Source organism: Amphiura filiformis, chromosome 10 (assembly GCF_039555335.1).
Source record: "Amphiura filiformis chromosome 10, Afil_fr2py, whole genome shotgun sequence".
Lineage (NCBI taxonomy): Eukaryota > Metazoa > Echinodermata > Ophiuroidea > Amphilepidida > Amphiuridae > Amphiura > Amphiura filiformis.
The window spans coordinates 9,564,555-9,636,643 of NC_092637.1; the positions used below are offsets into that span (position 1 = coordinate 9,564,555).

General features: G+C 37.3%; 1 protein-coding gene and 1 long non-coding RNA gene across 2 annotated transcripts; both read right to left on the reverse strand.

Annotated features, from left to right (window-relative positions):
- Nucleotides 1-12,291: 12,291 nt before the first annotated feature.
- Nucleotides 12,292-33,128, reverse strand: LOC140163226 (uncharacterized). Its single transcript, XM_072186624.1, has 12 exons — nucleotides 33,123-33,128; nucleotides 32,270-32,347; nucleotides 30,215-30,346; nucleotides 29,641-29,868; nucleotides 24,636-24,747; nucleotides 23,900-24,060; nucleotides 20,668-20,847; nucleotides 20,189-20,415; nucleotides 14,579-15,162; nucleotides 13,726-14,171; nucleotides 13,091-13,264; nucleotides 12,292-12,498 (listed from the first exon to the last, which is right to left on the reverse strand). The coding sequence occupies exons 1-12, from the start codon at nucleotides 33,126-33,128 to the stop codon at nucleotides 12,292-12,294; spliced, it is 2,535 nt and encodes an 844-aa protein (XP_072042725.1).
- A 14,353-nt stretch (nucleotides 33,129-47,481) lies between these two features.
- LOC140162104 (uncharacterized) lies at nucleotides 47,482-52,802 on the reverse strand. Its single transcript, XR_011860191.1, has 3 exons — nucleotides 52,731-52,802; nucleotides 50,348-50,449; nucleotides 47,482-47,566 (listed from the first exon to the last, which is right to left on the reverse strand). It is a non-coding gene; the product is annotated as an uncharacterized lncRNA (long non-coding RNA).
- Nucleotides 52,803-72,089: the final 19,287 nt, after the last annotated feature.

A 72,089-nucleotide genomic window follows, 5' to 3' on the forward strand; every position in this document is an offset into this window, starting at 1 on the left:
TTGTTCAAAACTTGCTGCAAAACATGCTAACAGATTTTACGTACACACAATTAGTTAGGGGAAAAAGTTCACTTTGGTGACCACTCTCTGGCTAGTAAGGTTTGACGATTGATTCGACTTCTATGGACCATTTAGAAAAAAATAGCCACCATGTCCCTCGCGAAAATCCCGGCATTTTTCGCTAGAGGCCAAAATCCAAAATGGCCGCCACCACCATTTTGAAAATTTAAGTTTTGAACCAGAGCACCTATAATCATGCACAAAGACACTTTTTCGGATATGTCGAGTACAAGGATTCCGATTCTGACATTAGTTTGACATTACGGCATCATTTTCACCCAGAAATCCAAGATGGTGGCCGGCACCATCTTGAAAAAATTAGTTTTGAACAAGAGGACCTTAAATCGTGTACAAAGACACTTTTTTGGTTAAGTCGACCACAAGGATTTCAAATTTGACATTACTTTAACATTACGAACTCATATTTACCCAGAAATCCAAGATGGTGGCCGCCGGCGCCATCTTGAAAAAAAAAAGTTTTGAACCAGATTACCTAAAATCGTGTACAAAGACACTTTTTCCGGTAAGTCGACCCCAAGAAATCCGAATCTGACATTAATTTGACGTTACAAAATAATTTTTGTAACGTCAAATTAATGTCAGATTCGGATTTCTTGGGGTCGACTTACCGGAAAAAGTGTCTTTGTACACGATTTTAGGTAATCTGGTTCAAAACTTATTTTTTCAAGATGGCGCGGCGGCCACCATCTTGGATTTCTGGGTAAATATGAGTTCGTAATGTCAAAGTAATGTCAAATTTGAAATCCTTGTGGTCGACTTATCCAAAAAAGTGTCTTTGTACGCGATTTAAGGTCCTCTTGTTCAAAACTAAATTTTTCAAGATGGCGCCGGCCACCATCTTGGATTTCTGGGTGAAAATGATGCCGTAATGTCAAACTAATGTCAGAATCGGAATCCTTGTACTGACATATCCGAAAAGTGTCTTTGTGCATGATTATAGGTGCTCTGGTTCAAAACTTAAATTTTCAAAATGGTGGTGGCGGCCATTTTGGATTTTGGCCTCTAACGAAAAATGCCGGGATTTTCGCGAGGGACATGGTGGCTATTTTTTTTCTAAATGGTCCATAGAAGTCGAATCAATCGTCAAACCTTACTAGCCAGAGAGTGGTCACCAAAGTGAACTTTTTCCCCTAACTAAATGTTTGGCAAATGATATTTTACTATAGCATTTCGAATTTGGTGGTTTAAAATGTTGTATTATATACTTCAAAAAAGTGTTTTCATGATTTTTATATAAACCGACATTGATTTGTTATCAAAATGTTTTAACTAAAACCAAAAACATATGCATTATCATGTTCTAAAAACATTTTGGTGTTTGCTGAATAGTATCCATAAGCAAAACACTTTGACAGGTTCGATATAAATTATTCCTGTTCCATGGGATTGGAGACTGGTTATACAAATCATCATTGCTCTCACTGGTATCCTTGGCAACTCACTTGTCATCCACATCTTTCTTAACAACAAGGAGCTCAAGAAGAAAGCGTCTCTTGCAGGAGCGGATATGGTTACTTCCACCAGTCTGACGCCGTTCACATTACTGTATCACGTGCCGGAAAATGCCATCGGGAATTTTTAATGCAAATTTGTGTTCTCGTCAAATTTGATGTGGATATCCATTGTTAGACTAAATCCTCCAGTCTCGAATACTACACACGGCCGTTGCACTGTGCTGTATACGAACGAGCAGCCGCCATGTGTGTCCGCCATTTTGTGAGTGAAAGGCCGACGGACTCAGGCTAATCCATTGTGGCGTTGATTTACATATTAGCCGTAGAAAGGTATGTAGCTGTTGCGTTTCCATCTCGCTATAAACAAATATTTAACGTTAAAAACACATAGACAATAATCGGCGTAATATGGCTATTTGGAATCGCCATTTCATTTCATTTCATTTCATTTCATTTCATTTTATTCGCCAGAAAAACATTATAAAATACATATATTGTACATTTATAAGCACGACATCAAAAACAATAAGATATTTAAAACGATTATATAAGCCCTTTAAATAAGTTCACCAGGACTGTTAGATAACATACCAATGGTAAACTGCTTCACGAGTCCAACATTTCACTCCCTCTCCAGACGCCCCAACCCCCATCGGAGGACCCCTTCAGCAACACGATAAACCAGCAACACCCCCACTCCCACCTCCAGAGCACACAGCTCCCCGCAGTGCAGTCAGCCACACACATGACTTAGTGGTCATGTCCCTTCATAAACAAGTCCGCCATCACAGATCACGCGTCACTTCAAAACCAAATCATGCATAAGACCAACTACCGCAAAGTCCGCACACTCCGGAAAACGAGAGTAGGAGTACCGCCAGCCCCGCATCACCAATGACGTCCCTCGACCGGAGGATGAGACGTCCAAAATGCGAGCAAACTACCGGACTCGCAAAACAAACATTCACCAGTAGTATTACATATAAGCACTACACATGTGTACATCCACATCAAAAACGATGCACCCGTCGGCCGCCACACGTGTTCCATTCCACATAAACAGCCAGAAACGAATACCAGACTCGTCCCAAGCCGAAGCCACCCCAAGCCATACCGACTTCACCTGATCTAGGAATACAGAAATGTATTCCCAAACCATGCGACCCGGGGACGACCCGAAGCAACCCCCACCTGAGAAAAGCCCGGCACCCACCCCAGCAATCATGCGAAACGAGACACATGCAGCAACCGACAAGCGCACCGCCCCGATATGGATGTACACATATGGGAATTGAGCAACATGGCCTGCCGGGCAGATAGCACCAACCCCCGGGAGGGTGGGTCGGAGCAACAAATTGACAAAACAGGACGGAAAACAAGAGAACCCTGGCAGGGAAAGCCAAACAGTGACAAGAAGTCATCAAAGTGGCTAACCGTATGGCTCTCTAAAAACACAAAACAACAAAAAAGGGCTGAGAGACCCCCCCTCCCCTCCAGGATGAAGAGCAAAACTCCCACCAGGCCAGACAGCTCATATGAACATCCAAAAATTTAAATAAAATATTATGTAAAATTATAAAAAGAACAAAAGTACAGAAAGGAGATTACAGTTATTGCACCCAAAAAGGTATACAAATAATCAGGATTAGTTCTGGACCTGCCAGCTGATTTCATTTAAATATTTTTTAGAGGGTAAATTGTCAAAATAAACAGGAAATCTATTAAAAACTGTAAATTTAAAACTGTCAGTTCTGGCATGTGAATGATGAAACTTAAGAGTCATGAACACTTTCGAATATTATAGATTCTTTGTAGTAAACGGACACTTTACTTATTTGTGACCCGGCAGCACAAATAAGCCGTAAATTCCCTAAATTGTATTCTGAGTTATGGTGTAAAATGTGTACGAAGGTCGTATTCATCGGTAACTTAAGCTGGTCCGACATCTGACTCATTTTGATAGTCAAAACTAATCAATAATCCTATTGTTGAAGTGGATAATAAGCTTCTACCTTAGATGGCTATAGAACTTTTAATAGCTCTGGTCTTTGTTTGCCTTTGCTAAATCCTGTTCAAGTGGTGGGTTACCAGGCATTGTATTTTGTACAGGTATGCACAACCAACAATTAACAACGAGAGAACTTTCTTAAACCTCGTTGACTTGGGGATGATTTGAAATGACCGCCAGTTATGACTGTTTGATATTTATTGCCAGCAATGTGGAAAAAGAGACACATGTAAACACGTAAAAAGCTATAATTTTGTTGAAGGAGCAAAGTTTAACAAACCATAACCCCGCTTCTGGATATCGTTTGAAGTCAAATGATATACCATTTTAAGTTTATGATGTTTATTTTTAAACACGAAATAAAACAAAATTGACCGGGGAAATTTACGGCTCATTCGCCGTGGACGGTCACATTTTCTCCCGAGTATCCAATTTCAGATGTTCTTAGGTGTCGCTATCTGCATCGTTGAATTTCTTATTCCGATCGTGATCATGTTAGCTACAAATTGCCTTACTATTCAAATTCTTAACGCCAATTCAGCATCATTTGCTGGTAAATCGGATGATCAAAGTATGGCGGCTATGTCACTTCTGAGACGGGTGATCAACATGCTAATGGTTGTTCTAATTAGTTTCGTCACCATCTCTTTTGGCCAATCTATAAAGCAGTTGTGGTGTTAGCCTTTGCCTTTGCCAATAGCTGTCTAAACCTGTTCATATACATTCTGACCAATAATCATTTACGTAAAGCTGTGAAGAAAACAGTTAAACTACCGAAACGACGAATTGCAGTAGCAGCCAACGACACGGAAATGGGTGGAAGGATGCCTACTGCCGCTGCCGAGCATTTCGAAGAACGGGTATTTTGATTGTAAGATGAGGTTCGACATAATACATTTGTTAATAGCAGACGTTATAATGTTTAATATTAGAGAGTTTGCGAAATGAAGTTTGAAACCACAAACTTTAACGTCTAGACTTATGTATTCAAAACCACTCTGCCATTAAATCCGCTCGAAGTCGAAGTCAACGCGGAAATCTATAGTTTGCCGTGAATTATGATGAAAAAATTTAAGAACAATGGTTTTGCATATTTCCTCATAGCCCACCTCTTATGTATTATCTAGCTAATATACCAATTATTTGAAATCTAATTTGGTTTGGTAAAATAAAGTTGCTAAATGTTGCTAAAACTATTGAATGAATTAGATGAAAATAAACTTTTGTTGCAAACGTCACGCTTGGTATATAAACATCTCAAAAAAGTAGCTAACTCCCCTTAAATAATGGCCATTATTCAAAAACGGACGATTGTATCACAAATCACAAATTTTAACACCTCATTTGTTGCAATTGGCTAAATATTGACGTCACAGCGTACATTAAAAAATGTAACCCAAGATTTAAAAGTTGCAATAAATTCTATTGATTTGTATTCAGTATAATGGAAGAAAACCTGTGTAATGAAAACCCGGCCCCCAACTCAACACAAAAGTTGACAACCATGAGAGTTTCCAAATTGCGCGGAAAAGGTGTCATTGTTTTACCAGTAGCAAGGACCGCGAAATTTATCAAAATAGGGGGTATTTAATTTGCATTGTTCGTGAAATTTGACAGTGAAATCAGCAAAATCGGGGTATTTAACTTGCACTAGAACTGTCCGCGAAATTTGGATAAAAGGGGTACTTGAGAAAATCCAGACATTTTATGTCAATATTAAGTGTCATTGATAAGGGGTGTTTGAAATTCTAATCATTGAAAATGGGTGTTTGAAATTTTGGTCATTGAAAACCACAAAAAAATGGGTTGTTTTTAGCCAAATTTTGTCCTCGATTTTGCATGAAAAAGGAGGGTAAATTTGATGAAAAATCATTGTAAAGGGGGCCTTTGAAAGATTTGGTAACTCTCATGGTAGTCAACTTTTGTGTTGATTTTTTTTTGGGAGAGGATGATAATCGGTTACAAGGTCGTACACATGCCCTTCTATTGAACGCACATTGATACACATGTCCCGAGTTTAAGAGACAAGAGGCTGTTGGTGCAGTAACCAATCATACGTTCGCGTTGGAGTAAATATGAACAAGAAATCAACAAAATAAAGCAGTTCGCCTCCTGCTGCACTAAAACGTTACAGAGAGTGACCAAAGGCTTCGTGTAATTGTAGGCACATCCGTTGCGTTCACTTTAACCATACAAATATGTACAACCCTATCTTACCCGGGAGCAGGGTATGCTATCAAGTTCAAATGATAAGTAGTGGTTGCCAATCAAGTGATTTTACAAATTGCTATAATGAAGCTTATTAGAAAGGCTTTGGTTTTGGGTTGAGCTCTGTAAGAAACACAAAATAATATTTTATTTTCCTTCTCATCACAAGCTATTTAATTTACTTTTGATTTTATTTTATATGTATGATTTAGCTATGTTTCAATAATAATAATAATAATAATAATAATAATAATAATAATAATAATAATAATAATAATAATAATAAGAATAAGAATAAGAATAATAAGAATAATAAGAATAAGAATAAGAATAAGAATAATTATTATTATTATTATTATTTTTCTCCTTCTTCTTCTTCTTCTATATATTTCTTATTATTGAGATTAATAAAATTATTATTATGAAATTTTGCCAAATGAAACACAGCTCAATCCTAAATATTCGTTTCGTCCTAACTACCAATAAAAGTTAAATTTCACTTTTTGGCCAAATGTATGAATCAAAGGCCAAACATGCATTTTTAGGGTGCATCAGTTGAAAGACTTGCACGAAGTCTAATTTCAATTTATGTATTCTAACTTTTGTTCTTATAACCAGTCAAAAGTAATACAAAAGTGTGAAAATTAGAGCAACATTTCGGCATATACTAAAGATTTTGAATGTTTAGACTTGTTCCAAGTCTTTGACTTTAGTGACTTGATTATCAAAAACATGCCGAAAATGATGTTTTTGGTTCGTTCTTTCAAGATATTAGTAAACTAGTGAACTTCTTTTATCTCCAGTTAGTACTAAATGAATGATTAGGATTGAGCTATGTTTCATTTGGCAAAACTTGATAATTGTTAATAAAAAAACATATACGACGCATCGCAAGTCTTTAAGGGGTGGTGTATGAACGTTTGGACAGTATTTATTGTGGCACATTAGAGCACATCAGACATATCGAATTGCATTCTGAATACGAAGAATGTCCTTCTGATTAAATAATTTTCAATTTTTGAAATTCGTAATGTAATACACATTTTATGGCAAATGATTAAAAATGTATATTTTTGATATTTAACAGGGCTCGAAGTAAACTTTATAAATCTGATGATTTATACTTATCAGATTTATACTTTAAGTGTATGTAGGTGGGATGAAAAGCCGACGATCAATTGAAAATTTGGCCTTTTGTATTGAAGATATGGATTTTTTGGGGAAAAAATCCATATCTTCAATATGAAAGGTCAACATTTTCAATTGATCGTCGGCATTTCCTCCCAGCTACATACACTTTATGAATATGTCATTAGATTTATAAAATTTACTTCGAGGACTGTTATATACTGCGCCAATAAAATATCCTTACACTTGGAAAAATAATCACAATTCCCAAACTGAACAATATTGGGGTAAATTTGTTTTTTAATAGATGCACTAGCTAATCCTGCACATTATGACACCACATTGAATCCAATGTGACTTCAAGAAGCAAAGTTACAAGCATTTGATTAGACCAGAGAAGATGAGAAAAGAGGAGATCGCTCGAACATAATAATCCGATTACCCACAGTTAACCTCCATTCACTTTTCTTTGTTTGGGGTACTTAAAACACCACTTGAAACTTCCTTTGTGGTAATCTGTTCATCCGCCACACGCTCGTCTGATTTGGTAGTTCTCTCTAGTGGAGAAAATATTCCACACACGGAAGTACATCGTTAAAGTCCCAATTTTGCAGTCAAATCATGCTTTTTTCTTTAAAAAAAATAATACTAACCAGGGTGACCATGATTTTTAAAAAAAAAAAAAAGCATTATATATATCGCAACTCCCATTAAAAAAAATCAAAAAATTGTTAAGTTATGGAAAGTCAAGCATAATTAATTTTCCAATCAAATTAGTATAAGGTCAAAGGAAAAGAAATTTAAATGATAACTATTTGAATATTTGCGGCAGTTTACGGAAACTTAAAACCAGTGTAATCAGTAATTCAAACTCGTGTCAGTTTCTCCATATACTCCCGTTTTGTGTCCAAACGTGTCCAAAAATGCTATTTGGATCCAAAATGCGGTCTTTTTCACAGGATCTCGGGTCAAATTTAGCAGCCAGTCATGCCAAACAATACAGAAATTATATTTCGCGGTCAACTGACGTAACAAATTGATATCCGGGCATGCGTCGTTTAGAGCTAGACAGTCGTGACTCGCAAAGCCACTTATCGTATTAGTTGATCAATCGGATTAGATCATTGTTTCCATCAATAGGCGGATGCACACATTATTTATTTGATGTGGGCAGCGAGCGACCTCCTCTTTTATCATCTTCTCTGATTAGACGAAGGTCCAGTTTTGAAAGTGACAAACTGGCCTATTCAAAACTCCACAAACTAGACATCTGGTTTGAGAGTGGTGAATGGCTAATTTATGCGTTTGGCTTTAATTTAACACAAAAGGAACAAAAGAAAACTGAAACAAAAGAACTGACAAATAAAATGAAAGTTATGAAAAGTACAGAGAAGTAAAACTGAAATAAAACTGCTTTAAATAACGCTTCATTGAAGAAACTGTGTTGTCTCTTTGTTTCGCTTGTTGGAATCTTTTTGCGCCTTGTATAGGCCAGTTTGTCACTTTTAAAACTGGACCTTCGTCTATTCAATTGCTTGTAACTTTACTTCTTGAGGTCACATTGGATTCAAAATGGTGTCATAATGTGCAGGATTAGATAGTGCATCTATTAAAAAAACAAATTTAACCCAATTATGTCCAGTTTTAAAATTGTGATTATTTATCCAAGTGTAAGGATACTTTATTGGCGCAGTATATATCAAAAATGTGAAAAATATCAAATTTTTATAATTTGTCATAAAATTTGTATATTATCGTGAATTTCAAAAAATGAAATTTATTTGATATCAGAAAGACATTCTCCGTATTCAGAATGCAATTCGATATGTCTGATGTGCTCTCATGTCGAACAAAAAATACTGTCGAAACGCTCAAAACGCTCATTCCAGATCCCTTAAAACCGTCGTATGTTAGAGTTGGCATCTATGGGTTTGGACTTATGGCGGTCTAATGGAGTATTGAAATCCACCCCTGGTGTCCATTTCACTAACATTTACGACGCGTCGTAAGTCTTAAATTCCATCGTAACTCCCGACGCATCGCAAAATATATTTTACTAAAATCACGTACGATAGGTACTCTTAGTAAGTAATATGGATATACTACAGGAACCCTTTATAAAGTTAAGGCTAGTAAAAGGGTATTCGCAACTTGCGAACGGTTACTTGAGTTATGTAGGGTTAATAGCGCAATACCCCCTGGTGCCTTTGGTAACGATGGCCAATTGATATGCTCCATAATTATTATACTGTATGTAATATTGTGCAAAGAACCCGAAGTTACTTTTACTTTTTAAAGGGGTTCATAATACAATACAATACAATACAATACAATACAATACAATACAATACAATACAATACAAGCGCTATCCAAAAAAGAACACATATAATTATAATAAAACAATAACCAATGGCATTCTACATAATAAACATGCAATTTACAGACAAGCATAGAATTAAACAAACACATGAGTTTTTAAATTGGTTTTGAAGATGTTCAATGTTTTGGCCTGCCTGATGTTGATTGGAAGAGAATTCCATAAACGAGGACCTGCGGTTTGATAATATCTGAAGCATGGACCAAATTAAAAAATGATTTCTCCACCCTTCATCCCCGAAGGTCAGGTGGGTTTTAAAAAAGCACAGAAGTGCCCACTCATCCTTCTTATGAATGCATAGTTAAGTAGGCTACATAAATAGCGAAAGGCTATATTTTGTAAAATAAAACCATTATGAAATCATTAAATAATATACATCAAATTCAGGCATTTGAAAATACATATTATTAGCCAAAGCAGTGAATACCACAAAATTATTTTACAAAAAAACATTCAGACATAAATTCAACAAGGTTATTTACATGATGCAATTCAAAAGAAATGCCATTCCAATGACGGGGAAGGGAAACAACCGATAGAATTAAACAAAGATGAAGTTTTGGCAGTTTGGTGCAATAACCAAAATACTTCTTTGAACCAGACAACCAACACAAGCAGGCTAATCTCATTGATTATTTTAAATCCAAAGATTAATCTTTGACAATTTACAACATCCTTCGGCTTAATAAATTTCAGGTCCACTATCCTCTCAGAATATGAAGGACGATCTTCAAAATCAACTTCAACTTCAGTGCTATTCCTCTTGATTTGTTTCAAGCTATCAATATGATAACTACTTATACCATCCTTGAGCTTTCTAGAATCCTTATGGATAGAGACAACATTGACCATGCTGTAGAAAATATATTAAATTGCTATCTACAATAGATAGTTTTGTACTCACATCTTGCTATCTACTGAAGGATTTTTATATTGTTTTATCATGTTTATGTTCATACCTGTCATACTGTCAAAAACATGTCATTTTGCCTAAAAATGAGGTTTTTGTAAGGTTACTCAATAACAATAGTCGTATATAGCACAAACTATACATGTTCTTAATCCTTGTCATCAGACTAATAATTTGATATATCTCTCAACAATTGTTTTACCCCTGTGTGACCTTTCGTGACCTCAAGCAAAAAAAACGTAGCCTACAATTTGAGTCCACTACTCCCTAGCAGTGATCTAGAGGGTCTATCCTAATACCTCATGGTAACAAACAATGGTAGATATTCGTCCTTTCAATCCTTTATTAATTATTAATTAATGCCCGTATGAGATTTAGCTCCCAGACTACACCTGATATCTAGAAGTATCTAAAATAGTATTTAAAAGTACTCACATCCTGATATCGGCTGTTGATTTACACTTTGCTATCTACATTAGAATGCTTGATATCAACACACTGCTATAGCTAGAATATCGGTAGATATGTTTTTGGTTGTACGGGGGGACAAAATGTCATCTTACTCCGGGCAAAATTGGTGGCAAATTGCTCATCTTGATATAAGAATCAAGAATCGGTATGAAACTTACCTTCTAAACTGTTTACTTTACTTGTTATGTGCAATGGGGTGCAATGGAAGTCAGAGATCAACAGTGGCCTATGGCCACCCATGGCATTTGACCTTGTTTGCACTCTAATCTCAGTCATGAGTAAGTGAACACAGTAGATAGGCAAAACAATTTTTTTGTTCTACTCAACTACATAAACAATTTGCTATCATTTTTATCCAAATCGGAGTAAGTTGAAATTCTGATCCGTGTACAACCAAAAATGTGTCCCTTATCATAAAAATTAGGTTTTTGTAGGATAACTCAATAACGATAGGTCGTAGATAGCATAAACTATAAAACTATAAAGCATAAACATCAGATGAGAAATTTGATATATCTCTCAACAAGATCGAAGCATTTTCAATTCTTTACCCCTGTGTGACCTTTCGTGACCTCTAGCAAAAACGGACCCTACAATTTGAGTCCACTACCCCCTAGCAGTTATCTAGAGGGTCTATCCTAACACCTCATTGTAACAAATATTGTCAGACATGGGTGTTGAACTCGACCATATTTCAAAACCCCTTGCTCCTAGATTAGTTTGAGAATAAAGGTATCTTCAAGGTGTGATTGTAAAACTATCAGCAGTAGCTAACAAAGTGTGAGTATAAAACTACCTATAAGTTCTAGAAACGTTTGAGACGGCAAACCACAAAACACCGGTTGCATTAAAATAAACGAACTCAAACTGAAGATGCGATTATAACACATATTTGCAATAATTATTGCGAGTATTCGCAATAATTTCATGCATTTCATGAAGTGAACATGATGAATATAATTATATTAAATTTAATTTTCTTCAAAATAATGATGATAACTCTCCAGGAAACACTTTTCTTTGGTGCCCACCGGATTTCGAAGGAGAAACTTTGGACACAGAGTTTCCAAAGCTATGTTGAGCTCCAAAACATTGTTCCTCTATATTTGCACAAATCTGTTAGGCGAACAGAACGATTTTCGAATTTTAGTGTCTAGGAAAATCATATTGTTTACAGCGGTAAATCGGCAATCTTCTACAGTGCACCTTTCAATCAATTGTTATTACGAAGCATGAAATCCACACAGGCGCATTACGCTACTTTATGATCAGATAATTGTTTTAGTAAACTCAAGCTGATGGTAATACTTTATCAACGTCACTTTAGTACGGAAATGGACGTGGTTGTGAGGGGGTCAACACGAGGGAAAGAAGTTAACAGCTAGAGCTTATTGAAATACATAAAATTGTTTTAAACATAAAGGCTCCAAGTTGCGATTATTATTATTATTCTATCTTCGTGGATATAATATCCAAAAAAATGCAGCTGCTTTTTGAGCACAAATTGATGATAGACTGGGATAAATACTGGCCCTCAAAGTACACCGCACCGCCTGGAAAATGATTAGGAGATTATACAATACCAATACCACACCATTGGTTGTAGGCGTAAAGTACACTCCTGAGGGAAGACATGACTAGAATGAGGCGGATTTATTGTGAACCAACTAACAGATTCTTCATGTCTGTTACTATTTCCTGCTTCAGTTCGTCCAAGCGAGGATCCAATTCTTCGCAAACAGCTTCTGCAATGCCTTTCTTGTTCTTCTCCAGCCATTCGTCTAACGCCTGCTGCAAACCGTCTGAGAGATCCCCCAGTGCTCTGTCCTGCATGCCCGCTGTTATTGCCGATTGCCTTATCTGTATCAAAACATTTTCAGCAGGCAGAGATTATACAATAATTAGGACCCATACAGCATAGAAAATATGGTGATGGTAAATAATGAAAGAACCGTATCGTCGGGAACTGATTTTTTTATATTTTAACGCTTAAACGAAACATAACTAAATAACTGATGAGGTTGTGGAATATATCAGCTATCACATACTTTGAATCATCTAATTTTCAGCCCGTTCCATGGAGTCAAATATCTGTTAATGACAATAGACGTCCCATGCGATGATGATGCGCAGTGATTAGCACTCCGAATACAGATCATCGATTGATATTTGAATCCGTGGAAACGTTTGAAAATGAGAGAGTTTCGTAAAATTCTTATATACACGAACGGTGTGGTCAATTGTCAAAATTCAAAAAGTATATAATAGCGAATTTATTTCTCAACCACACCAGTTATTTAGTAATGTTTAGTTGTGGCGTTCAAATACCCAAACAATTAAGTTTCAGACGATACAGTAAAAATAGTAAATGCGGAGATTCTTACGAGTTTTCGAGCAATTGAATGTAAACAGCATCTGTATATATCTTTGTACAGATAATCAATTATCAAACCTGTGTGAGTTGCGATCTTAGGCCTATGTCATCTCCCTTCAGTGATGGTTGATGTGTCTCCAGTGAAGTGACAAGATCGTCAATGGTATCAAAATATTGATCCAGTTGCTTGTCTGATATGGCCATGTTATCTTCTACCCTCTTGTGGGAAAGGCTGTTTCTGATGTCCAGAACCTTTGAATTGCAAATTGAATATTTGAATACCAGTGAAAGTTTGATAAGAATATATAAAAATTGAGTGTAATTTTGTTTTAGATTCCAAATTCAGGTAACTAAACATCCATTCGGTATAATGTGAGATTCGTGGCTAAATTGTCTAAGAGAGATTTATTTATTGGGATAACATTATGTTTTTACTTCAGAAACGGTGTCTAGAAAATAAACACCTTTATATGATTACAGTTTTGATGGTTTGTGTTTAAAAATTACATAATATGTTATGTTTGGTGATTCGTGATTTAAATCTAATATTTTTCATTCAGTTTGGTGTTTAAGTTTTAAAACGTTTACAAATTGGCGATTGCAAATCGTTTGCAAGATATGTGTATATTCTTTAGACACATTTTGTGCAGTGTACTTTTAGCTTAGTTTTAATCTTTAATGCACACTTAAAATAAGGCTTCTTATATCAGTACCTGTTCGATTTTGTTGTAACAAGTCTGATCCCCATTGTGATAATCAGTGAATGTCATCATAAGTTTCAGAATACCACCGACATCAAAATCACCAAACGTCGTAAATTTCAGACCATGCGGGATTTTGAACACAAAACCTTTGGCTACTTCAACAGGGTCCTTGTGAAACAACGATGCATTCACGTTTCTCCACTCGACGTCTTTTCCCATTGGATAGCACTCGTTTTTTACAGCATTTCCCCAACGAATGCAAGGCTGGCACGCCCCCGATTTGGGTGTTGGTTTCCTGCGCGGTAGGCACTGTGCTGTTCCAAGGCAAGGTTGCATTAACTGCTGATGCGTCTGATGCCACTTCTTAACACTTGCTTGGACAGTAGGAAGACTGGTATAACACAACACTTGAACTGCTTCACACACCTTTGCGTAATTTTCAATGTCGGGTACATCTGAAAAAAAAAAGAATAATAAATAATAGTAAATTGACTAATGTTATGAATGTAAATATTACTACTGATCTAAATAATTTATAGGAAGTAATAATATTGTGTAAGAATGCCGAATTCAGATTTGAAATTTATTTGGATTATAATATTTATAAAAAAACCTTGCTATCCATTGTGGTAAACATAGTATAAGACAATTTCCTTGTATATCTCATGGTAAATGTAGTTATGCAAAAGCAGTTATGAGTCATTTATGACATTTCTAACGGGAAGTATTATCTGGGAGACGATGTTGTTAGAGTCACTTCTTAATATTGCGCATTAAATCATCAGATGACGTATGAAAATTGATACATGTATTAAAGGATAAGAGACAATATAGCGATATCTCGAGTTTCTTATTGCAATACCTGTTGCTCGTTCTTTTGTGTTTGGAAATACATCATGAACTGATTCTTGAACAAAGGTGGCCGGATTGACAAGATCGTCACGTGTATTAATTGCGTCGTGTATTAAGTCTTCGTTGTAGAATCTCACATCATCTACTAAGTTACTACTCTTCTTCAGGTCATCTGGACTCAGGTAGGAGACAGTCACGTCGGTTCCTCTTGATCTCTCTGCTATTTGGTCAAATAATAAATTGTCCATCTCCTGTAGTTGATCTATTCCTTTCTTGAGCTCTGATTCACCTTCCTTAACACGGACTGCTATATGGATTGCACGTTTGTCTCGCGTTCGTTGAACCATTCCTTCAACTGCACCAAACACTTTCACACCAGATCGTGACAACTTTGGTTTGACGTTTTTTCTTCTGTAGCGATTCATCGCAGTCACTTGCAGGCAAGGGAATGTGTCTATGGCGAACATGTCGCTCTCATCTCGACATTCAATCCTGCGCCCGAAGTATCTCTGAACACTTGAATTCTCAGCCCACGCAATCTCCTGTGTACTTTCAGGCAACTTGGCAGGTATGATAAATGAGCCATCATCATTTCTATATTTGCGGGAAAATAACAACATCGTTAATTGACATACAATTGCATGTACATGTGATTAAAATCGTAAAAATATATATTACTATTTATTGTATTTCTCATTCTCATATTATTATAGGCCATAGATTAAACAAATTGATTGCGTTTATATTGTTCAAGGGGATGGAAGGCCCACCGATTGGCTCTGATGCTACATCGATGGGTCTCTTATGCTTCTTACACATGCGTACCCATCCTTTGGAGGGAGATGGTGGTGTCTGTCGCTTAATTTTTTTGTCATGTATGTACGGGTTTTTGAGTGCAATTTATAGTATACAAGCTGTTTCACCAGCCCAATATTTTGATTTCAGTTTTGTATCAGTATGTGTTGATTATTTTATGAGAATAGTGCTTAAATTTGTGTGTATTTTATTACAAATGTCATTTTTTTTATCATTGCATTGGTTGTGTTGAGGGGCATGTGAGGCCCACGGATTGGCTCTAGTGCTGCATCGGTGGGTCTTTCATTCTTCTTTCACAGGCGTCTCTATCCTTCGGATGAAGATGGTTGTGTCTATGCTTTCAATACTTGTTTTGTAATGTGCAGCTGGCCTGCTATTTTATGCATAGTTAATATTTGTTTAATTATTAAGTTAAATTCATATTTTGTAAATTGATTAAGTATGCAGTTTTATTATAGTGTAAAGCGCATTGATTCACAATGCGCTACATAAATGCTGTTTTATTATTATCGAAAAATATGTGACGAAATGCAAACCTGTAAAAAGATATGGGTAGCCTTATTTGTTTTACACATGTGGACCAAATCTCAGTGTCACACGTCATTGCGTTCAGTCACAATGTTTCATTATGTAAAAAAAAGAGACCGTTTTAAACAGTGTTAAAAGTTGCATCTGAGTCTATTCTCAAACAATACAGTAGGCCAGGGATATTCATGTGTTTGTAAAAGAAAACTTAATCTTTGGTATTCTTCTTCTTTTTTACATAATGAACCATTGTGACCCGACGCAATGATGTGTGACACTACAAATTGGCCCAGATTTGTAAAACAAATAAGGTTTAATACTCATAACGTTTTACAATGTTACATTTCGTTAAATAATTTTCGATTTATTTCAATTATTTATTTATTATTATTATAAATAAATAAATAAATCACTTCGAGAGCAATATTTAATAGTTTAAAATTCAGGGATTTGATGGTGGGAGTAATAGTCAAGTGGTTTTAATATTAGAAAGCTGCGATTCCCATACGCCGGTCAAACTATTCAAAAACACTATCCATGGATATTGAACATATTAAGGAAAGTCTAGCTATTAATACGATCCATTTTGTAATAAGAAATCAGCAGTGAGGTGTTAAAATTTGACTTCATTGGTACGTGCGGTTCATGATACGAACAGATTGTCCATTGAAATGTGTGTGAAATCAGCCGTATAAAAAGGAGGTTGCAATTTCCATTTTTAATACATACTTCCACGTGTAACGCACTGAGGACGTTGACATTGACAGTTTTGTACTAATCTTCCCCACGAAACAGTAATTTTGAAAATAAAGTCATGATTTATTCACGTAGTGGTCCTTAACCTACCGAAATGTGTTTGTTTTGGCAACCGTAATATTCGGGAAGCACTGAATTACAATCAATCATGTTTATATCACCGGTATAAAAAAAAAACATGCTGAAACTCGGGCATGTTTCGCCCTAGACCGCTATTTTTATTGTTTGTCGCCATCCCGTGGCCGATGTCTTGTTGGTCTCAGACCCAGCCGGCTGGTACTCTTTTGTTAGAAATACAACTTGGATTCGAGACTAGCGGTATGTACGCTCTCATATGAACGCACGTACAGCACATCGCCATCTCTCACCCAAGACGGTAAAAGAAATGCTAAATGAATTTGAATTTTAATACGTATTTTTGTAGTCTAATTCAGTTTTAGTTTCATTTTATAATAAATTGACTTTTAAACTGTGAATGTAGAGTATTTTACAATAAGTCACATCATAGGTTACGAAGGGCTTCAAATAAAAATATGATTGGTGTGATATGGCACAAATTACTTTGACTAAAAAGTACTGAAGCTCACATTGGATTCATTAATAGCATTAATGCAGGCCTCAGCGAAGAAAATTAGAGATTAACCTTAACAAGCCTGATTACTACAAAACACTACAAACAACTTCACGGCGCGTGCGTGCATCCCACGGGGTGTGATGAGCAAGCATCCTAAGGGATATATGGGCACGACCGGCCAGCGTAAGACCGGTGGCTAGGTATCAGCGGGCTACTGCTTGGCATGCGAGGGGTGTCGGATTTGAATCCCACCCAGAGCCAACAACTTATTTGTTCGTTCTCTCTCTTTATTTCTCCCTTCTTTCCCTTCCAGTCGCCAAAACCCCCTCCGAGAGTAAGGGCTAATTAACGAGCACTGTGCCTTTTGGCGACAGATAGAAAGAATAAAGAGAGAAGGTGAAGAAAGAAGTTATTAATTGTTTCCGTCGGGAAATGGCGGAAATGTGGTTATTTTATTCGTGGTAAAATATTGATAGTGTTGTGACGATAAATTCGATAATTGAATATTGATCATAGTGCAATAAGCCATGGTAACCATTCATCAAGTGAACGTCGTTTTATATCCGTGCATCAGTTGCACTGACTGAAGCGAAGTTTTGTTTGTGCGTTAATAAAGACTTCACTCCTTGTTAACCCTGTAAACGAATCAGACGTGCGTGAATCAGATTGGCTCATGATGATTAGTTAGATTGGTCAACATGATGACGATTATATTGTCATCATGTCTTGCACGTGAATCATATTCAATTATACTTATTATGATGCGATGTAACTCTGGTAAGACTTTATATTAATACATACATTATATTATTTTTATCAGTTTGTCTGATGATGTAAATTCATAATAAATTGTTATAATTAGTGTCTGTTTCATCTGGCTCATTTCGTGATTTCGTCATTCCCGTTCCCGTTCATTCCATCATCCCTTGGGACTCCAAATCTGGTACCATAACAATAGGAATGTTCTTAATAATATGAAATCCAGCAAACATAAAATCAATGGGATTATTGTATTGTTTCAAAAAGTGTGTAAAATTGTACAAATTGACAGTTTTCTCACAAATGAAATTTTAATTTTAAAAGTTCAAGTGGTATTTAATTGAGTTCAAAGTGGCATGGCATTGTCTTTCAGGTGCACCTTATTTTTAAATAAACAATTTTTGGTAAAGCGGTTATATGAATATTGGGCAAATCTATTTGTTTCCAAAAGGGATTAAATGCACTTGTTGACGAAAGAAATACATAGAAAATACAGTGAAAATCAAAGAATGAAATCACACCGGTTTTTAAGCTTCAAGTTATGGTATTTTTCATTGGTCAGAAAACGTCAAAGAGTTGCAACAATATTATTTAAAAAGAAAGCTGATTTTCTCAGAACTATGCAAAATGGATTTAATCCCTTTGAAAAAAAGCTCTGCATTTATGTAAGAATTGAAACTTGATATAGGACACATGATATGTGTATATCATGTAGGCCTCAGTGATATTGACTGATCGATTAATTGTCATTTTTAGGGAAATCAAGTCCATTGAGGAAGGCCTCAAGAGTGCGTTAGCACGATCATCCACGCCCTATGTTGTGCTATCCAGTGGGTCATTTCTAGATGGGTTAAGGGATCTGGAATGAGCGTTTTGAGCGTTTCGACAGTATTTTTTATGCAACACGAGAGCACCTCAGAAGTATCGAATTGCATTCTGAATACGAAGCATGTCTTTCTGATATCAAATAATTTTCATTTTTTGAAAATCACGATATAATACAAATTTTATGACAAATTATAAAAAATTGATATTTTTCAAATTTTTTGATATATAACAGTCCTCGAAGTAAATTTTATAAATCTAATGATATATTCTTAAAGTGTATGTAGTTGGGAGGAAAAGCCGACGATCAATTGAAAAGTTTGACCTTTCATATTGAAGATATGGATTTTTTTCCCAAAAAGACCTAATTTTTTTTTTGCGTTTTGGGAAAACAAATCCATATCTTCAATACGAAAGGTCAAAATTTTCAATTGATCGTCGGCTTTTCATCCCACCTACATACACGTTAAGTATAAATCATCAAATTTATAAAGTTTACTTCGAGTACTGTTAAGGGATGTAGAATGAGCGTTTATTGCGTTTCGATAGTATTTTTTGTGGGACATGAGAGCACCTCAGACCTATCGAATTGCATTCTGAATACGAAGCATGTCTTTCTTATATCAAATAATTTTCATTTTTTGAAAATCACAATATAATACAAATTTTATGACAAATTATAAAAATTTGATATTTTTCAAATTTTTATAAATCTAATGATATATTCTTAAAGTGTATGTAGCTGGGAGGAAAAGCCGACGGTCAATTGAAAATTTTGACCTTTCATATTGAAGATATGGATTTTGTTCCCAAAATGACCTAATTTTTTGGTGTTTTGGGAAAAAAAAATCCATATCTTCAATACGAAATGTCAAAATTTTCAATTGATCGTCGGCGTTTCATCCCACCTACATACACTTTAAGTATAAATCATCAGATTTATAAAGTTTACCTCGAGTACTGTTAAATATCAAAAATATCAATTTTTAATGATTTGCCATAAAGTGTGTATCAAATTGCGAATTTCAAAAAATCAAAATTATTTGATATCAGAAGGACATTCTTCGTATTCAGAATGCAATTCGATATGTCTGATGTGCTCCAATGTCCCAAAATAAATACTGTCCAAACGTTCATACCCCTTCCCTTAAGAAAATTGGGCTAGCCAAAGTTATGAATGGCGCAGGGTAGAGTAATTCGAACCCGAAACCCCTCGCGTGTCAAGCACTGGAATGGCCAACGAAACCGTGTGAATGAATATGACTGAAGGCGATTGTGTCATCGCATCACTTGGGATGCATGCATACGTAGTAAATTCGTGCTATACGAATTATAGCATTTAGCGTTAATAAACATTAAGATCACCTGTACGCCAGTTCAAAATATTCCAAAAGAACTACCAGGAGGTTATGATCTTTAAGTTTGAAGTAGTGTTTCAGGTCGTCTATTGTGTACTCTGGCTTCAAAGGTAACCCGGGGTAGTCTTCCCGGAAATCCGGTGGAGCAAATATTGGGGCAAAGATGGTAGTTGTCAGCCAGTTAGGATGCACAATAATAATGGAGTCGCGACCTCTCAGTCTTGCATGATGTACCTTAAACACAAGAATAGATTTGAACGAGTGTGTTTAGTTTAAAGTTTAATAGTAGCTTGAGATTAGGATATTGTATTTAGGGCATCAAATTTAGTGCCTTTTATTAAATAGCCTATGGTGACTGTTAATAGTATCTAGAGATTTAGATATTGTTATTTTAGGTTTTATATACGTTGTACTAATAGGGTAAGGATTGCATTAAAGAATTATCAATTAATTAGTATTATTTTCATTATATCTTCAACTGCATACCTGTCCCATGTCATGCAGGTAACCGAGTGCCAAATTCAACGTCTCATCTTTCACAAGTCTGTCTATTTGTTGTCTAACTTTCTCAGCAAACTGTTTGAAGTACATCAGCGGAAGCGCCGACTTACACCATGAGGATATTCGCTTCATGATTTCATCACAGAGCTTTGGAGTAAGCTCACCCTGATGTTGTAAAAAAGGATAAGAATTATATGTAAAATCTTGTGCTGACGTTCATAAATAGCAAATTAGCAATTTATCAAAGTTCAACAGGAAAGCCCTTTGCAGGGCTGTGCGTCGACAAAATAAAACCCGTTGACTTTTTAGTAGTACTGGCAAGTCATATATCAAAATAAAGGGCAGAGTGTGACCTTTCACGCTAGCATAGATGGCATATAACTTTTTACTAAAATCGCAACCCTTCCATATCCGCATCAATAAATGTTGGGTGCCACTAGGGCGCGTGAGCAAAAAACAAAAACAAAAACAAAAACAAAAACAAAACAAAAACAAAAATAAAAATAAAAACAAAAACAAAACAAAACAAAAAAACCCGTACTAGTCAACATTAATCGGGGTGCGAGGGGGTGCTCATTTACATTGCCCTATTGAAAATGTCCTGATACTTTTGTCGAGCGTTTAATGTGTACATTATAGACGAATGCAATTTCACGCATTCCTACACCTTGATGGCAGCCATAGCTGGGTCCCGGCGGCTCCATCTCACCTAAAATGTGAAATGATGCGGCCTTGGAGGGTATTTTAAACTGCTTTCTATCACCGTGTTACACGTAGACAAAAGAATGATGACAGTTTACAACACAAACAAATCTTACATCGATTTTTTAAGCGGCTATAATCCACCAAATTGGGCAGTCACAACCAAATCCCGATCATGACTTGGCTCGTTGGATTCGTCTATACACACCCATATACACATCCATACACTCTTAATTCGACGTGGTTAATTTGACCATTGGGTCATTTTCAATCAACTCGGTGTTTAATTGACTAGAATAACCAGTTATTTTGCCGACGGTTAATATAATCAAAAAAAGATTAACCACGGAACAGTGTATAGGTTCGCCGCAGACATGCGCATTGACATGTGTAGATGTATTGAAAGGATCAATCAACAACTTCCGTCTTCAAAAGTATTTCCGTCGGTGTATTTACACGTTTGCCCCCTCCCCTCCCCGTTCTAAAAACCTGGCTATGCTACTTTGTCGTAGCGCATGTACTCACGCTGAGTCGCTTGCGTAGATACACAGGTGGTCGAGGACACGTATGGTTGGATTTGTCTAGTAATTCTGTGTTATGCTTGCTTAGCATCCAACCACAATTTTACCGGTTTTGAGCACGGTTGTTTGATGTATATAGAATTGGCTTCATTATTAAGAAAATGCAAACTATAGATGGCGCTATTTATCGTAATATCATATTTCTTAATTTGCAAGGGGTAGCTAATCAATTCTGCCATTTAAACAGGTTGAATAGGTGAAACAAGCAACAAAGAAAGTTTATAAGCATATTTCATCAAAAAATAAAAGGAATTATTTTTATTAAAAGCCTGAAAGAGTAATTTCCAGTATCTAAATAGCGCCACCTATCTTGTCATAAATAGATACATTTTATATCCGAAAAAAGCTTTAAAAATGCTGTGAAAGTGAATAATGTTGTAAATAAAGTTGAAAATGACTCAAAAGCATCTGTATACATTAGCATGATACAGCTTTAAGCTGTTTAAGCCTAAAAATTGGACCGTTTCAACCAAATATAGTTTATTGCACTTCTTGTATATTCCCGATCTTCCATGTGAATTTTGCAAGATTTGGATCCAAACTGACGGAGCTTTTCAATGGAAATATATACATGTATACTCACATAATCACATACATACAACATTTCGTCGGCCGTATCACATACTGACGTATTCGACCTTTTTATAACATTTTTGAGAAAGTTGGTACATTAGTTTATTATGTTCTACTCTATATATTCAACAAAAACCCAAAATGAATGTGAAGGAAAAAAAAAAGATTATAGCCGGGAGTGGAATCGATCTCAGGACCCCTTGTGTGGCGGGCGTTACACCACACATATATTGCTATACCCGGGTGGAAATATTTAGTATACATCATAACACTTCGTGCGTTATTCATACAAAAAATTCAAAAAACAGTAATTAAAATGAGGTTTATTGTCGAACCTCAACGGATTTAGACTGATAAAAAGTGCTTGATAACATGCATACATACACGTTTGGAATTATTTGAGACATTTTCATGTTTACGTGTAAAACCAATGACGACATCAAAATTCAGTCAATCTTGCCCCCCCCCGGTATGTGATACGGCAGACAATTTCCTTAATTATGGTAAGATATTCTTAAAAAAATTTAAACATTGTACATTATGATCAGAGCATTATCATACGTGAAGGAATTGAAATGAAACGAATAAATAATGTCCTTAATTGAAAAGTTGCAAAACTGCTTAGGGACCATATACGAGTGGATATTCATATTCATGCTTAGGGACAATTTTTTCAAAATTGAGTTTTGGTGTTAAGTTATAGTGCCGATAAAAATACACATTTTGGTGCTTGTTTGACTTTCATACCACCTTCCGTCCCTGAGATATCGTAAATTTCCCTTTCGGAAATCTTCCGAATTTCCGGGAAATTTGGACTTATAACGGCTATAAAATCTCCGAAAAATAATGTTGTTTTCTTTTTTTTTGTTGATGTTTTAGGGTACCATTCAATGGTCTTTAACTTTAACTTCGGAAATGCTAAAAAAAATGGCCGATAATGGCATTTTGACGAATTTAATTAAAAAATCATAATTAAAGAAGTAAATGAGATATTTTAATTTTTCTTTTTGATTTTGAAAGCATTAATCAAGGTGCATAATACCATACCAACAGATGGGCTCAACTGTGACTTTAAAGATGTTTTTTAGAAATAGAGTAAATGAGTTACGGGTTTATGTTTTCAGAAGGTCGAGTCATGACTCATAAATCAAGTCTGAGTCATTGGAGTCTCCAGTTGAGTCTTAAAATTCGCAGTAAGCGAATTCCTGTAAATCACTACATTTTTTCTTTTCTTTCAGCATACCCCTTCATCAACACGTTACCACCCTGAAGTGTCACCACGGATATAAATAATAATAATAATTGTCCATTGTCATCATCTAGTCTTATTTCCTTACACAATACCATGTGTGTTCACTTACTCGCAATGGCTTAGCAAGCTCATTGAGGGCGTCCCTCAGATTTCCCACTGCTTTTGACCTTGTTTGGCGACTGTCTAGTAGGATTACGTGTTCATTGAGACGGACATGATCTTGAAATATGCTTTGAAGGTACTCAACATGCCTTGTGGATAAAGCCGCAGCTAGGAGAAGACGAAAAAACAGACCAAAATATTAAAGGATGAATACGAAACGGGTGTATCTAAAATATACATAACAAAATCATCTTGATTTTGATTTCAAAATCGCCGCATGGAAAGCCGTATTGAAGATGGAATATGCGTGATTTGCATTGCTCTATAGGATCATATGGATGTAGTCTACGACTTGTGACTTGAGTGCACTGAAGATGAACCGCTAAATAATTGGCGTCTTCAATGTGTTCTTCATATTCCTTTGTTCATAATAAGAAATAGTCATTAAGCCTATTAAAGTGGCAGTAAAGATTGGATTAAGCATTTCTGTTCTCTTGGCCCAAAGCCAGCATGCCTATGCTTTTTTAGCCTAGCTTGAGCACTTTGTTTTGAACCTGGTCCCATCAGGACCCAAGTGTGTATCCACACAACAACATCATAATTTATATTCAGAGTCGCCCCCTGACCGGAGTAGGTATACTTAACTAATGTCAATGTCGTGCAATATTTGTTTTAGAGGTTGAACGATGGCTGAAATACAGCAATATAAATAAAAGGTAGAAAAGCGTAAATGACCAAAATACCCATTTCAACATCTTTCAACTGGTCTACGTGTGTGCCGATTAGTTGGATCGCTGGTTTCGTGTCTTCTGTTGGATCGTGACAAGCTTTGATGAAGCACAACCAGTACTTGAGCTGGAATTAAGATTGATTGATACATCAGCTTGGTATATTAGTAGGCAGTTATCGGAAGTTATTCACATCATCATCATGCACTCTTAGAAAAAAGGGTGCCAATTAGCAGTGGACTTTGGGTATATAATATACATGCACTTTTATAAATGCGCACATGACATCTACAAGTCGCCATACCGTGTTCAACGATGTAAGGTACCCGGATGTACACAAACTCCACACGCAAAAGTATAGGCGAAAATGACAGGTTGCAAGGAAAATTGTTCTTGCAAAATAGTGGCATTTATTGCAAAGGGCAAATCAATTTGACCCGAAACATAAACTCTTTATTTGGGTTTTCCATTACGGAAAAAAAAATGACGGAAAAGCTAGATATACCTGATTTAAAAACTTATATTTCATTATTACCGTGCTAAATGGGCTTGGCAATCGCCATATTGATGACGAAATGGGCTTCTTACGGGCATTAAGGTCAGAACTGCGTAGCTGCCGATGATGTTATTTGACAATTTTTGAACGTGATGATAGGGAACTTAGGGGCTGTCATTTTCTTCGGAAGGAATGGGTCATGAATTTATTTATTTTGGAGTCATGAGAAATATTCCCCTCCCCCTCCCTGTAGTGCCGCCACTGAACATAACCCTGACCGTAATTTTAACTATAATTTTAGACCTTTTCGGAATAATGACTCTCTCGAACTAATAGGCTAGATGTCCTCGCCCGACCCCCTCAACCCTAACTTACTCATTCGCTCGCTCACATTCAATTAAGTATCAAAATGGACCAAAACAAATTCAAAATGTGTTTTTAAGCACCTTTTTGTGTCGCCGCATGCTAAATCGTAGCCTTGATCAAGACTTTCTCCTTACTTTGTCTCTATTCATGCTCTTCATCAGTGTTCATAGGACCCATGTATAATCAGTGGTAGAACTGGACTCTTCAAAATTTTAGTCAGGTCAGATTTTTTGTGTAGGACGAAAGCCTTGACGGGTTTGTAATTGGATTAAATCTGGCCCTACACAAATGAATGGCAGAGCAAATAATCTGCAACACAGATCTGAAGAAACCAATCACAGGCTTCCCTGTTTTAAGTCACTGCTATTTGGGAATCATAACTTTAAAAAAGGGCCAACGTTGAAGTTCATTTAAAAATAAATTAATGATTTTGTTATGAAATGTTCAACTAGGAAGAACTATATCCCATTCTGGGGAAATCAAGCTGAACCATCATAAATGAAGTGACATTATTTGTATAAATATTATATCTTTCTTTTTACATTTTGTGAATAATTTGCAGTACAAACCTACTAAAATAAATGGACTTTCCCAGATTTTGAAAAATAACTGAAACCCTCCCATGGTGTATTATGTAATCAATTACCAACTCTACAAGTCCTTGGCGCTGGCTACATCATGAGCTAGGGAGGATTTGTGCCTTGTGGGCATGGTGGGCATTCTGCTCAAACACTACCCCTGCAGTGCACAGTATGCCTGGAGTAAAGTAAGATAAGAAAGTCCACTATCTGGCCTAACAATTCAAATGTCAAATAGATTTTTACAAAGTTATGATGGAAAATAATTATTTCGAAAGAATAACTTCAAAATTTTGAAACAGAAATTTTTGGAAGATGTGGTAAAGCTTCCATGAATTTTACGTTCACTAACTATGGACGCCAAAGGACTTGAAACAAGTCTAGCTAAATCGGTAATCTGTACACCCTTTGACGTACAACTTAGAGTATAATCACGTAGATGACTGTACATGATCTAATCATTCGGCTGGAAGATGTTGAGGAAGATGTATAATATACATTACGCTCATACGTTATATGACAATTTGACGTACAATTCAGGTCTGTGATGCATGGTTTATTCGTCCAGTATGGCAAGTTACATCGGCATACACATTATTGTCGTGGTAATTAATTTATGAGTGTAAGGGGGGGGGGGGGGGTTGCCTAGCCGAAAGGGGAAACAAATAATATTTATAAAAAAATAAGTAAGTACATAAGTAAAAATAAATAAATAAATTTACGTAATCTATTGTTTACCCTCGATCCATGATTTATCCTTGTAAATTAGCATCGAATCTCCAGCCAATGTTCCTTGCCAGTCAGATGAGTGCTAGCCACGAAACAAGGTCACAACTGTTACCACTTCCTCAATGGTCACCATTTCAGTGATTGACAGTGATGTAATGCAAATATGGCGCTGGCCATCTGGTCACGTGCGCATTTATAAAAGCGCATTTATATATATAACCGAAGTCCATTGATTAGAACCTTTTTTCTCCCGTATTATGAAACTCTAGCTCTTGAACCCTCAAAAAGGTTCCAGGAAATCTAGGAACCCTTTGGGGAACCCTTAAAGGTTCTATAGCGTGCACAGAGACCCTGCAAAGGTTCCCCAGAGTGCCATAAGAACCTTTAGTAGTTCCTGTGAGAACCATGAAGGGTTCCATATGCGGGAGAAGGGAAGAACCCTTTTAGCACACTTTTTTCTAAGAGTGTGTGGTACACAAACATACATGATATAAAAAAAGTCAGTGATGGTTTGTTTATGACTTTTCGTGATGATTGAAATTGCTTAACGAACCGGAAAAACAGCCAATGGTTAGTTTTTCACCTTCAAAAGTTATGATTTAGTAATAGAAAACTTTCGTTCCTGAAGGTACTATATCATGAATGCCTCGAAAGTTGCTTTTGCCTTGTAAAAATACCGACATCGTGCGCTATTTTCTACGATTCCTTTTCTCCATGAAGGTATGAAATGAATCAACGTCCCTTTTACGCGCTATTAACCAATCATGTTGAAGTTCGTTTTTAGAGGGAAAAGGTTTATCGAATTTTGCACAGGGAGTGGCGTAACTTTGGATCAGGGTGCCCGGGCGAAAGTAGATCGGGTGCCCCTTACCAAGAGTGTGCTTGGTGCAGAGCAAATCAATTGTGGTTTACCTACCGAATAACTTACAAATAGTGTTTCAGATCAAATTAATTTCATGTTAATAAAAAAAGTATTAATTTTCTACAATATCTTTACTTTTGATCATTCGTCACTACCGGCAGTGACGTAGCAAGGCGGTCGCTAGGCGGTTGCGGTTGCTGGGCAAGAATACAAAATACCCCCTCTTCCTAAAATAATTGCGCGCGGGCGCACGAAAATGTGCATAAATACTACTAATTTGGTATAATCAAGTTGAATTTTGGTCTTTCAAATGACAATATATGTTGTAATGCACGCGAACCGGATGGGGGCACCCAAATGAAGAGTAATGCTATGCATAGTGGATAAAGATTTCAACTTCTTTCCTATAACAAAGTATTATCGTGTCGAAATGGTATCCAGGCCTGGGTGCCCCTTAGTCCAGGTTCCCGAGGGCGCAGCCCCCCCCCCCCCAGAGCGCATAGGAGTTAAGCCACTGTGCACAGAGTCAAGTTAACAATTCCTCCAGTCACAAGAATGTATAGTCTGACCCATCTAGGATTTACCGTTCTTGAGTTATTGCCAAATACCGTAAACGTTCGCCTAATGGCGCACTGGGCCTCTTTCGCCTTGGGGATAAATGGCATGTACAAATAGAAAGCTCCCTCCTCTAAAAATCCCAACAAGAATTATGAGAGGGCTGTTTTAGTTTGTGTGTAATATTCCAGTTATATCAGGAAAGCCTATAGCGCCATTAGGCGAACGTTTACGGGTAGGTCAAAGGTCACATTTCTGCACACCAAGGGGGTAAAAACCACAGACTACTACAGACCATGTATCAACTGTCAAAGTCCCCGTGCATTGTATGCTGTAAATTCTTGCATATTCATGAGGGCCGATCATTCGATCGTGCCGTGTCTAGCAATCACGCCAGCGTTGAGTGCCTTCGCGTTGCATGCCTAAGCGATTACGTGATAGGCCGTAAAAATACGCGGTATGTGCGTAGTAGTTTTGCCTGTCGTATTTCATGGAACAATCGGCCCTAATTATCGGGTGATGCTGAGACTTTGACTGCTTGGACGCGGTTTGTTATCTTTTTCGTCCATGGTCAAAACATAAATATTTCCATTTTGACGAAATACGAGTATGTCATTTTTATGTTTTCATGGGAATAGTTTGTGCTATCAAGGATGTTTCGCTTCCTAGGTAATGCAGCAACATAGGTCAATTTCCATTGAAGTCTATTGACTTTGACCTTTTTGGCTACTTTACCTATGTAACAAAACATTCTAGGTAGTACAAACTGTTTTTTTTTTATTTGAAAAGATGAAGCCTTTGGCCTTTGAGCATTTTTGTAATAACTCAAGAACGCTATATCATACAGTAGATAGGTCACACTATACATTTTTTAAATTGTTATGACTGGAGAAATACATTGTATTATTTAAATTTGACTCTTTACTAAGTTCGATGACTTTTGTTTTATTATCAAAAAGCTACTCCGGTTCATTTCCTATCATGCATTTGTGTATACCTTAAGTTCCTCCTTCCCCTTTGTGGTACCTCCCAACCTACCTGCCTCACTCACTATGATGAAGTTTTTGTGAAGATGGCAAAACAATGTTTTCTCTTGTTTGAATTGATTCATTTATATCCAAATTCCCTATATAAAATATAAATGACTGCTTTAAAAAATATTATTATTATATTTGATTTGCATTTATATTTACCGACTCATAAGTACCATTTTCTCTTTTTCTTTGATAGTGTTTTAAAGTATTTTAATGGTTTTTTTAACTACTGTTTTTATTTTATGCTTTGGTTTGTATGCGCATTGACATCTTATGTGTGATGCGCTATTATAAGTTTTTTTTGCTATTATATTAAATACGTGCTGATAAAATCACCATACAGAGTGCTCTTACCACTTCGTCACTACCACAAAGATGCTATTATGAATAAATATCATACCTGTTGTTTCTGCTCCTCTTCTAGATCGCAACAGCTATAGACAACGATAAATACCCCTCGTCCTGTTCCCAGCAGCATAGCATGGGTGATATGGAACTCAACTTGACCTGCCGTGTCCCATATCATGAAAGATCCTGCTCCTCCAATCGTCTTTTCTTCCACCTCTATTCCGGGAGTGGGGATTCGATTCTCATGGTGACGGATCATGAATAGTGACTTAAGTACGCCCTGTGTATAATATAAATGAATAATGTGGTAAGCTCATAAATACAGAAATCAATCAAATATCAATCAATCAATCAATCAATCAATCAATCAATCAATCAATCAATCAATCAATCAATCAATCAATCAATCAATCAATCAATAACATTTTCAATAAAAAAGGTTTATGAACAAAACTATTATCAATAACATTTAACAATTCATCAATACTTTTTGTTCCTGTTGCTGTTGATGTGAGAAACATGCAGGCAGGCTTGGGAAACACGCATAGACATGAGTTCTGATTGACCACGAAGTGATTCGGGATTAGTTGAATCATAAAATATCATAAACCACCAAAATGTTTTACCGTTGTTAGAGATGTCTTCAAAGTAGACTTCCCCTTTGCTGGATGCCCAACTAAGAACAGCTTGATAGTTTCTACAGATGTACTGCCGGATTTCTTCAATAACGCAGACATCTGAGAAGCCCGCTGAGAAGCCTTTGGATATTTGGAAGACAACAATCAAATTAAAGAAGCTGGTCGAAATACTTTATTTCAACAGGCGTTACTTTGTTTTTCTCATATTAACATTAATGCGGACCATGGTTTTTTGCTATCAGAAGGCAGAGAAGGAACGAAAAATGATAGAAGATGAACAAAGATTTGACTTAGTACCCCAGGGCATTGACCCCGGACCCCTCGGGTGCCACACACACGATCATCGACCTCATGCCACGGGGGGTTTCGCTTGCCCGGCCAGCAATTTGGTTCGTATACATAACTTAGGTTGATTGCTCAATGGCATCACGTGGCATATGCATGCACAGTGGTTTTCCATGCAAGATTTTGTAAGGTTTTATAGCGTTAGGGTTAATACATAGGCCTTAACCCTAACGAGGAACATGTTTTTTTGCTATCGGAAGGAAGAGAAGGAACGGAAAAGAAGAGAATACGAATTTGACTTGATACCCCCGAGAATTCTCGCTATTCGCAATAAGGGCGCCGCCAGCGGTTTGCGATGTAATCGTGATGTATCATGGGAAAAGGTCGACATCCAAGTCCGCGCAATACGAATATTATCATGCTATTACATAGGAACACGTGACAATATTTTTTAGTTTGTCAAAATAAAGGTGTTACACGCGAATCGATACTCAATAATACTTAATAATGTGATTTGAAATGTGCACAATTAATTTTTTCTCTATCGATTTGCGTGTAATACCGTTATATTGACAAACTAAAAAATATTGTCACGTGTTCCTATGTAATAGCATGGTAATATTCGTAGTGCGCGGACTTGGATGTCGACCTTTTCCCATGATACATCACGATTACATCACATACCGCTGGCGGCGCCCTTATTGCGAATAGCGAGAATTGACCCTGGGCCACCTCGAGTCCCAGCAAACACAAAACGTTTTCGACATCATTCGCAAAAGGTTATAAAAGGTTGTCAGAAAACGTTTAAATGTCGGGTTATATAAAGGGTATATTAAGAGTATAAAACGTTTTCATAACCTTAAAAAATATTTTTTGATAATCTACTGCTCAGCAAACAAAAATGTTTTACAGAAAACTTTTAAATGTCGGGTTATATAAAGGGTATAAAAACGTTTTAATAACATTCCAAAAACATTCTTGAAAACTTGATACAAAACATTCTAAACAGAATGTTATTTTGGGGTTGAAAAATATTTTCAATAACGTTTTAAAAACGTTTTCATGACCTTTATATAACCCGACATTTAAATGTTATTAAAAGGTTTTGATAAAAACATTTTAAGAACATTTCTGCGTTTGCTGGGTTCAAATATTTTAACATAATGTTATTTAAGTATTGACACAATATTTGGTAAAAATGTTTGCAAAAATAGTTTACAATAACATGTTTTGAAAACATTTAAAAATATTGTTGCAGTGTGTTTTCATGCAAAACGTTTTAAAACGTTATCATGACCTTTATATAACCCGACATTTTAATGTTATTAAAACGTTTTTACCTAAACCAAAAGCCAAAATATAACTTATTTAAAACGTTTTTAAAACGTTTTTGTGTTTGCTGGGGTGTCATGCACACGATCACCGACCTCGTGCCACGGGGGTTATGCTGGCTTGGCCAGCGATTTGGTGCGTATGTATGACTTTAGGGGATTGCGCAATGGCATCACGTAGCATGCATGCATGCATGCATGCATAGTGGTTTCCCTTATAAGATGTTGTACGATTTTATAGCGTACAGGGTAAAGTTAAAAGATAAAAGCAAAAACATTATATTTCATTTTGATCCCGTTTTCTTAAGTAGTTAGAAGAGTTATTTTTTCTCGATATTAAAACAGACAAATTGAAGATATTCAAAATTTTGTACACAAAGCAGCACAGAACACTAATAACAATTTTCAACACGACAAATGTACATACCTTAATACTTTTTACAAAATCCCTCCGCTCAGATATATGTTCGTTCGTTGGCCAATAGTCAAGAGGAACATTACCATCCTGTATGTACAAGAAAGGAATAAAAGTCTGCATTGGGCTATTCCAGATGTATTCCGCACCCCCCCATGGAAGACACTTCCGGAATTCGGGGCTAAATTGACAGCCTGAATTCACATGTCAGGAAAACCCCATGGAAGACACTGCTGGAATTGTGGTAATATGTCTAATGTGGCCAGCCCGAATTCACGTAAATGTAAATGTCTTCCATAGGGTTCCAGCTGGAATTAGAACATTTTTTGTTTCCAGCCAGAATTCAAGTAAATGTCTTTCATAGGTTAATCGAGATGGTCATCATAAGTGAAGATTCTGCTAGAATTGGAGCATTTTTGACCATTTTCCAGCCGGAATATTAAGAAATGTGAATGTCTTCCATAGGCACATCATGGCCTTTCAAAATCCCCACTCTTGTTTTATCGTTTATTTTAGCAGCCGGAGTTTCACCTAATTTCAATGTCTTCCATACCCTCCAGCCGGAATCTTTGCTAAAAATGACTGCTGGAATTCTTTTTAAATGTCTTCCATAGGGGGGGGGGGGTGCGGAATACATCTTGAATAGCCCATTACACTGTCTCTAAGAAGCGTGTTTAAATTAAATGTTTAATGTTGGTGTTTAACCCTGGATTAATGGAAATATTTGGGCCTCATAACTTAACTGACATATTGTTGGTCTACATTTAAAGTACAATAAGGTATACATATTTAGAATGACAAAGACTTAACATTATATTATTTTATATTGTTGTTTTAAAATATTTCTCACATAAAAAGTACTTACACTCATGCTAATGAGGACACCTTAAAAACCGTAAAGTCGGCCCGGTCAATTTTGTTTTATTTCGTGTTTAGAAAATATATATCATAAGCTTTAAAATGGTATATCATTTGACTTCAAACGATATCCAGAAGCGGGGTTATGGTTTGTTGAACTCTGTTCCTTCACCAAAATTATATCTTTTATTGGTTCTACATGTGTCTCTTTTTCCACATTTCTGGTAATACATATCAAACAGTCATAATTGGCGGTCATTTCAAATCAATCCCAAGTCAACGAGGTTCAGGAATTAATGTCCCCTCATTGTTAATTGTTGATTATACATACCTAGACAAAATACAATGCTTTGTAACCCACCACTTGAACAGGATTTAGCCAAAGCAAACAACGACAAGAACTATTCTATAGAAATAGGTAGAAGCTTATTATCCTCTTCATTAATAGTATTATTGATTGGCTTAAATAGTGTTTGATGAGATACTTGTCGCAATGAATTGATATAGCTATGAATACGACCTTCACACACATTTTACACTGTAACTCATAATACAATTTGCCGAGTTTACGGCTCATTTGTAGTGTCCACTCACATATTATATCCTGATGTTACTGTAAAATGTATAAATATGTGTTGTAAAATATAAAGCTCAGTATTCTCGTTCCACTTACATTATCGGTTTGACTAGGATCTGCGTTGAATTCTTCAATAAGCATCTTGCACACAGCTAGCCGTTGGTTTCTAGCAGCTGCATGAAGTGGTGTGCGTCCGTCCTTTATACAAGCAACGGCATATCAAAACTTAACGTGAACATTGCAAATAGGCTATTATTTTATTGCTAATGATTTTATTCATATCAAGATATGATTTAGTTCAATTGATATTACAAGTGTTTCCTACCTGAGTGACTTTTCCAACTTACCATCCTGTTGATGGGTTTGTGAGTTCAAACTAAATACTCACAAAATTATTGTTCCTAACAAAACTAGCGAGGCATATAGAGATCAGCATATTTATCCAGTTGAACGCATTTAAATTATTAGATATGACCCTTAAAATCTAAATGAGGTTGCTTATAATAAGAGCCCATGTCACTAAATACAACTAGAAAGCGCACTGTCTTAAACATGCGCACATATTTTTCGATTTAACACAATTAGGCAAATTTGCTAAGATTAAATATTATGCCATTTAGCACGTCCTGAAGCAAAATTAAAGTACAGCAAGCAATATGGATATAAGATCATATAAAGGACGTGTAAAAGTGAGTTAACGACAAATAGGTACTCAAAGGCGAAGCATTATACAGTCATGGACAAAAGTTTGGAATATTTTAATATTTTTGCACAGCCCTGTTTTTAAGTGCAGATTTCTTACCATCAATGACCCGTCAGCCAAGCCAAATGGATCACGGCTGTCTGGCAAGGTCTTAGGTACCATTCCATATCACACATTACGTAATGTAGGACAATGGCTTTGCAGTTATTTTAGCGATATGATTCATAAGGTTACATTGGCTTTGGCATTTCCGTGTGAAAAAACCAGATTTACTTTGTTGCATCTGTCTGTTGTAAACGATATTTCTGATTATGGGGTGCGAGTTGAGCGCAGATTTATACGCCCGTGTCATTGACTTACTTAATCACGGCTACAAACAGAAGGATATTGGTGCCACTTTCGGAATTACACAAGGTGCCGTTTCTAAAATTTGGAAGAGACGTCGAGAGACTGGAACTACTACACATAGACTGGCTAGTGTAGGTTTTCGCGCAAAATGACCAATAAGAAAGCCCATACTTCTGCAAGACATTGGTATGTGCACTTGCGTTGGTCACAGAGACCCAGGAATTTGACAGTAGGCTACTGGCGTAATATGATATTCAGTGACGAGGCCCGGTTCCTCCTCTACAGACAATATGGCCAATTCAAGTTCCAAAAACAGGTTGATCAAGCCCTGCTTGAGGATTGTATCCTGCCTAGAGTCCAGGGAGGTGATTGTGGAATCACAGTATGGGGAGTATTCACAGTAGGTCGAAATCACACCTCTATATGCTAAAAGGTCACATGAACCAGGACCAATACCTGCATGTTCTTGATACAGTTATGCTTCCGTTTGCAAAAAGAGGCTTAAGGAACATTATCGTGATCCAAGATGACAACACCACGGCGCTCAGAGCCCGACGCGTGAGGGAATTCCTTGAAAATGAGAATAAAGAACACCCGGACTAGTCGGCTTTGAGCCCGGATATGAACCTTAAACAGAACTTATGGACAGAAGTATCTCGCAGCTTAAGTAACAAGGACAACCAACCAATCACCCTGCAGGAATTTCGACACGCCCTCATTGCTTGCTGGCGAGATATTCCACAGGGAACCCTGGCAAACCTGGTCGAGGGAATGCCACATCGCATACGTGACTTTGAGCTGGCAAGAGACATATCTGAACATGTCTCAGTGAGAGTTTTTGTTCAGTCAATAAAGTTTGCTAGTATCAATAATCTCATTTTGTGATACAAAGAGACCACCAAAAAGTGTTGCAATTGTGTGATCCTTCCATTGTAACGCGCTTTCTCGGGTAATTCTTTGCTTAATTGACAAACTGTGTGATGTAAACATCAAAGGACATTTGTATCTTTCAATTAAGGGGGTACTACACCCCTATGGTAGATCTGTGACTATATTTGCATTTTTCTCAAAAACTAATAACACACTGGTAAAAAAAGTTATGTATATTATTGGGGCAAGGCATCCAATTACTACACTGAAATTTCAGTGACTCAAGACAAGCGGTTCAGTATATATGACAGGAAATGAGGTACATCCTAGCGGTACCTTATTTCTTATCATAAATAACAAATATCATAAAATACAAAGAGACCACCAAAAAGTGTTGCAATTGTGTGATCCTTCCATTGTAACGCGCTTTCTCGGGTAATTCTTTGCTTAATTGACAAACTGTGTGATGTAAACATCAAAGGACATTTGTATCTTTCAATTAAGGGGGTACTACACCCCTATGGTAGATCTGTGACTATATTTGCATTTTTTCTCAAAAACTAATAACACACTGGTAAAAAAAGTTATGTATATTATTGGGGCAAGGCATCCAATTACTACACTGAAATTTCAGTGACTCAAGACAAGCGGTTCAGTATATATGACAGGAAATGAGGTACATCCTAGCTGTACCTTATTTCTTATCATAAATAACAAACCGCTTGTCTTGGGTCACTGAAATTCCAGTGTAGTAATTGGATTCCTTGCCCCAATAATATACATAACTTTTGTTACCAGTGTTTTATTAGTTTTTGAGAAAAATGCAAAAATACTCACAAATTTATCGAGGGGTGGTACCCCCTTAAATTCAACTGAGCACTATTCCAGAACAATAAACCTGTTCCTAATATGATTGAAAACTGCATTTGATACAAAAATAAAAATATTCCAGACTTTTGTCCATGACTGTATTATGTTTTGCCTTGTTGACATCGGTTTTATCCTTTGTGATTAGTAATTAATTACTTAATCCAGGCGGTTTTCCGGTCTGGAGTCACTTACAACCATAATCGGTAGTATCGGTGCAAAATGTCAAAACGCTACATGGTATTCAAGCTGAATTATATAGGTGTCCTTGGTAAAGTATCTAATCTGATAGGCGGTCAATATAAGCTGATTAATGATACTTTGATGTTACCTAGTTTGACGTGTTAGTTTGAACCCAAAATTGCTATTATGTTGCCCAAACATTAAATTCAAACTGTCTCATTTATTTGCTCATATATAACCGACATGTTGTATCCATTTAACTATTTTCAATTTGAAAGCACATTAACAATTAATACAGATACTCAAAGTGGAAACATAACTGTTGTGCCTTGTTGACATCGGCTTTACCCTCTGTGATTAGAATCCTACACACGTCTAAGTTTTGCTATATTCAATTTGAAAGTACGTTAACAATAACACAGATACTCAAAGGGGGGGGGGGGCACATAATGCAGCACCTTTCGTGTCTTGTTGACATCGGCGTTACCCTCTGTGATTAGAATCCTACACACGTCTACGTGACCTCCCTCTGATGCTGCATACAGGGGTGTTGATCCATCCTGAAGTGAAATAAAAGTACAGTTAGCGATAATTAGAACATACACAGGACATTTAAAAGTGTGTTCAGGACAAACAGAAGTAGTACTTGGGGTAAAGGGGGGCGGAAGTAAAAGGGCGCCCCAACGTCGACCGGAAGGGAAGGGGGAAGACTAATTAGGTAGAGTGACCGAATGTCCCCCTAGAATCCTCGTAATCTCATTGAAAATAAAGTTATATATCAATGGAAAGCTTATGATGTCAGGAAGCAGAAAAGAATATTTTTTATTTGTCTAATGTACCAGGCTAGACATAATCTCCATGCAAAGATTGGATATTGGCACCCCCCTAAATTACAAAACGAAATCGTTCAAATTGGGCGCTTTCGTTGATGACGTCAGCGCAGGGACACACAGTTACTTCTGGGTTTGATTGTAAACACAATGTCCATGCATTACTGTGGCATGCATCGGGCCAATGCATGAACTCAGTCATTGTCAACTTACTTTACATGAAAAATATCTTCATTAAAATAAGAATAACATGAAGGAAATATCACGATCAAATCAAGAATGAAGTTCCTGAATAAAGTGTGTGGATTAAAAAATAGGAAAAGTGCTGGCCAGGGTGATTTGGGATAGGGGAATCTTACAGTCAAGCACGAAGAGCGAAGATTCGCAAAAGAACCGGAATGAAAACAGGCTGCAAAAAATAACTGCTAGTGCTACCAGTTCAGATCGTCACACCAAGTTGAGATGAACTTATCACAATGAGAAAATGAAGGAATAGAATAAGGTACATGTACATGATATTTTCATTATTTCTTAACTTTACAACCGGTCATGTATGATAGGCGAACTCGTAGATACATACGGGATGAACTCAGTGACTTGACTGAGTCTCAGTCGCCGAGTGTTCGGTATCCGCGACTGTACTGTACTTGCAGACAAAATGACCGATTTGATATTCACATTCTGATATTTCCAACTTATTGCTACTTCATCAGCAACATTTATTCCTGTAAATGTTCCAAATATAAGGGAACGATTGATTAAATCTGCTGAAACACAGCGCAAGTGCTACCGGAGGACAAAGCGAGTCGGTGTGTTTGTGCATATCCACCTTGATCGGCTCCCTGCAATTTCTTCAGCAGCAATTTATGCATTGTGTTCGGTAATCCATAAAACTTAAATGTTTCACTTTTTCAGTACACTGATTGTACTATCATTAAAGAATCGTGACACAAGTGACAATATTTTAATTTTATTCAGATTTCAGAATTCCATCAAATAACGGTCTACTAAGCCTATATTGTATTTATTTTATAATAAAGTATCTGTTTCTTTCAATCGTGATTGTGTGGAAAGAATGTATTACCGCAATGCGCTAATTATGAAAACCTTTATATGGGCTGGATTTGATGCAATCGGCGATTTTTTATTAATTTTTTATTACCGCAAGACGATATTTTTAAAAATCAGATATTTTAAAATGGATCAAGAATAGGGAATGTCACAAACAAGTATTTAATTTGTTATTCGATCATGTTTATTCAGTCCATGACATGAACGGTAGCAGCAAGCATTTGCGCATGGAATTGATCCCGGCGCGAAATTCAAACTCAATTACCCAATTATACCCAGCCAGTTATGACTGATTTTGTCAAAAATGTACGGACAATTTACGTGTTGACAATAATTCTATTATTTCTAATTATATAGAAGGAACCAGCAACTAATTTCAAGCTTTATTGTGAAAATCAGACTTCCCGGACAGCTTGCAAAGTACAGGAAGCAAGTCTTGTTTACATGTTTCCGAGTAGGATCACGTGACTGCGAAACTTGAGCTGACGTCGCGAGCATTCCCATGGTCATAGACGATTGATTTGGGTGCTTTTTGGGCGCTGTAAAAAGACCAAAAATTCATTCATTGTTTTAATTTTTCAGCTTCATTGGCCATCAAAAAAATCGGGAAAATTATTTTTAGTATCCTGACATCATAAGTTTTCCATTGATATATAACTTTATTTTCAATGAGGTTCACCTTGAAATATGTTAATTCATATCAAGATATGATTTAGTTCACTTTGATATTACAAGTTTTTCCTACCTGAGTGACTTCTCCAACTAACCATCCTGTTGATGGGTTTGTGAGTTACTAAATACTCACAAAGTCATTGTTCATAAGATACAGTGATCAGCATATTTATTCAGTTGAACGCATTTAAATTATTAGATATGACCCTTAAAATCTAAATGAGGTTGCTTATAATAAGAGCCCATGTCACTAAATACAACTAGAAAGCGCACTGTCTTAAACATGCGCACATATTTTTCGATTTAACACAATTAGGCAAATTTGCTAAGATTAAATATTATGCCATTTAGCACGTCCTGAAGCAAAATTAAAGTACAGCAAGCAATATGGATATAAGATCATACAAAGGACATGTAAAAGTGAGTTAACGACAAATAGGTACTCAAAGGCGAATCATTATACAGTCATGGACAAAAGTTTGGAATATTTTAATATTTTTGCACAGCCCTGTTTTTAAGTGCAGATTTCTTACCATCAATGACCCGTCAGCCAAGCCAAATGGATCACGGCTGTCTGGCAAGGTCTTAGGTACCATTCCATATCACACATTACGTAATGTAGGACAATGGCTTTGCAGTTATTTTAGCGATATGATTCATAAGGTTACATTGGCTTTGGCATTTCCGTGTTAAAAACCAGATTTACTTTGTTGCATCTGTCTGTTGTAAACGATATTTCTGATCATGGGGTGCGAGTTGAGCGCAGATTTATACGCCCGTGTCATTGACTTACTTAATCACGGCTACAAACAGAAGGATATTGGTGCCACTTTCGGAATTACACAAGGTGCCGTTTCTAAAATTTGGAAGAGACGTCGAGAGACTGGAACTACTACACATAGACTGGCTAGTGTAGGTTTTCGCGCAAAATGACCAATAAGAAAGCCCATACTTCTGCAAGACATTGGTATGTGCACTTGCGTTGGTCACAGAGACCCAGGAATTTGACAGTAGGCTACTGGCGTAATATGATATTCAGTGACGAGGCCCGGTTCCTCCTCTACAGACAATATGGCCAATTCAAGTTCCAAAAACAGGTTGATCAAGCCCTGCTTGAGGATTGTATCCTGCCTAGAGTCCAGGGAGGTGATTGTGGAATCACAGTATGGGGAGTATTCACAGTAGGCCGAAATCACACCTCTATATGCTAAAAGGTCACATGAACCAGGACCAATACCTGCATGTTCTTGATACAGTTATGCTTCCGTTTGCAAAAAGAGGCTTAAGGAACATTATCGTGATCCAAGATGACAACACCACGGCGCTCAGAGCCCGACGCGTGAGGGAATTCCTTGAAAATGAGAATAAAGAACACCCGGACTAGTCGGCTTTGAGCCCGGATATGAACCTTAAACAGAACTTATGGACAGAAGTATCTCGCAGCTTAGGTAACAAGGACAACCAACCAATCACCCTGCAGGAATTTCGACACGCCCTCATTGCTTGCTGGCGAGATATTCCACAGGGAACCCTGGCAAACCTGGTCGAGGGAATGCCACATCGCATACGTGACTTTGAGCTGGCAAGAGACATATCTGAACATGTCTCAGTGAGAGTTTAAGTTTTTGTTCAGTCAATAAAGTTTGCTAGTATCAATAATCTCATTTTGTGATACAAAGAGACCACCAAAAAGTGTTGCAATTGTGTGATCCTTCCATTGTAACGCGCTTTCTCGGGTAATTCTTTGCTTAATTGACAAACTGTGTGATGTAAACATCAAAGGACATTTGTATCTTTCAATTAAGGGGGTACTACACCCCTATGGTAGATTTGTGACTATATTTGCATTTTTCTCAAAACTAATAACACACTGGTAAAAAAGTTATGTATATTATTGGGGCAAGGCATCCAATTACTACACTGAAATTTCAGTGACTCAAGACAAGCGGTTCAGTATATATGACAGGAAATGAGGTACATCCTAGCGGTACCTTATTTCTTATCATAAATAACAAACCGCTTGTCTTGGGTCACTGAAATTCCAGTGTAGTAATTGGATTCCTTGCCCCAATAATATACATAACTTTTGTTACCAGTGTTTTATTAGTTTTTGAGAAAAATGCAAAAATACTCACAAATTTATCGAGGGGTGGTACCCCCTTAAATTCAACTGAGCACTATTCCAGAACAATAAACCTGTTCCTAATATGATTGAAAACTGCATTTGATACAAAAATAAAAATATTCCAGACTTTTGTCCATGACTGTATTTAATATGTTCTGCCTTGTTGACATCGGTTTTATCCTTTGTGATTAGTAATTAATTACTTAATCCCGGCGGTTTTCCGGTCTGGAGTCACTTACAACCATAATCGGTAGTATCGGTGCAAAATGTCAAAACGCTACATGGTATTCAAGCTGAATTATATATAGGTGTCCTTGGTAAAGTATCTAATCTGATAGGCGGTCAATATAAGCTGATTAATGATACTTTGATGTTACCTAGTTTGACGTGTTAGTTTGAACCCAAAATTGCTATTATGTTGCCCAAACATTAAATTCAAACTGTCTCATTTATTTGCTCATATATAACCGACATGTTGTATCCATTTAACTATTTTCAATTTGAAAGCACATTAACAATTAATACAGATACTCAAAGTGGAAACATAACTGTTGTGCCTTGTTGACATCGGCTTTACCCTCTGTGATTAGAATCCTACACACGTCTAAGTTTTGCTATATTCAATTTGAAAGTACGTTAACAATAATACAGATACTCAAGGGGGGGGGGCACATAATACAGCACCTTTCGTGTCTTGTTGACATCGGCGTTACCCTCTGTGATTAGAATCCTACACACGTCTACGTGACCTCCCTCTGATGCTGCATACAGGGGTGTTGATCCATCCTGAAGTGAAATAAAAGTACAGTTAGCGATAATTAGAACATACACAGGACATTTAAAAGTGTGTTCAGGACAAACAGAAGTAGTACTTGGGGTAAAGGGGGGGGGGGCGGAAGTAAAAGGGCGCCCCAACGTCGACCGGAAGGGAAGGGGGAAGACTAATTAGGTAGAGTGACCGAATGTCCCCCTAGAATCCTCGTAATCTCATTGAAAATAAAGTTATATATCAATGGAAAGCTTATGATGTCAGGAAGCAGAAAAGAATATTTTTATTTGTCTAATGTACCAGGCTAGACATAATCTCCATGCAAAGATTGGATATTGGCACCCCCCCTAAATTACAAAACGAAATCGTTCAAATTGGGCGCTTTCGTTGATGACGTCAGCGCAGGGACACACAGTTACTTCTGGGTTTGATTGTAAACACAATGTCCATGCATTACTGTGGCATGCATCGGGCCAATGCATGAACTCAGTCATTGTCAACTTACTTTACATGACAAATATCTTCATTAAAATAAGAATAACATGAAGGAAATATCACGATCAAATCAAGAATGAAGTTCCTGAATAAAGTCTGTGGATTAAAAAATAGGAAAAGTGCTGGCCAGGGTGATTTGGGATAGGGGAATCTTACAGTCAAGTACGAAGAGCGAAGATTCGCAAAAGAACCGGAATGAAAACAGGCTGCAAAAAATAACTGCTAGTGCTACCAGTTCAGATCGTCACACCAAGTTGAGATGAACTTATCACAATGAGAAAATGAAGGAATAGAATAAGGTACATGTACATGATATTTTCATTATTTCTTAACTTTACAACCGGTCATGTATGATAGGCGAACTCGTAGATACATACGGGATGAACTCAGTGACTTGACTGAGTCTCAGTCGCCGAGTGTTCGGTATCCGCGACTGTACTGTACTTGCAGACAAAATGACCGATTTGATATTCCACATTCTGATATTTCCAACTTATTGCTACTTCATCAGCAAAATTTATTCCTGTAAATGTTCCAAATATAAGGGAACGATTGATTAAATCTGCTGAAACACAGCGCAAGTGCTACCGGAGGACAAAGCGAGTCGGTGTGTTTGTGCATATCCACCTTGATCGGCTCCCTGCAATTTCTTCAGCAGCAATTTATGCATTGTGTTCGGTAATCCATAAAACTTAAATGTTTCACTTTTTCAGTACACTGATTGTACTATCATTAAAGAATCGTGACACAAGTGACAATATTTTAATTTTATTCAGATTTCAGAATTCCATCAAATAACGGTCTACTAAGCCTATATTGTATTTATTTTATAATAAAGTATCTGTTTCTTTCAATCGTGATTGTGTGGAAAGAATGTATTACCGCAATGCGCTAATTATGAAAACCTTTATATGGGCTGGATTTGATGCAATCGGCGATTTTTTATTAATTTTTTTATTACCGCAAGACGATATTTTTAAAAATCAGATATTTTAAAATGGATCAAGAATAGGGAATGTCACAAACAAGTATTTAATTTGTTATTCGATCATGTTTATTCAGTCCATGACATGAACGGTAGCAGCAAGCATTTGCGCATGGAATTGATCCCGGCGCGAAATTCAAACTCAATTACCCAATTATACCCAGCCAGTTATGACTGATTTTGTCAAAAATGTACGGACAATTTACGTGTTGACAATAATTCTATTATTTCTAATTATATAGAAGGAACCAGCAACTAATTTCAAGCTTTATTGTGAAAATCAGACTTCCCGGACAGCTTGCAAAGTACAGGAAGCAAGTCTTGTTTACATGTTTCCGAGTAGGATCACGTAACTGCGAACCCTGAGCTGACGTCGCGAGCATTCCCATGGTCATAGACGATTGATTTGGGTGCTTTTTGGGCGCTTTAAAAAGACCAAAAATTCATTCATTGTTTTAATTTTTCAGCTTCATTGGCCATCAAAAAAATCGGGAAAAATTATTTTTAGTATCCTGACATCATAAGCTTTCCATTGATATATAACTTTATTTTCAATGAGGTTCACCTTGAAATATGTTAATTCATATCAAGATATGATTTAGTTCACTTTGATATTACAAGTTTTTCCTACCTGAGTGACTTCTCCAACTAACCATCCTGTTGATGGGTTTGTGAGTTCAAACTAAATACTCACAAAGTCATTGTTCATAAGATACAGTGATCAGCATATTTATCCAGTTGAACGCATTTAAATTATTAGATATGACCCTTAAAATATAAATGAGGTTGCTTATAATAAGAGCCCATGTCACTAAATACAACTAGAAAGCGCACTGTCTTAAACATGCGCACATATTCTTCGATTTAACACAATTAGGCAAATTTGCTAAGATTAAATATTATGCCATTTAGCACGTCCTGAAGCAAAATTAAAGTACAGCAAGCAATATGGATATAAGATCATATAAAGGACGTGTAAAAGTGAGTTAACGACAAATAGGTACTCAAAGGCGAATCATTATACAGTCATGGACAAAAGTTTGGAATATTTTAATATTTTTGCACAGCCCTGTTTTTAAGTGCAGATTTCTTACCATCAATGACCCGTCAGCCAAGCCAAATGGATCACGGCTGTCTGGCAAGGTTTTAGGTACCATTCCATATCACACATTACGTAATGTAGGACAATGGCTTTGCAGTTATTTTAGCGATATGATTCATAAGGTTACATTGGCTTTGGCATTTCCGTGTGAAAAAACCAGATTTACTTTGTTGCATCTGTCTGTTGTAAACGATATTTCTGATCATGGGGTGCGAGTTGAGCGCAGATTTATACGCCCGTGTCATTGACTTACTTAATCACGGCTACAAACAGAAGGATATTGGTGCCACTTTCGGAATTACACAAGGTGCCGTTTCTAAAATTTGGAAGAGACGTCGAGAGACTGGAACTACTACACATAGACTGGCTAGTGTAGGTTTTCGCGCAAAATGACCAATAAGAAAGCCCATACTTCTGCAAGACATTGGTATGTGCACTTGCGTTGGTCACAGAGACCCAGGAATTTGACAGTAGGCTACTGGCGTAATATGATATTCAGTGACGAGGCCCGGTTCCTCCTCTACAGACAATATGGCCAATTCAAGTTCCAAAACAGGTTGATCAAGCCCTGCTTGAGGATTGTATCCTGCCTAGAGTCCAGGGAGGTGATTGTGGAATCACAGTATGGGGAGTATTCACAGTAGGTCGAAATCACACCTCTATATGCTAAAAGGTCACATGAACCAGGACCAATACCTGCATGTTCTTGATACAGTTATGCTTCCGTTTGCAAAAAGAGGCTTAAGGAACATTATCGTGATCCAAGATGACAACACCACACCGCACAGAGCCCGACGCGTGAGGGAATTAATTGAAAATGAGAATAGAGAACACCTGGACTAGCCGGCTTTTATATACCTTATAGAGAACTTATGGACAGAAGTATCTCGCAGCTTAGGTAACATTGACAACCGACCAATCACCCTGCAGGAATTTCGACACGCCCTCATTGGTTGCTGGCGAGATATTCCACAAGGAACCCTGGCAAACCTGGTCAAGGGAATGCCGCATCGCATACGTGACCTTGAGCTGGTAAGGGACATATCGGAACATATCATAGTGAGAGTTTAAGTTTTTGTTCAAACAATAAAGTTTGCTAGTATCAATAATCTCATTTTGAGATACAAAGAGACCACCAAAAAGTGTTGCAATTGTATGAGCCTTCCATTGTAATACGCTTCCTCGTGTAATTCTTTGCTTACTTGACAAACTGTGTGATGTAAACATCAAAGGACATTTGTATCTTTCAATTAAATTCATCTGAGCACTATTCCAGAACATTAAAACAGTTCCTAATATGATTGAAAACTGCATTTGATACAAAAATAAAAATATTATAAACTTTTGTCTATGACTGTATAATTATGTTCTGCCTTGTTGACATCGGTTTTATCCTTTGTGATTAGTAATTAATTAATTAATCCCCGCGTTTCTTGGTCTGGAGTCACTTACAACCATAATCGGTATTATCGCTGCAAAATTTCAAAACGCTGCATCGAATACAAACTGACTTATACATAGGTGTCCTTGGTAGCTAATCTGATAGGCGGTCAACATAAGCTGATTAATGATACTTTGATGTTACCTAGTTTGTATGAATGGCCATGTGAACCAAAAAAAAAAAAAAAACGTGTAAGATTATACGTGTAACCTTACACGTGTAAGATGGTATCTTACACGTGTAAGATTACATCTTATATGTGTAAGATCGCATCTTATACGTCTTAGAATCTAGCGGGTTGCTTAAATTGACGAATCATAAATAAAGAACCCATATTTAAACCCCAAACAGCCAATCATCTTACGCGTATTCATCTTCGACCAATGAAATCTCGCCATAGCATTTCTTACACGTAAGAATTGCCTATTAGGGATGGACGGTATTCCAATTTGACTAGTACATATGACGAGCGTTGAATAATCTCAGCCTCGATATCGATATGTACCACGGTAGATTTTGCAAACGTGATCATTTTACCTTCACTTCTTGAAATTAATTGATATTGAGTACATATTAACTCCAGATAACTGAGAAAAAGTAACCAGAAAGTGAGATAAATTGGGTTGTGACCATGACGGTCCAGTAATCGGAACAATTTCTGACAGAGTTTCGGCATAAAATACAGGACATTGTAGCACTCATACAAATGTAGAAAATGCCTTGTATACGATGTTGGTGACGAGCTCTACTTATCCTCGATACGCCGCCAATAATATAGCGTATCCTCCATCACTAAAGTCGAAGTTTGCTACGCGTAAGATGATTTGTTGTTTGTGATTTCTTACTCTGTGATCCCACTTCATTCTTACACGTGTAAGATGCAACCTTACACGTATAAGATGCAATCTTACGCGTATAAGATGGAACCTTACACGCGTAAGATGCAATCTTACACGTGTAACCTTACACGTTTGTCTTACACGTTTTTTGGACCACTTGGCCATTCATAAGTTTGACGTGTTAGTTTGATAACCAAAATTGCTATTATGTTGCCTAAAACATTAAATTCAAACTGTCTCATTTATTTGCTCATATATAACCGCCATGTTGTATCCATTTAACTATTTTCAATTTGAAAGCACATTATCAATTAATTCCACTCAAAGTGGAAACACAACTGTTGTGCCTTGTTGACATCGACTTTACCCTCTATGATTAGAATCTTACGCACGTTTAAGTTTTGCTATATTGAATTTGAAAGTACATTAACAATAATACAGTTACTCAGGGGGGGGGCACATAATGCAGTACCATTTGTGTCTTGTTGACATCGGCTTTACCCTCTGTGATTAGACTCCTACACACGTCTACGTGACCTCCCTCTGATGCTGCATACAGGGGTGTTGATCCATCCTGAAGTGAAATAAATGTACAGTAAGCGATAATTAGAACATACATAGGACATTTAAAAGTGTGCTCACGACAAACAGATACTCAAAAGGTGAAACATTATATATGTTGTGCCATCGATTTTACCCGCTGTGATCAGTAATTAATTATATCAACTAATGATGCGTTATGATACCGTTTCACCGGTTTGGAGTCACATACAACCATAATCGGTACACTCATACTAATTAAAAAAATTAAAACCGACTGAAATTCCAATTTCTTGCTAAAGTTAATAGAAGTTGATGAAACATAAAAAGGGACCATCTATTGCCTAAACGAAGAGATTTCGCAACGGCAGATGGATTCATGTTTTAAAGGAAAGCACCAATATACAATTTCCGGGTCGCTTTGGTCTTCGCACCTGTGTTTCAGATGAACATTTTATTTTTGAGAAAACCATGCATACAAGTGATATACAATTTTCTTTATCTATAGTTTGGTATTGTATAGCTTCCTCCCGAAAACTAGCGCATTGTATATGTACTTGCTCAGTTAGCATTCTGTGGGCCTTTTTAATGGACCTTATCAATTTAAAATTTATATGTAAAGTTTATAGGGATGAAGATTAGAGAAGGCTGTAAAGGGCCCTATAGCTTCATTTTAGGCACTTAAAGGCGGGCAAAACACAAACACCATACAGTTGTGTAAAAAATTGCACCAAATGCTACTTTGGCAAGTACGAATATATTTTTAAAAAAAATACTTCCGAAGAGGGGTTATATCGGTATAGCCAAAACAAAAAATGTTCTATAGCTTAGTGGTTATGAAACAAAGGTGCCCGGGATTCACTCGCCCAATTTTTAAGGTAAATGTGAATTTATTGGGTTGCAGTCGCGCTCATCGTTGTCGCTTAATTAAAGCATAGAATAGGTGAAGAGCTATTTCTAACGTCATCGGCAGTGTTTGACTGTGTGGACACTAAATTACTCATTTGTATTATTCTGTGGTGTCAAAAATCGTATCATTCTATATGCAAAACTATATAGCTAGCTTCGCATCAGTGCAACCGTGTACTTCTGGGTACAAAGCACATATGTGACGTGTCATGTCATAAGCAGACACTTTTGGGCAGGATTGTAAATTGAGAAATACCCCCAAATCTGCCAGGGGGGTGATTTTTTCACAATTTCGGTTTGCTGCGAATTTGTGATGTTATTATGCACATATCAAATGCAACCCCAGCCCCTGGGGACCAGGGATGGTCCGGGACTTGACATCATGTGACCCGGGATTTGACTCAAAATGTGTCCCGGGGGGGGGGGAGCCGGGTGTTGACCGGGACTGATATAAGACTTGACGTCGGCCAAAACCCCGGGAAATTCGGTCGGGACTTTACCCGGGCTAGGGCCGGGATTATGTCGTAACTTACCCGGGGTTTTCCAACCAATAAAATGGGCCGTGAATATGGCTGTGGTTTACTGGTAAGAATGCCCGCATTTATGGGCCTGGGAATCCTATCACTTGGCCGTACTTAAGCCGTGGATGTATATTAATAATCCACTGAGTCGCCACATTAATTTTACTGTTCATATATATCCATTCCAAAAACAAAATCTTGGCTGTTGGTTCCAAATTTAGCCGGGCTCTAGAGTTAGCATGCTTAACCAGACCACACTGGCTTCTTGACATGCACGTGCAAACGAGAGCCTGTTATACGCTTATTTATGCCAAATGTATTGGTTTTTATTTTTTTACGTTATTTTTTACCACCCACCGAGAGTAAAGTTTTAAATTATTAGGCCTACACTCAAAAACAAAACTGACCGTGATAATAAAAGAATCCACGATAGTTTTGTGATATTTGCGATCGACTGTACACGTTGAAGCCCGTGCGTTGATACTCAAACAGTAAAGAAAGTAGGCCTACACCTAATAATATATATACAGGAAGGAAAGAAAAGAATTACGCTGCTCTGTACTAGTGACGAGGATCTATGTAGCCTAATTTCGTTATCGTTTTTAGATGTTCCGCAACAAGGTGAGTAACTGACGTATTTGCAATGGAACACACATGTAGTCCTATATTTGAAGCGTTTGAATCCACCCAGCATGTTCAGAGTTCGGCAGTCCATAGAATACATACCTGCCGAATTTTGAGTCCACATGACAAGATTGCCGTGATATTTAAACCGTATTAAGATCCAGGCCTATATCCGATGCTCAGGGCCGGGAACTTGGGCCGTGGAATACCCGGGGTTTGCATCGGTTTGCATCGGATATTCGCCCCGGGGGCCGGGGAGTGGTTGAGAGTTTTGCCCCGGTGGGTCCGGGACTGGCCAGGTGTTTACCCGGGACTTGAACTTTTAAACCCAAAACCCACGGCCCACGACCCGGCCATCCCCGGCCCCTTTGATATGTGCATTAATGTTTAAAATATTGTCTGATAGTTTCTGACCGGAATATAACCGGCATCTTGTATTTTTTGAGACATTTTCAAGGTAATTCCTATTCTCAACATTACAAATAATATTTTTAAAGGCCGATATCTCAATTTCCAATTTTATAATACCATAACTTACGAACTCAATATCTTCGCCAAGGTATGGCCGATTTCATTGGGGAAAACGGCGCTGTGGAGCAAAATATCTCTCTATTTAAGATATGTAAAAACCTCAAAATTGATAACCTGCCCAAAAGTGTGTGCTTTTGACATGACACGTCACATATTATATCCTGATGCTTCTGTAAAATGTTTAAATATGTGTTGTAAAATATAAAGCTCAGTATTCTCGTTCCACTTACATCATCGGTTTGACTAGGATCTGCGTTGAATTCTTCTATAAGCATCTTGCACACAGCTAGCCGTTTGTTTCTAGCAGCTGCATGAAGTGGTGTGCGTCCGTCCTTTATACAAGAAACGGCATATCAAAACATATCAAGATATGATTTAGTTCACTTTGATATTATAAGTGTTTCCTACCTGAGTGACTTTTCCAACTTACCATCCTGTTGATGGGTTTGTGAGTTCAAACTAAATACTCACAAAATCATTGTTCATAAGATATAGTGAGTAGTATATATGACCCTTAAAATAGCCCATGTCAATCAATAAAATTAGAAAGCGCACTGTCTTAAACATGCACACATATTCTTCGATTTAACACAATTAGGAAAATTTGCTCAGATTAAATATTATGCCATTTAGCACGTCCTGAAGCAAAATTAAAGTACAGCAAGCAATATGGATATAAGATCATACAAAGGACATGTAAAAGTGAGTTAACGACAAATAGGTACTCAAAGGCGAAGCATTATACAGTCATGGACAAAAGTTTGGAATATTTTAATTTTTTTGCACAGCCCTGTTTTTAAGTGCAGATGTCTTACCATCAATGACCCGTCAGCCAACATGGCCAAGCAAAATGGATCACGGCTGTCTGGCAAGGTCTTAGGTACCATTCCATATCACACATTACGTAATGTAGGACAATGGCTTTGCAGTTATTTTAGCGATATAATTCATAAGGTTACATTGGCTTTGGCATTTCCGTGTGAAGAAACCAGATTTACTTTGTTGCATCTGTCTTTTGTATACGATATTTCTGATCATGGGGTGCGAGTTGAGCGCAGATTTATACGCCCGTGTCATTGACTTACTTAATCACGGCTACAAACAGAAGGATATTGGTGCCACTTTCGGAATTACGCAAGGTGCCGTTTCTAAAATTTGGAAGAGACGTCGTGAGACTGGAAGTACTACACATAGACTGGTTAGTGTAGGTTTCCGCGAAAAATGATCAATAAGAAAGCCCATACTTCTGCAAGACATTGGTATGTGCACTTGCGTTGGTCACAGAGACCCAGGAATTTGACAGTAGGCTACTGGCGTAATATGATATTCAGTGACGAGGCCCGGTTCCTCCTCTACAGACAAGATGGCCAATTCAAGTTCCAAAAACAGGTTGATCAGGCCCTGCTTGAGGATTGTATCCTGCCTAGAGTCCAGGTAGGTGAATGGTGGATTCACAGTATGGGGAGTATTCACAGTAGGTCGAAATCACACCTCTATATGCTAAAAGGGCACATGAACCAGGACCAATACCTGCATGTTCTTGATACAGTTATGCTTCCGTTTGCAAAAAGAGACTTAAGGAACATTATCGTGATCCAAGATGACAACACGACGGCGCACAGAGCCCGACGCGTGAAGAAATTCCTTGAAAATGAGAATAAAGAACACCTGGACTAGCCGGCTTTGAGCCCGGACATATACCTTATAGAGAACTTACGGACAGAAGTATCTCGCAGCTTAGGTAACATTGACAACCAACCAATCACCCTGCAGGAATTTCGACACGCCCTCATTGCTTGCTGGCGAGATATTCCACAAGGAACCCTGGCAAACCTGGTCAAGGGCATGCCGCATCGCATACGTGACCTTGAGCTGGTAAGGGACATATCGGAACATATCATAGTGAGAGTTTAAGTTTTTGTTCAAACAATAAAGTTTGCTAGTATCAATAATCTCATTTTGTGATACAAAGAGACCACCAAAAAGTGTTGCAATTGTATGAGCCTTCCATTGTAATACGCTTCCTCAGGTAATTCTTTGCTTACTTGACAAACTGTGTGATGTAAACATCAAAGGACATTTGTATCTTTCAATTAAATTCATCTGAGCACTATTCCAGAACAATAAACCTGTTCCTAATATGATTGAAAACTGCATTTGATACAAAAATAAAAATATTCTAAACTTTTGTCCATGACTGTATAATTATGTTCTGCCTTGTTGACATCGGTTTTATCCTTTGTGATTAGTAAATAATTAATTAATCCCGGCGTTTCTCCGGTCTGGAGTCACTTACAACCATAATCGGTATTATCGCTGTAAAATGTCAAAACGCTACATGGTATTCAAACTGACTTATATATAGGTGTCCTTGGTAAAGTAGCTAATCTGATAGGCGGTCAACATAAGCTGATTAATGATACTTTGATGTTACCTAGTTTGACGTGTTAGTTTGATAACCAAAATTGCTATTATGTTGCCCCAACATTAAATTCAAACTGTCTCATTTATTTGCTCATATATAACCGACATGTTGTATCCATTTAACTATTTTCAATTTGAAAGTACATTAACAATAATACAGATACTCAAAGGGGGCACATAATACAGTACCATTCGTGTCTTGTTGACATCGGCTTTACCCTCTGTGGTTAGAATCTTACACACGTCTACGTGACCTTCCTCTGATGCTGCATACAGGGGTGTTGATCCATTCTGAAGTGAAATAAAAGTACAGTAAGCGATAATTAGAACATACATAGGACATTTAAGAGGAACTATCTGTTATTTTTGAGAATAGAGTTGCCAATGTCAAAAAATAAATTTTCTTTATACTTTCATATTTGATGGACCATGACCTCAAACTAACACACATGGGATAACTCTCGGCAAAATATCCCCGTTGCCATGGTAACAGCCAAATTTCTATTTTAGGCCTATTTTCACAATTTTTGCATTTTTCAGCAGTCAAATTATCAAGTTTTGAAGCCAGTGTTACTAATATACACAATATATATATAATGTTTTCTTTATTAGGTATGAATAAGTCAAACATTAAATGCCGCATTGAAAGTATAAAAATAATCACCAGATGTCAGGGTGGGTTATACCATTTATTTGAAATAGGGGTGTTTTTCAATTTTTTCAAAGTATGAAAATATACCAACTTTGTATAGCTCATAAACCATATGGTAGTGCTCCGATTTCAACATCGACCACAGCATGTTGAGATGATACATTGGTCTTATGAAAAAGTTACATTTGAGCTTGGGAAAAACACATCTGTATATACAGTGTTGCCAGACATTTTCCTATTTTTCGAAATTCAACACAAGTCTCACCTTAAGTTAAATGATGTGAAAATGAAACTTCACCCTTTCAAGGAACATTTATTAGAAAGAGAGTTTTTTCATATCAAATTTGATCAGTTATAATGGTCAGTGTTGTTCTAAACCACATGGGTGTTGCCATAGTTGGGGTTTAATTGTGAGATGTGGATATTTTCAACTTTTTACAAGTCTTAAAAATACCAAAATACCATGCCATGCATTCCTATAATAAAGATGTAAAAATGAAACATGTTGAGATGATACATTAGCCTTATGAAAAAGTTATTTTGATCTAGGGGGTGGGTGCGGGAAAAACATCAGTTTATACAGTGTTGACAGATATAATTCCTATTTAAATGATATGAAAATGAAACTTCACCTTCATGCGGAACATATCTTATTAAAAATAAAGTTTATTTCATATTCAATTTGATCATCTGGGATGGTCAGTGTTATTCTAAGAAATATGGGTGTTGCCATAGCTGGCGTTTAATATGACAATTTAGATATTTCCAGCTTTTTACGAGTCTTAAAAATAGTACACATCCCTAAAAATTGTTGTGGAATGAACAATATTAAGGTTAAAAATTAACCTAAGAACATGTGAATTTAAATTCTAAATTTGAGTTCGGAAAATATTTCCTTCTATGCAGTATTGCCAGATAATATCACATATATTCAAAATTCAACGCATGTCTCACTTTAAGTTTTTATATTGTTTAAATCGCTGCCATGAATAAACCACATGGATGATGCCACTATAAATGGAGTTAATAGTGAAATGTGGATACATTTTCAATTTTAAAATGACACCTTATTAAAGTTATTGTATTCCAATTTATCACAATAAAACCCCCAAAAGCACCAACATTTGTCCTAATCGGCCGCTTTTATGGGCGAATGCGCCCAATTTGGCGTATTGTCTCCACTGAAAACCCACCAATCAATATACCAAAATTACTAAGGTACCCCCCAAACCGTGGCAGATCCCCGTATACCTTTAACCAGGGAGACAGAGCATGTGCTGGTAATGGGGTCTTTGGGTGACAGCGATGGTGAAAAAGTGGGTCTTAATAGCCCTACATACGCGTCACGTCCAAAGTGGGAGTGCCCCCCCCCCCGATTTCAGCACATCATATCATAGCTCCCATTGGGCGCCCCATTCCTTTTTTAAAGGAATTTTTATTCTACTTGAAACAGATATTTCCTTAGACAACTTTTATCAACATTTGGTGATTTTTTACTTTGCTTTAACCCTGAAGTATCTGCAAAAGTGTTCACATAAATCTTAATTTTAGTTAGCTGCTTCCTTTTCACAAGCTCACACAAATTCATGTCATCAATGAGCAGGGGATGCTTGAATGACAGAGAATTAGCAACAATATCATGCAACATTTCAATGGTCATTTCTACTTCAGTATGACTTGCAATGTCATACTTTTGACTCTCCTGCGAGTGAAAAGTAACTAGTAATTTGTCTGGCTGTGAAAAGGTTCTGTGCATTATTGTCGTTGACTATTCTCATATCTTTTGAGACATTTGCTGGATCTAGTTTGTTGCCCATTTCTTCCCCATATTTTTTGGCAAGTACACTTGGTTTGTGTGCTTTAATCATATGGGATAGGCCTAATTTAAACATCTTACTCTTATATGCAACCTTTTGTAATGTAATAATCTTATGTTATTTTAAATTCTTTTAGCCTTGCTAGTATGTGTATATTGGTAAAATTTGATGCCTTTTATGTATATTTTAAAATATACATATTTATGACGTGTCATGTCAAAAGCAGACACTTTTGGGCAGGATCGTAAATGGAGAAATAGCCAAAAATCTGCCCGCGGGTGATTTTTTTTCACAATTTGGGTTTGTTGCAAATTTGTGATGTTATTAATGTTAAAAATATTGTCTGATAGTTTCAGACAAGAAAATAACTGGCATTTTATATTTATATTTATAACCCACCCTGACATCTGGTGATTATTTTTATACTTTCAATGTGGCATCTAAGGTTCGACCTATTCATACCTTATAAAGAAAACATTATATATATATTGTGTATATTAGTAACGCTGGCTTCAAAACTTGACAATTTGACTGCTGAAAAATGCAAAAATTGTGAAAATAGGCCTAAAATGGAAATTTGGCTGTTACCATGGCAATGGGAATATTTTTCCGAAATTTATTTCATGTGTGTTTGTTTCAGGTCAAGGTCCATCAAATATGAAAGTTTAAAGGAAATCCATTTTTTGACCGTGGCAAATATTTTTTTTAATCCTCCAAAATAACAGATAATGCCTCTTAAAAGCGTGCTCACAAGAAAAACAGATACTCAAAAGGCGAAACATTATATAGGTTGTGACATCGATTTTACCCGCTGTGATCAGTAATTAATTATATTAACTAATGATGCGTTATGATACCGTTTCACCGATCTGGAGTCACATACAACCATAATCGGCATTATCGGTGCAATATGTTCAAAACTGACTGACATATTATAGGTGCCCTTGGTAAGGCAGCTGATCTGATAGGCGGTTAGAATTAGCTGATTAAAGATACTTTGACGATACTCAGTTTGGCGTGTTAGAGTACATTAACAATAATACAGATACTAGAAGGGGCCAGGGAAACGTTATACCTCTTGTGCCTTGTTGACATCGGCTTTACCCTCTGTGATTAGAATCTTACACACGTTTACGTGACCTCCCTCTGATGCTGCATACAGGGGTGTTTTCCCGTACTGTAGCAAAATATAAGTAGAGTGAGCGATAATTAGAACATACGTAGGACATTTAAAAGTGGGTTAACGACAAACAGATGCTCAAGAGGCGAAACATTATGTATGTTGTGCCTTGATGACATCGATTTTACCCGCTGTGATTAATAATTAATTATAAACAATGATGCGTTATGCTTATGATGCTGTTTCACCGGTCTGGACTCACATACAACCACAATCGGTATTATAGGTGTAATATGTCGTACCGCTACATGGTATTTGAAACTGAATCTACGATGTAATGTCGTTTCTCCGGTTTGGAGTATCATACAACCATAATCAATAGATACAAGATACAAGATAATTTATTACCCACAATTCACAACCAATGACATTTATAATCTCTCTCTCTCTCTCTCTCTCTCTCTCTCTCTCTCTCTCTCTCTCTCTCTCTCTCTCTCTCTCTCTCTCTCTCTCTCTCTCTCTCTCTCTCTCTCTCTCTCTCTCTCTCTCTCTCTCTCTCTCTCTCTCTCTCTCTCTCTCTCTCTCTCTCTCTCTCTCTCTCTCTCTCTCTCTCTCTCTCTCTCTCTCCTTAAGTAATCTTTTCCCACAACTAAATACGATTGTCAGGAAATTAATGATGCATCTGGTAGCTTAGATCATAACTTTCATTATACTTATATGTATATCTTTGAAAATCGCCGAATGTTAACCACAGTCACCGTGGCACAGTAGGCATCTTTAGCATTCATAGTGCAATTGGCAGTGGTTCGAACCCCGGTGAAAATTTTAGTATTTTTTATTCTTTTTACTAATGCGCTGTGCCGTTTTTCAAACACGCCCCTGAATGAAATTGATGGGCAAGTACCCTTAAACCAGCTTTCTATGATATTGATCTTCCGTCATGCGACATGCACATAAATAGAGTTGTGTATAATAGTGTTTATATCACTGAAGTCATAATCTGTCAAGCGTCTATTGTAATGTCTGTGGAAATATTTCGATATTCTATATATTTTCACAGTGAAATCAGCTTAGGCTAGTCGCAAGTCAATGCTTTCAAACTAAATAAATGCTTTCAAATGTAGACTGCTTTGTTCGACTTCTCTGCTCGTGAATATTGCACTGCGAAATTTAAACATTTCTTTTGTATACTTAGATCAGGTAACTCGAAAATCCTGTAATTTTATTCGTCACACCACTTATAAGAAACTGAAACCAAAACCGAAACTACCTGCCACAAATGTTTAGTTTTAAACAAAAGGTAGAAACAATGAGTTCGATATCTTGTGATTCAAGTGGTTAGGCAGGACAATAGGAAACCACGTGACCAAAACTATATATTTGAAATGAGGCAATGAGTTCGATATCTTGTGATTCAAGTGGTTAGGCAGGACAATAGGAAACCACGTGATCAAAACCAAAACCAAAACTAAAACTCCAAATTTGAAATGAGGCAATGTTTAATATTAAAGTACATTAACCTCCCTCTGATGCTGTAAACAGGGGTGTTTTCCCGTACTGTAGCAAAATATAAGTAGAGTGAGCGATAATTAGAACATACATAGGACATTTAAAAGTGGGTTAACGACAAACAGATGCTCAAGAGGCGAAACATTAGGCCTATATATGTTGTGGCTTGTTGACATCGATTTTACCCGCTGTGATTATTAATTAATTATAAACTAATGATGCGTTATGGTGCAGTTTCATCGGTCTGGAGTCACATACAACCACAATCGGTATTATTGAAACTGACTCCTTGTTAAAGCAACCGATCTGATAGGTGGTTAACATAAGTTGATCAACGATACTTTGATAACCAAAATCGCTAAAAATTTTGAGAACAATGGTTCAAAAATGCATTTAAACATATTTACATACATACAGGAACAAATAAAGAGAATAATGAGAAATAATTAGGGTGATTACGTACTGATGCCTGCTTGAACCATAATTTGTATTTTGCTCTCAAAATTACAAAAAAATGACAAGGCAATTATCGTAGTAGGCTGGCGATATATTCTTGCCCCCAACATTAAATTCAAACTGTTTCATTTGACTATTTACTCATAATCGTCATGTGGTCTCCATTTTGCTATTTTCAATTTAATACTGCATTAACAATAATACAGATACTCGAACGAAAAACATTATACCTCTATATTCAAACATTATATTGGGTATATTTGGTACCATGGAATAGGTATGGTCTCCTCCATTCACATTTGAAAATAAGTATCAATCAGATTTTCATCACCTTGTTGGCTTAGAAAGAAGGAAATTACTTTTCTAACATAACTATACATGGAGGTTTCCCCTTGCCCTTCAACTTTGATAGCATACCTTTCCCCCGGGAAGGTAGGGTTGTCAGTGTTTTAAGGTTAAATACAATTTAATTTCAAGGCTTGATTGCAGAGGGGCGTAAGTTAATAATGGAAACAGCCATGCAGAAAAGAATGAACTCACGCGTACAATAGTGTATCAATCTGAACTAGGGCCACGGACAAACCGCGGCTCGTGAGTCATCCTATGTTGTAGGGATAGGGAAGGGGCGACCATGATACTCCCATTTGGGCTGATGGGGGATGATTGTGGGCAGCCGTTTTCGGCCATTTTCCTTTAGATTTTCTAAATTTTCAATTTTTAAAATTATCCTGGATGATATCTGTCGTGAAATAAATTAATGCTTGTATAGGCTATAATAGGCCTAGTATGCCTATTTATACCATGATTATGCAATATATAGGCCTACAACAATACCTACAACAACAGTAACAAAACCAACAACCAATATTTTGTTAATCTAATATATTCATAGGCCGCGCCTATTATTAGACTAGCATAGCCTAAAAATTCCTGAATTATATAATGAAAAAAAAACCAGGCAAAAACAATCAATCGCTGCAGTCAGAAAGAAAGAAACGAACAAGAAAAAAGAAAAAAGTGAGAGAAAAATAAAATAAAAGTAGATGGAATGGACCACATAGGGACTCGAACACGTACCAAAGTTTTCCAGCTCAAAACTATAGTATTATAAAGTCGAACGTGAGTCTGGCGCGCTAACCGATTGAGCTACTGAGTGACCTGTGAAATCGATTGATCTCAAACTGACTATTATCGAATAGTGCATACCAGGCTCTTATGATAAACAATCTCATCACCGCTGTAAATGTCGGAATGGCGAAAAACCTCGATTTTTGCAAAATTAGCTTAAATTTGGAGTGAAATTCAAATGGTAAAGGAATCGACATACTTTTGAGAAATAATGTAGGCAGTTAGAAATCAAAATTAACGTTCCACAATCCAGGTATCGATAATGTAACATAACAGTGTTTTGTGGTAAAAGATTCTCGAAAATTGTTCCCCAAAACGGGCTAATAAAATTTAATCGGTACTGTTTTTGGTTCTTCCCCATGGCAACATTATTTCTTTGGTCGATTTGTAGTACAATACAAAAAGGAGAAAACAACCACTCGGCGTGGTTTTATACGGAGCGAATATTTGAAAAAAACTGCATGGAACGTGTTTTTGATCTTGTGAACATGGTGCGTAAAAACTATTTAAACGAAGGATTTTCAAACGGATTCTAAAAATTTGTATAAACACACAAAAATAATGTTAAGATACATCCATGCACCAACATTTGACTCACTGAGATATTTGATTGCTGAGAAAACGCGGTTTTAGAGAACAACTTTATACGTCTTTTATACGTTTCTTCGTGTAACGTTAAATGAGGTTTTTATTAATTGTTCAAATGGTCCAACAATACATAATAAACTTTGTTGGCTTAGAAAAAAGGAAATTACTTTTCTAACATAACTATACACGGAGTTTTCCCCTTGCCCTTCAACTTTGATAGCATACCTTTGCCCCGGGAAAGAAGGGTTGTCAGTGTTTTTAATCGTTAAACAATAGGCTTTTTAGAAATTGTTCAAATGGCTCAACAATAAATAATGTTTATTTCAAAACATCCACCCCGTTTGACGGGTTGCTTCTGAATTGTTTAACCATGACCATTATACTTTGTTATTATTAGTAGATTTCTCTCAAGCAAATGTGAAGCAACCAGTCGATTTGTAGCTGAGAAAATTGCACACTATATAGAACAGTAATAAAATGAATGTCTTTGTAGGGTGGAAACACAAACATACAGATAATCGAAGTGGAAACATCCCGGGGGAAACATACCAGTGGTGCCCTGTTGACATCGGCATTACCCTCTGTGATTAGAATCTTACACACGTCTACGTGACCTCCCTCTGATGCCACGTACAGGGCTGTTGATCCGTCCTGAAGCAAAATAAAAAAAGAAACGTGAGTGATTATTATTCATCACCTTGTTGGCTTAGAAAAAAGGAAATTACTTTTCTAACATAACTATACACAGAGTTTTCCCTTGCCCTTCAACTTTGATAGCATACCTTTGCCCCCGGGAAAGAAGGGTTGTCAGTATTTTAATTTTAATCGTTAAACAATAGGCTTTTTATTAATTGTTCAAATGGCTCAACAATAAATAATGTCGATTTCAAAACATCCACCCCGTTCGATGGGGTGCATCTGAATAGTTAAATCATGACCATTATACTTTATTATTATTAGTAGATTTCTCCCAAGCAAATGTGAAGCAACCACTCGCTGACGTTTTTGTTGCCAAGTTCGAAACTGACTGACATTATAGGATAACATCAGCTGAATGACGATACTTTGACAATACTCAGTTTGACGTGTTAGTTTGATAACCAAACTCGCTAAAACATAATATGTTACTTGAAAGTTAAATCCAGACTGTCTCATTTGATTGTTTGCTCATATCTATATTACAATTAACATTATGAAAGTGCATTAATAATAATACAGATTAAACAAGATACCTTTCGTGTCATGTTGACATCGGCTTTACCCTCTGTGATTAGAATCTTGCACACCTCTACGTGACCCCTCTCTGATGCCACATAGAGGGGTGTTTCTCCGTCCTGTAGCAAAATATAAGTAGTGCACAATGAGCGATATTAAGGGCGTACTACACCCATATATTGGTTTGATTGGTCTAATTTTTTTTTCATATATAGCTAGGCGATATATACACGAATCATATGAAATAAAAAAATATATGAAAAAACATCGTGAAAGTGTCCCTTTTCACCCATTTGTCTTAAAGTTGACTGGTTGGTAAGGACGCTTATACGATCCACGTAGTCTTCTTCACAACCGGTTTCTGCCGTTTCTAACATTCATCGATATTCACATACAGTACGTATTAGACTCGCTACCGGTCCAAAATACGACCTGCCTACAGGGTGTATCAAAATGATTGGTACCGGGCTATGTGACATTTTCAAAAATATATAAAAAATATAAAATTGCTAATTAATATAATGTTTGTACTATAAATAGAAAGGGGCATATGTTATCTTGTTGATCTATTAATCTGAAGGGTTTAGGTTGATGCATCTGGGAGCTGTTGTCATTTAAACGAAGATCAACATAATCATGGTTTGACTTACACAACACAAGATGAATATGTTCACTGCCTGAACCATTTATTGCATACATACTCTTCAATTCATAAAATTGCTTTACACATGCTTTTAGAAAGATAGTTCCTGAAGTCCCTGCCTTACGACTCTGGCAGTGTGAGGTGAAGCCCTATCTTGAAAGAACTTAACACCTGGGATGGGTCCCTTCTGTAACTGCCCATATCAAATTTTGAAGCATTGCAAGTTATTGCATGTTTGCATGGGATACGCCTTGCTCTTAGAAACTTGCTCTTAGAAACTGTCTCCTAAATTTCTCTGCACTTCTCCTTAGCTTCGTGTCGACCAGTAATTCATAACTATGAATGCACATTGAAGTGTGGAATACTGTGGAGCCATTCCAATAACTTTTACCAGGTCTATACTAACCTACACTGTCTACAGTCTATAGCCATTTTGACACACCATCTACTTAGTAATCTCAATAATACAACTTAAATTACCGCCCTGGATGGTGTTGATACACAAACTTCTTTCACCCTACCTAAATTATTCAAATCAATAATATTACTCTCAAGCAATAAATATTGATTATAACATTCATATATATTATGAATGAAGAAATAGGCAAAGAAAATATTAAACATTTCCATGATTTTCAACATATCATCCTCACAAGGTATTTGCAGTAAAATAGAGCTTTGAAAATGGTGCGCTACTGATCCAGCGTTACGATGAAAAGTGTCAAAACACCTACTTTCCTTTAGAATCTTGTAACTTCTAAATTGAATGTGCTATCTTTATTATCTAAAATTCTTAGAGAAGATAAAACTATTATAATTACAAATATAAAAACAACTAACCCCAAAATGACCCAAAAAATAGTTTAAAAAATCGGCAAAAAATGAGAAGTCTTCGGTACCAATCATTTTTGATACACCCTGTATGTACATTTAGGGCTGACACGTCAATTTGTATTACCAATAGGAAATACACAGGTCAGACATTTGAGAATAATTCTTTAAGATTTGGTAAAAAAGTTGGTAGCCGCCTCATTATGCTACCTAATCAAAAATTTTGTTGAAATAAAATTATAAGGATCGAATGCGTTTTAGTGTCAAAAAAGGCAAAATTACCGTCAAACTTTCGCCGAATTCTGCACCCTTGCGAAGCCCTCAGGCGGGTGCACAGTTAAATCGGGAATAAACATATCCGACCTTTGCGATCAAAAACAACAAATTACAACATTGGACCATGTTTGGACATACTATAGGCAAAAAAAACACTATTGCCAAATAATATAGAATAGAACATTTGACATCAACTTGACAAACTAATGAAGAAAATGTGCTCCATAAACATTAAGTAAGTGCGCAAAACAATTCCTATTCAAATGCGTGTATAAAACTGAACAGGGCCGGACGGCTACAAGACTACCGCAGAAGTTAAAAGTTCTCGTGTTGCCAGATTCAAACATGAGCATGTATGCCTAGCACCTTCTCTTGGTAAAATCCCTGATAAAATCAAGAAATGTATGTTGTGCCTCTTTCCCTCCCCGTGAAGTGGCGTCATGGGGGATCATGGGCGTAGCTAGGAATTTTTAAGGGGGGGGCAAAGGAGTGAAAGGGGAAACCCTCATTCAAGGGGGAATTTGTGACGAAACAAAATAGGCTGAAAAGTACAAAAAAGACCCTAGTAAAATTCTTCAGGGCGACCGCATCCAGGGGGGGACTTCCCACAGGGGGTGGGGTAGCTTCCCCCATTGCCCCCTTATGTACCTACGGCACTGGACGTATGAGAAATTTGCTCAATTCCGCAATTTAAGACATTTTAACAATTCCGCAATTTTAGACATTTTAAATGGTAGGCCCTAATAAAGTGAGTAGAAAAAGTGAACATATTAAATAATAGTAGACCTATTATACCCCGGGGTATATTAATACTTGGCTTTTGCAATAATATAGGCCTACGTGCCAAAACTTGCGGCTTGCCCCTTCTCGGCCTGCCTAAAACTGAATACCGGCTGCCATGTATGCCTAGGTGTAGGGGGATAATGTTTTGGTATGTCGATAGAGGGGTTGGCATGTCAAAGTGGGGAGGGCAAAGATTTGTTGGCATGGGGAAAGCAATTCACCGCCCCAGATGGCGAGTTGCGATAATATAAACTGAATCAGCGGTGTAAAGCACGAGTATAGGCCTACAATTCCGCAATTTAATAATAGGCGTACATTTTAAAGGTAACACGGAAAAATAAAAGTTAGCCCGGGGTCATAACAGTACTAAAATATTCAATAAGCATGATAAGGGGCTCACTGGGGATTTCCAAATGGTGTAGGCCTACCAACTGAAATTTCTTACCTCTTGCATTCCCCTTCCCTTCCCCGGCCATAATCGCCTTTGCTGTCCTGTTTGTTGTTATAGTATAGTGGTTTAGCCAAACGCCGAGTACTAAAGACAAAATCTCATCCCGAGAAAAAAATCATCAGACATTTTACACGAATCTGATTACTAGCTAAGCCTATGATAGGCCACCTACATCAATTGGCCTACTGCTGATAGGATCCTATGCCAAATATTACATTTCAAAAATACCAAATGACAATTTAAATGACTTACCGGGGTATCCTTCACTTTTAGACATTATAAACAATTTTAATTTTTCACACTTTGCTGGGATTACTGGATAGGCCTTTAAAATTGTATAGATGGGAATGTCTAAATGCGAGCGTAGGGCCTACGTAGCGTGCCGGATAACGTGCAGGAAATTTTCATGATTTTGACTGCGTAATACTGTAGGCATAGGCCTACCCGTGACGTGACTTCCAAAAGTGCGTGTTATTCAAAAATCAGTCGTGTCCCATTTAATGTGCACCAAATATCGCTTTCCCCCCGTCGATCTGCCCAATTTTCCCAAATTCCTTTCCCCCGGCCCGTCTTGGCTTGTCCAATTTTTTTTCCTACTCACTGGCTCCGTATTGGGATTGCCCCATTACGCCGGAATTTGAGCTTAAAAATACCTAAATATATACATGCATAAAACACGGCAACTGGTTATAACGCAATGGATTGTGGGTGATGTAGTCAAAATTCGCGTGTCAAAATTCGGATACCGTGGCGAGTGCAGAATTCTATGGAATATACAAAAATATTAATCCACTTAAAATATTATATCATTGTATCAATTTTGGAGTTCCTAGTTGAAATGGATTAGAAAATAACGACAAAATAGTTACCAAATTGAATATGGTCGGTATAGGTGACGAGAAATGCAATTTTTTTCAACATTGCTGTAGTATGGTTGTGGTAACCTGTTACCTATGGCTTAATTAAGTTTCAGTGAAATAATGTCGCTAGTTACAAATACAAAATATAGCTCAACATTGAAAATAGAAGCATTTTAACCAGTTCGTTTTTGATAGTTTTTGATAGCACTGAAAATCACCAAGTTCATGAAGCCATCAGGAACCACTTATTCCCATTTTACATATCAACATTATTTCTCTAATGCGTTGGCAACACGTATCCAAAATTTTACGAAATCCGTTGATAGCAAGCTTTCGAAAATGAAGTGAATTTAAAGCATGAGTGATGTACCTCCTTTTGGCTTCTATCTTCAAAAGCATGTAAGCTACATTCATACCGATGCCACCAATATAACGAGAAGATTTGCCCCTTCATTTTGCATACCACTTTGTCCGCAAAAAAATGCAATGGGTGTAGTACCCCCTTAAAACATACGTAGAACATTTAAAAGTGGGTTTACCACAAACGGATACTCAAAGGGGACATTTTATATAATGTATGTTGTGCCTTGTTGACTTCGGTTTACCCTTTGTGATAGTAATTAATTAATTGATTAATCAAATCTACGATATAATGTCGTTTCTCTGGTTTGGAGTATCATACAACCATAATCAATAGATACAAGATACAAGATAATTTATTTCTCACAATTCTCAACAAATCACATAAATCACTCACTCACTCACTCACTCACTCACTCACTCACTCACTCCTCACTCACTCACTCACTCACTCACTCACTCACTCACTCACTCACTCACTCACTCACTCACTCACTCACTCACTCACTCACTCACTCGGTCGACTTCTGTCGGACTCCTCCTGCATGCAGTTCCGGATTACGTTTGGGAAACATAACTGTTGTGCCTTGTTGACATCGGCTTTACCCTCTGCGATTTATAATCTTACGCACGTCTAAGTTTTGCTATATTCAATTTGAAAATACATTAACAATAATACAGATACTCAAAGGGGGTGGGGGCACATAATGCAGTACCAATCGTGCCTTGTTGACATCAAGGCACAAAATGTTGCCCCAATATTTAATTTAACCTTTTCTTTTGACTGTTTGCTTATATATAATCGCCATGTGATATCCATTCTACAATTTTTAATATTAAAGTACATTAACAATAATACAGATACTAGAAGGGGAAACATTATACCCGTTGTGCCTTGTTGACATCGGCTTTACCCTCTGTGATTAGAATCTTACACACGTCTACGTGACCTTCCTCTGATGCCGCATACAGGGGTGTTCTCCCGTACTGTAGCAAAATATAAGTAGAGTGAGCGATAATTAGAACATACATAGGACATTTAAAAGTGGGTTAACGACAAACAGATGCTCAAGAGGCGAAACATTATATATGTTGTGCCTTGTTGACATCAATTGTACCCGCTGTGATTATTAATTAATTATAAACTAATAATGCGTTATGATGCCGTTTCACCGGTCTGGAGTCACATACAACCATAATCGCTATTATCGGTGTAATATGTCGTACCCCCTTACCAAACAGGAAGGCTAAGATACCCTTCAATAACTAGTCATCTACCATTCGAACTCTAATAATACTGTTTTGATAGCGGTCATTACTATTCAAGACACTCGAATAGTAGTACGACCGTTAGTGTAAGTTTTTCTTGAATAGTAAGGACCGCTAACTACCCTTCCTCTTACTATTCATATAGCTTTTAACTACCATTCAGACCAAGTGGCTTAGTATTCACAACAAGAAGGAAAATTTTCTAAGTATATTACCCTTCAACTAGCATTCCTTAATGGTCGACCCCAGGGTCAAGGACTAGTGCATGATGGGACTATATTTCCAACTGCCATTTTGAATTGGTGTGAATGCAGAGATGATGGGACTCTTGTTTTTGGATGTTTTTAGCTGTATTGCAGGCATTGTTGTACAATATTGGGATGTTGCTTGACAATTAATACTATTTTATGTGAGCCATATAGTAATTGTGTGCAAGTGAAAATGCTACATGCATAATGTAGTATAATAGGTAAGCTTAAAATATATTTCATGTAAATTTGGTATGTACGTTTTCATGCTGGCAGTTTCTTGAAATAGGCAATGGTCTAGTGCAAGGAGGATATTATATTGAGGCATGTAAATAATTATTACATACTGTATCTCGTATATGGAGCTAATTTTTTCCCAGTAATAAATTGGGCTACTTGCTGAAGATTTTCATGGAGGAATGTATATACATGCATGTATATATCATACAGGCCTCCATCTGGGAACATTTTTTGAATTGTTTGGAATGATATATATTGTCAAAAGATTATAAATTAGAAAGTACAGGGTGCATCAGCGCTGCCAGTCATGCTTGCACGATGCAGAAGGGTACGTGGCATTTGGGGGATGTGCCCCTTCAGTCATACAATCCTTGTTTTTAGAAACATCTGGTGTACGTGTGTCCTCATTTGGCATTATAAGGAAACCCTGATCAATACACACACACCTGAGTGTTATAAAGGTGGACACAGTTTAGGACTATATATGCAAACACATACGCCCCACCACCCTGTCCAACGTGTGTCAATTGGGAATTCATGTGCCTAAAACTGTCAAAAGGGGACACATGCAATTCTAGCCTAATCACCAATTATGGACATTTGTGTATCAATTAGGGACATTTGTGTGGGTAAATTGGGGACACTTACAATCGGGTATATCCTACGCCCCCCCCCCCGACAACTGGGGACATCTTAATTAACACCATATTTTTATCACTTTTAGCCAAAGGGGAGAAGTATCTCTACAACGGGGAACATCCATGCTTAAATGTCCCCGTTTCATGAATTTTAGACCAGGAAAATGTCCCCCATTCATCTGTGATTACTGTTTACAAGCTGTTTGTTTTGCATGAAAACATAAACTGTGACTGAGGACATTCTGGGGAGATTCTTCGGACACCGGGGTCATCAATTAGTCAATTACTACCCCCATGCCGGGCCCCCATGGTGCCCCATATTGAAATGCCAGAAGAGGTATGTATCAGTAGCACCAGTGATGTCCACAGCTTTTGGAAGTCCTCAGTTGGTGGGAAAAAAAAGTCCTTGACCGTCAGTATTCCTCAAGCGCCCCCTCATGCATACACATCCCCCCCACACACACCCCAACCCCCATTCAGGTATCCTATGCTACATGTACAATGTAGTATAGCATTCTGCTATACTGGATAATGGGCGACCACTACTGGTCAATAGAGTATTTGGTTTACTGGTCGACCACTAGTAGAGCATTTGGCTTACTGGTCCACTAGTGGTCGACCGCTAATACTACTGGTCAGTACTAGTATTCGGCTTACTGGTCGACCATTAGTATATCATTCGGCTTACTGGTCCACTAGCGGTCGACCATTAGTTAGCGTGGCTCATTTGCATAATTCGCCTCATACGAAGGGTAGTCGAAGGGTAGTCGACTAGGAAGGCTAATTTTTCACTACAGAGTACTATATGACCGCTATAATAACAATAGCGGTCACATGGCATTCGACCGCTAGATTATCGACCGCTATTGACGACCGCTTTGTGAAGGCTAGTTGAAGGCTAATGATTTAGGTAAGGGCCGCTACATGGTATTCGAAACTGACTCCTTGTTAAAGCAGCCGATCTGATTGGTGGTTAACATAAGTTGATCAACGATACTTTGATAACCAAAATCGCTAAAACATATCGTCAGCCTACTACGATAATTGCCTAAGACGTTTTTGTAATTTTGAGAACAATGGTTCAAACATACATTTAAACATATTTATTCACCAATCTTTGCACAAGAACAAATAAAGGGAATAATCAGAAATAATTAGGTTGATTACGTACTGATGCCTGCTTGAACCATAATTTGTACTTTGCTCTCAAAATTAAAAAAGAATGACAAGGCAATTATCGTAGTAGGCTGGCGATATATTGTTGCCTCAACAGTAATGCACATATCAAATGCAATCCCGGCCCCTGGGGACCCGGGGATGGCCGGGTCATGGGCCGTGGATTTTCGGTTTTAAAGTTCAAGTCCCGGGTAAACACCTGGCCAGTCCCGGACCCACCCGGGCAAAACTCTCAGCCACTCCCCGGCCCCCCGGGGCAAATATCCGATGCAAACCCCGGGTATTCCTCGGCCCAAGTTCCCGGCCCTGAGCATCGTATATAGTCCTGGATCTTAATATGGTTTTAATATCGCGGCAGTCTTGTCATCACACTGGTCATGCGGGCTCTAAATTTGGCAGGTATGTCTTCAATGGACTGCCGAGCTCTGGATATGATGCTGGTGGATTCACACGCTTCAAATATAGGCCTACATGTGTGTTCCATTGCAAATACGTCAGTTACTCACCTTGTTTTTAGTGTAGGCCTAATAATTTAAAACTTTCCTCTCGGCGGGTGGTTAAAACTTTTAAAAAATAGCTAAAAAGCAGGCTCTCGTTTGCACATGCATGTCAAGAAGCCAGTGTGGTCTGGTTAAACGTGCTAACTTTAGAGCCGTGCTAAATAGCAGATACATGGCCTACTGCAAAATTTGGAAACAACAGCCAAGATTTGTTTTTGGAATGGATTTATATGAACAGTAACATTAATGTGGATTATTAATATACATCCACGGCTCAAGTACGGCCAAGTGATAGGATTCCCCGGCCCGTAAATGCGGGCATCCTTACTAGCAACCCACGGGCATGTTCACGGCCCATTTTACTGGTTGGAAAACCCCGGGTAAGTTACGACATAATCCCTGCCCTCGCCCTGGTAAAGTCCCGGCCCAATTTCCCGGGTGTTTGGCCGACGTCAAGTCCCGGCCAACACCCGGCTCACCCCGGGACACATCTTGAGTCAATCCCGGTCACATGATGTCAAGTCCCGGACCATCCCCGGGTCCCCAGGGGCCGGGGTTGCATTTGATATGTGCATAAATTCAAACTGTTTCATTTGACTATTTGCTCAGTATATAATCGCCATATGGTATCCATTTTACTATTTTCAATTTAATAGTGCATTAACAATAACACAGATACTCGAACGAGAAACATTATACCTCTTCAAACATTATATTGGGTATATTTGGTTCCATGGAATAGGTATGGTCTCCTCCTTTCATTGACATTAAAATAAGTATCAATCAGATTTTCATCACTCATTTGTCTAAAGAAAGAAGGAAATTACTTTTCTAACATAACTATACGCGGAGTTTTCCCCCTTGCCCTTCAACTTTGATAGCATACCTTTGCCCTGGTAAGGCAGGGTTGTCAGTGTTTTTAATTGTTAAACAATAGGCTTTATGTTCAAATGGCTCAACAATAAATAAATAATCAACGGGTTGCATGTGAATAGTTTAGCAATGACCATTATACTTTGTTATTATTAGTAGATTTTTCCGAAGCTGAGAAAATTGCACAATATAGAACAATATAAAATGACTGTCTTTGTGGGGTGGAAACACAAATATACACAGTATACAGAGGGGGACACATACCAATGTTGCCTCGTTGACATAGGCTTTACCCTCTGTGATTAGAATCTTACACACGCCTACGTGACCTCCTTCTGATGCCGCATACAGGGGTGTTAATCCGATCTAAAGCAAAATAAAAGTACAGTGATCGATAATTATTAGAACATACAACAAAAGTAAACTTGGATGAAACCATCACTACAGATAAAGTGCTCAACTATTAAAACGGAGCAGAAATATATTTAGATGTACGGTGAATCTTGGTATTTAAACCATCATTCGATACAGCACTGTTTCGTATAGGTGTTGGCAGACCTACACTCCTCAGTCGAATGAGAGCACAAGCGGGTGTCTACAAAACTAAGACCTAAGACCTAAGACCCAAAAACTAAGACCCTATCTACAAAACTAAGACCTACAAAACTAAGACCTACAAAACTAAGACCTACAAAACTAAGACCTACAAAACTAAGACCTACAAAACTAAGACCTACAAAACTAAGACCTACAAAACTAAGACCTACAAAACTAAGACCCTGTCTACATGTACAAGACTAAGCGTGACCATAATGATTGAATGGTAATCTTTTATGAAAGTTCTCGTCATTACTCAATTATTGCCAATTACTTCACTCAATTATTAATTATTATTACTACTCAATTATAACACCATTATATTAAAGTGTTGAGCCCAAATAGTGCCAGCTTACTAGAACAGTTGGATTTTGCATTAAATGGTGTAATTGTAGAACATACTTCACCCCTAATTTCACCACAATGACCTCTCCCAATGGCATTGTTTAATAACCTCAATAAAACAATCACAGTGCAAAATTTGACCTCAAGTTGGAGAGTATGAGTTTTTGTACCCAAATTTTCAAAGGTCATTCAATGAATGCACAAATGTATTGGGCTTAAACAACTGTGCCCTGATAAATGAGCATGTTGTGGATCCTAGTGTATAAGGAATAGATGGTCATTTTATTGACCTTGGTCAGTGCTATGGCATGGCAGTAAATATACTAGGATAAGGGACTCCCCATCATATATTTTAATAAGGGGGCACACAGACCCGGGAAAGATGTTTGGTCTTTAGTGGACAGCCCTGTACCTAGCATGATTTCGCAGATAGGGGGCGGGTGTAGATTTTTCAAATGCAGATCTTTCAGAAGAAAATCTTCATTCTGGCTAAGAGGCTATTGGTACTTTTTATTTTAGACATTTTTTACAAAAAGTTCATGATTTGGGGTATATGACGCCTATGCCAAAATGTATTGAAAATTGTGTAATATTCCCGGGTAATATTTTGCCTAAATTTGAAATGGGCTAGGGTTCGCGGGTCGCCGGCCCCACTCTGTACGGGCCTGTATGTGAGGTTGCAGAGACCGTAGTTTCCTTTAAGAAGTTGGACACAGCAATGTGTCAGAGGTCATGTGGGAGTCATTTATAGAGAACATTTGGTGAAGTTTAAGTAAGCTATTTAACCTTAGGATTTAACAGTAATAAAAGGGGTGAAGTGTATGTAATTACACCATTATGTAAATAAGTAGATATTAATGTCAAGCCAACTGTTAAATATAAAGCTCAACCAATGCACTATTGTCATTATTGTGGCTCACAATCCCGGGGGCACTCCAACTTTGGAGGTGACGCGTATGTAGGGCTGTTAAGA

Bases quoted from the DNA above. Each gene is read 5' to 3' on its own strand.
- LOC140163226 (XM_072186624.1), bottom strand. The intron at 20,848-23,899 runs GTAAGTGAACAC...TTACAACATCAG, and splicing joins AGCTTGCTAAGCCATTGCGA to GGTGAGCTTACTCCAAAGCT. The intron at 13,265-13,725 runs GTACTGATATAA...TGCAATTCAAAG, and splicing joins GTTACAACAAAATCGAACAG to GTTCTGGACATCAGAAACAG.